This window comes from Theobroma cacao, chromosome 9 (genome assembly GCF_000208745.1).
Source record: "Theobroma cacao cultivar B97-61/B2 chromosome 9, Criollo_cocoa_genome_V2, whole genome shotgun sequence".
NCBI classification, from domain to species: Eukaryota; Viridiplantae; Streptophyta; class Magnoliopsida; order Malvales; family Malvaceae; genus Theobroma; species Theobroma cacao.
This window is the reverse complement of record NC_030858.1, coordinates 23,206,482-23,278,570: the sequence shown is the minus strand read 5'-3', so window position 1 is coordinate 23,278,570 and position 72,089 is coordinate 23,206,482. Positions and strand designations below refer to the sequence as shown.

Here is a 72,089-nt window from a genome sequence, read left to right as displayed (position 1 = left end):
TTTTAAAAATGGGCCAATGGGAAAGTGACACGTGGCATTTTTTAATGAAATAATATTATTTTAATGAAAAGTCAGCCATTTAAACCCAAATTTTGAGTGCTGGCCGGCCATAAGGAAGAAAAAGAGAGGAAATAGAGAGGAAAGGAAGAAGAAAAGAAAAACCAAAGAGAAACAAGAAAATTCAAAGAGAAATTCGCGGTTTTCGACCGTTTACGCGTCTAACGGTAAGATTTTTCGATTTTAGCTTGATTTCTACCTTTCCTATGCCTTTATTTCCATTTAGCATGCTTGAGGAGAGAGATCAAAAAGTGATATCAAGGGCTGGACGAAATTCTAGGGGAGAGAAATTGAAATTTTTAGGTTTTGATTTTTAGTTAAATTGATAGTTTTAGTTAGTTAAATGTGTTTAGAAATTAAATTGGGCAAGAAATCATTAAATTTTCACAATACCCACTCTTGGCTGGATGCTCAATGCTGTACAATGATGATGAATTGATTTTATTCTAAGGAAAATGAAGAGAAAATGATGAAAAACGATTAAACGTGATAGAAAAACAAAGTAGAAAATTAACCGAGTTAATGTCCCATTTTTGGCCGAATTTTCCAAGGAAGGGAGTGAGCTGATTTTGTTGTTTTTAGAAGGTTATTGGCTGATATTTAATGGTTAGAAATGTTGGAGAGAGAATGGGATGATTTAGAGCTAAAATGGAGCGCGTTAGCAATTTATCGGGCAAAGTGCCAAAAATAGGTTAATACCGCGTTTAAGCCGTTTTAGGCTATTGCATTTCATACCATGCATTAGTATAGGATTTAAGTTAATTATATAGTGATTTAGCATCAATGTGATGAATTGTGTAAATTTTTGTAATGTGTCTAGGAGGAGAGCCTTCCGGAAAAGGCAAAGAAGTCGTACCCGACGAGTAGTGATCGGGGCGCTTAGAAAGCTTTTAGTTTGTACAAACGGTGAGTAAACTTATTATTATTGTAAATTATCTAGAGTTTATTTTTAAATGCCCTTTATGTATTTTATGAAATGAAAACGAGATTAAAACGGGATTTTTGATGTTTTAGGAATAAATGTGACAAATAAAAATATATTGTATTGATTATGAAATTGAGTAATTGGAGGCTGCAAATTGACTTGAAAAATATATATTTTCCTAGGAATGGCTTATGAGAAATGAGTATATGTGGCTATATTTTGTGAGTGCATTGGGAAATTTATGTAAGTTGTTTTTCCTATGCAGGCTGGATAAATAAATAAAAGCCACGTTATACTGTCGAAATTTTATTAAAATTGGTGGGTTAGTCACTGCAGTGACGGGTTTCCGTGGACTGCCTATTAGAGGGGCACGGTAAACCCAGTTATATAGTTACTCCGGTTGTAGAGGCGAGGAGGGTAACTCCCGGGGTAGTATTAGAGCTCACTTCACGTCGAACCCCCACGTGAATGTGTAACTCGGCCAACGCCAAGGAACGGCTGGTTTTAAAAATAAAAATGTGTTTCACGTGTGAATATTTTAACACCCTTGGCGGACTCGGTTAGATGCCTCGGCCAAGGTATCCCCGAGGATTAGTTTTGGCTTGAGCCTTGTTTTAATAAAAGACATAAGCCTTAACAACTGTTTTGGTAAATTACAAATATTTTATGGTTTAAGAAATAAATTGAAAACATTATGAAATGGGTTGAAATTTGTTGTTTAAACTTGCCTCCATTTTACTCGCCTTTAGATATTTATGATAATGTCTGTTTACTCATTGGGATTGCAAAATCTCACCCAACTCCTTTCCACCCATTTCAGGTTCAGTATAGACTGTAGATAGCTGATCTCATCGAGGACTACCATTGGATCTGCATTTTCCAAACCGTAGGTTCACAGTCCTCTTTACTTTTGTTTATTCGGGGGCCCTCTTGTTATTGTAAATTAAATTAAATATTTTGGCTTACTGTATTTCAGTATGTATAAATTTATTTAGCTTTTACGCTATAAAAATTATTCACGTATAACTCTATAAATATTGTTTTATAAGAAAATAGAATATTTTCCTTAATATTTCTTTTATTTTCTTATTATATTCAAATAACCGTAATTTCGTTTTAAATGAAGATTTTAGACTTTTAAACTCATTTTGAATATGAATTATGTGTTTTGTACTTGTATATTACGTTTTAGCCAGTTTCGAAATTTTTGAGAAAAAAATGACCAAAATACCCCTGTGTGGCGAAAATTTTATTTTGATTGTTTTTGATCTAAAATAGTATATATTCTCTAAAAACTCGATATTTAACAATGATTGCTCACAGGAAAGGAAAGAAACTGATATGTAAGCCTTGCGGGGTTCCGGTTGGCATTCCGGATAATGAGTGTTAATCAGGACGTCGCGGCGATTGTCATGGGCCTGAGGGAGGTTCCGGGTCGTGACAGATTAACTGCTAGAACTTATCCTCAACTATTTTTAACGGTCATAAATTGTCAAATTGCCATCAGAGGTGTTTCTCCAAGTATAAAAGGGTATTTCAATGGTTAGAAATTAGTTTTTTCAAAGAATTGAAGGCTTCCAAGTGATATAAAGTTGAAAAACCATAAAATCGTCTCTGCACCTTATTGCACTTAACGTCAATCTTTGTAATAGTGTTCAGCACTTCATCTTGTACCATCTAGATCAAGTAAGTGATCATATGTACTTTTTTATTTCTTCTCTTCTTGTACACTTAGAGTGAGCGAGTCACTCTAAGGGATTTATTCAAGCTTGGATTGCTTGATTGAGTGTAAAAGTTCCAACTTAGCCTAGAAAAGTTGATTGTTGGGTTTTGGTTGATCCTGGTAAAACCATATTTGTAAGTTATGGTTGAGCCTTTGAAAAACCACCTTGGGTTTTGGTTGAGCCCGTAAAAAACCATTGTGAAAGGTTATGGTTGAGCCTTTAAATAATCACTTTAGGTTTTAGTTTAGCCTGTGAAAAACTAGTGAAAAAGGTTTTGGCTGAGCCTTGTAAAAGCCATTGTAAAGCTTGGTGAAGGCTTGTGAATTTCACCGGTTATTAGTGGAATTGTTGGAAAAATCCTTGGTTGGATAATCAAGGTAGTGGATGTAGGTCTTGGACCGAATTACTATAAATTACTGTGCATTGTCTACTCTGTTTTTATTTTTTTTGTGCTGAAAATTAGTTCCTCATCTTGTCAAGAGCCAATTTATGCTATTCACCCCCCTCTAACACATATTATTGGGACCAACATCTATAACGTTCTGAGATCATGAAAAAATTTGGCATATCCTTTGATGAAAAGTCTTGCTAGAGATTTTATAAATGAGATCTCAAAGGGAACATGACTCAAGCTCATAAATTAAAGTCACCCATGGTGGAACCTTAACTCAACACTTGGTATAACGTCAAGTCTTAAGTTCAATAAGACAAAATACATTATTTGCATGTGGCTGGTAGCACTATAAATATGATATATAATATTTTCATCCCAAGTAAGTTACTAAGTACACGTAATGGTAAGAAATTGACAAGTAATATAATCTTAATAGACCCATAACATAAATTTGTTAAGAGTGCTATGGTTATAGGGGCACTATTGATTAGATCTATTTATGTGAGTGTGAAGTGTGACCTCTTCTAGAAATTCAAGAGTTTGGCTTTAAAAGCACTAACAAAAAAAGGATGATGATGGCTAGCCACAAAAGTGTGGCAAGATAGTTTAGATTCATTGAGTGTTGAAATCATTGAGTGAGATGTGTTTAATTAATAAAATGAAATAACTAATTCAAAATATAATCGACCATGCAATTTTAGTTAACTTTAACATGTTTTCACTAAATAAAAGTTCAATCAAAAGACACTTTCATTTATATAATTGATCATTTCCAAGATTATAAAAAATCTAGATTTATTTTGAACATGTTGGGATTGTTGCACATTTTCAACAATAATAGTGTGGGAACATCTCACATCAAAAAAATAGAAGGAAAAACTAGTCCTTTGAATAGTTATGTCTATTCAAGTAACTATGTTTATTCAAATAATTACATTTGTTCAAATAATTATGTTTGTTCAAAAGGTTATGTGTGTAGAAACAAATATATTTTTTCTATAAATAAGACATTTTGGTATAGAAACAATATCAATCAATCTCTTCTCCATTTCTTCATATTCTCCAAATTGTTTTTATACAATTGCATTACTAAAAAATTTTATAGGAGTTTAATAATCATGACATACACTGATAAGAGTTTAATGGATTGATTTTGTTAATACAAAGCGCAATCAATCATTGAGCTACTATAATCTTCTTGCACAACAACGATATGAGCGAATAAAACCTTACAACAATTGACTTTGGCAAAAGAACTCGACAATACTGTCTCAAAAATTTGGAAATGGATATAATGTTTTGGGTGCTATGCTGCAGAAAAATGCTCCAATTCTATTGAAACAATGACCAAAACTGATGCTTCAAGTGGAAGATTTGAGAAAAAAAAAGTAAGACAAGGTTACCCCTTTATATTAAAGGGTTCTCTCTACTTTGATTGAAGAAGATGAAAATAAAGAAATTTAGCACCACAACGAAGCAAATAATATGTATCTGCACTATGCAAGTGATGATTCTCAAATAGATGTCAAATCTAAAGATAGGGACAGAATGGAATCTGAAGTTGAGTCAACTGCAGATTTTCAATGTCAAAAGAACTCTTAGTTAGACAAATTCTTTTATGATGTGAATGTTGTATCTAACACATTTAGGAACTCTTGCATGTCTAATTCATTACATAGTAGTGAACAGTGGTTGGGAGATGATGATTTTTCCCATTCGGAGATGGGGCTTGTGAGCGAAATATGTTCAACTGACTGGGGTCAGCTCCAACCTAAGGATGATATCAGTTTATGTGTATGGATGACAAGCTTTTAGAGGAATTACACAATATTGGTCTTTATCTAGGGACTTTTCCTGATTTGGTAAAAAGAAAGAAAGCAAAAAATCAAAGATTTGTTGAACTTAATGAACGTCTTTGTCAACAATTTGGAAAAAGAAGAAAAAGTTAGGGAAGATTGATAAAGCCATTCAAAATGGAGAGATGCAGATAGAAAGAACATCGAGCATGTTGCAAAGGATCAATTAATCCATATGGCTTACAAAAAACATTTGGCATGTCGTGGGAGTAATTCATCAAAAATCGCAGTTTGTAAGGTTTCAAAACATGTTGCATTGGCTTTCATCAAGTGAACTCTTGATAGATGTCCTAAATATGAATATAAGTTGTTTTAGCAAACTTGCTTTGCAAAATGTCATGTTTTTGTACCTCCATGTAGCAATAAAGCAAAATATATTGATTGTATTGGCTTCAAAACTACTAACAATTCTTATAATGAAGCTTCAAACCATCAAGCAGAAGTTAAAGGCCTAAGTGTTGTTTCTAGTAATTTTAAGAGGTATGATATTAGTTCAAATGCTCTTCCATTTGTTCACTCATTTGAACATACTGTTTCCAACTATGAATTTATGTTAAACAAAAGGAGGAAGAAGGCAGTACTGATTGATGATGTTATTGGTAGTGCTTCTTCTAGGGTAATGTCAACTCTTGATGGCACTATTAGTGGAGTAAGGGGAAAAAGAAGTGATAGAGATAGGGATCAAAGCAGAGATAATTTAAGAAATAACTTTGTGTCTGGGGCTAGTTGGGCATCATTGGATGGTTCTACCGATGATAGGGAAACGAAAACAAAGCCTAAGCAAAAGAACAATCATTTATCAACTTCAAGAAATCTACCTTTAAGTAAAAAGAAATCCAATGAATTTCCCACATTTGACCATGTTTTTGGCCTATTTGAGTGCCACGTCTTGGGTATTTCTAGCTAATGCATGGCAATGGGAATAGCTAACAAAGCTTTGATCCTCGGTAATTTTTTTGGCATGTTTTGCATTTATTATGGACAAAATAGGCTTACATCATGGGGTGGGGTTTGGTTTTCCCTATGGCCCAACAAAACATCAGTTCTACAATATGAATCCAACATGTTGGTTTCCCCACCATTCTTCAGCACTCATTTTCTATATAAAACAAACACCTTATATTTCTCACCAAATTAATATTAATCTTCTTTGGCGTGTTTGGGTCAAAGCTTGGATTCCACGCGGACAAATTTGGTTGGTGTCTTTTTTTGGCATTTAAAGGAAAAAAAATATACGTGGTGTCACGACTTGGAACTCCCGTCGAGCCCGTGACGACCGCTGCGAAGCCTCGATAGACATTCTTTCCCCGGATGCCCTTCGAGACCTCGCAAGGCTTTTGTACTAGTTTTTCCACTCCTTTTTTTCTTTTTTTTTGAATAATAAAATAAAATAAAATATTAATTAAAATAATCTATTTTAATGCAAAACAATATATATATATATTTTTGAAACATCAAAAATTAATTATCTGCACATAAAAACAAAATAAATTTATACATACTGTTATATAGAAAACTAGAGTATGCAATTTAAATTACAATAACACGTGGGCTCCCAAATAACTGAGAAGGTTTAAGTCTATAACCTAGCTTTCTAGGATGCAACTCCGAAATTTACTTCTTGATGCAATTGACAGTCTACTGCCTATTCTGAGCTTGAAAAATGTATAGGAAGAAAGGGTGAGATTATAAAATCCCAGTGAGTAGATAGACATCATCAAAATAATCTAAAGCCGAGTAATAGGAGACAATATAAAAACATTGTATCTCAATAATGTTCATAACGCAAAATTTGCTCAATCTATACCAAACAATTTCTTTTCATCAAATTTCTCAACTTATGAATTTCACAAAATTGGCCCCTGCCAGAATCATTCTCGTGGGTACCTTCGTCAAGGTATCCCACTGAGACCGCCAAGGCTGTTTATTGTCACACACACAAACACATTTCACCTCTGACAACACAGTCGTTCCTTGTCATTGGCTGAGTCTCACTTTCACGTGGTGGCTAGCGTGAAGTGTACTCAAATCCTACCTCGGGAATTATCCTACGCGTCTCTCCAATCGAGGTAAGCTCAATAATTGGGAACCGTGCCCCTCTAATTAGGCTAGCCCACGGAACCCCCATCACTGCAGTGCCCACTTTATAATCCATCAACCAATAAAATCACAATAGTATCACATGACTCACTTCACACATTCAAGGCAAATCAAAGCAGTTCACATATTCTTTAAATCATAAAAATAACCAGTCATACCCACATTTATCATAAGCCATTTGATGTAAAATCATGAATAAACAACACAATCATAGTATAGGTCTCTAATTACTCTATTTTTTAAATCATTATTAAATTTTTAAAAATTTTATAAAATTATTTTATAAAATCTCATTTTCCCATAAAACACATAATTTTCCAATTAAACCATTTTTTCATAAAATCACACAATTAAATAAATCTACTCTAGATAATTAAGACGATAGTAAGTTTACTCACTGTACTAGGAGTAGATGTACTCCTATTCTCGGTCCTCGAGTGCAGTCTTTTACCCGTATCAGATAGCTCACCACCTACCACAATACATGACACAAAAAAATTCAATAATTTGTGTCAAATCAATATATATTATTTCAGGCTATTATCCATTCGTATGCACTAGATAGGGTGTGAAATGTTTGGACAATCGCTTAATTACGGTGTCCGACCTAACTCACTTATACACGGTGTAAATTTCTAAAATCTTCAATTCAACTCCAATTCCATCCATTTCAATTTCAATTATCCAATTATATCCACAATACCTTAATGACTATGAATGTGGTCCAATTCATCAGTTCGGATCACAAATTACGCTTTTACCCCTAGTGGGTAAAATTTTCAATTTTTGCACCAAAAATTCCCATTTAATTTCCAACCTCATAATTCATCATTTTTCCATCTAATTCTCTTAAAATAAAGTCAACCTCATCCTCACACACCATTGGCTAGATTCGGTCTAGAGAAATTCATGGAGAAAATGAATATTTTTCTTGTTGTTTTACTCATAAACATGCTAAACTAACACTAAACACTAACATAGTTCAAAATCAAATTAATCTAACAACTTTCTCTCTCTAAAACCCATATGATCAGATTTGAATCCATCATCAAAACACATAATTTAACCATGGAAAATAAGGAGAAATGCATGGAAATGATAGATCTTAAGCTAAGCTTGAAAAATCATACCTTTAAACACTTGATTCCTTGAAAAATCACACTTTTTCTTTGAATTTTCTCACTCTGGGGTTTGTTCTTATTTCTCTCTCTCTCCTGCTGGTTTTGGCTGACCCTCCCAATGAAGAATTCTCAAATTTTCAAGCCTTTTAATAGGCTTAATAAAATATTATTATTTTATTTACCTTTTGAATATTTATTATTTTATCTTTTTCTACCACTCAATCGTCTTCACTTATCCATGTCTTCCATGAAATTTCTAGACTTTCCAAAGTTTTGGTGGAGCAAATTTTTAAAATTTACACTTTTGCCCCCGTAAAAGTGAAAAATTATATTTTTACCCCAAAAATTGAAAAATTGCCAAAATGCATAATTTTCACTCCTTATACTCATATCATGCTCCATTTAATCAAATTTGATCTAAATTATTTCAAAAAATTCATTTCGTCCTCGAGTGGCAAAATTACCATTTTGCCCCTATACTCTAAAAATACCAAAAATTCATATATTTTCACTGCTAAATCCTCCAATTGTACTTCAATACTCATATCGTACTCAAATATGTCAAATGGGGCTAAGAAAATCTTTTTTGAAAATTTTCATTTTGTCCTCAAATTGCAAAATGACTATTTTGCCCCATAACCGGTCAATTTTCCTGATTGATTTTAAATTGATCCTCGAATTCCGAATCACCATTCTAAGTAGATTTTGGGGTTTTAGAATTCTCAAAATCCTTTTAAATTTTTCATTTGAACTAGCTCGAGGTATAAATCAACTTCACAGCACCTCTAGAGGCAATACCGTCTTTTGTCAATTTCTCGGGCTTCCTCAATATACAAACATTTTATCGAGCATGTGAATGACATCATAATTATTTACAAAGCAAGGTTTGACACGTGGGACCATGTCTTGCGAAAGAAAAAGCTTTCAGTCTTAGGTCAGATGTTGGGTTTGGGAAAGAAAAAGTTTTCAACCTTGGGTCAGATGTTGGTTCATTCGTTGCTTTGTATTGGTTTTCCCAATTTTTGCTTGTGTGATATAGCCGCATGTGTGCAACGGCTTTAGCCCACATGCGTATTTTCAAAAGTGTTATTTTTTTTGCGGCTATGTATGTTGATAGTTTAGCTCATCGGGGAAATGGTTTCAATCGATTTCCTTTATACGATTTAATATGTGGGTGGCTGAAATAGGTGCTTTGTTTAATTTTGGCCACTCGATGTAGTACCATCTTCTCCAAGTCTTTCATACATTTTTTCCCTTGGTTTTGTTGAATTAGGTGAGAATATTTTTGGCTTTTTCGAAGTTTTCTTCCATCATTTTTTGCTTTCGATTGTTTAATCTTACCTTCTTTGCTAAACTTTTCGTTCTTTCTTCTGTTCTTTAGAGGGTTGTTTCTGGTTTCCTTTTTCTTCAACTTGTTGTGATTTTGCTTTCAAAGGTCATTCTTTGCTACTTCTATTGTTAATAGATTTTTGTTTTATATGTGTATTTGAAACTGAAACGTGAATAAATTAGTTTCGTTGTGTTTTGAGTTTGCTAGTTTGTGTTTGGAAACAACAGATTCTTTGTGTGTGTATTTGAGACTGAAATGTGAATAAATTGGTTTTATTTCTTGGTATATGCCCTTGAGCCAATTGGATTAGTCAAGGAATATAAATTGTCATTTATTGCATACTTAATCGCATAACTATATATGATAGTGGTTTTTCTTCATGTTAGTGCAATAATAAGGAGTTATTAAGTACAAATTGGATGAAGCCCATGGAACATAAAGGCCTTGCAAGAGAATTGTAAAGTTGTTACAATTATGAGATCACTATGCATCAAAGCCATGTTCTTAAAATTGTTGATGATCATTGTATTGTCAAGATAGGGCATTGACAATGCTCAAAGACTGGTACATGTTAAGCCTCCTTATTTGGAAAGTAAGTAATAGATCTCATAAATTGAAGTATATCAGATGCTTGAGGATAATATGTAGGTGCTTGTTAAAGAACAAGTTCATTGAACATGACCCGCTATGAGAACTCCATTTGGTATTTCACTCAAGTGTCTATGGAATATGTTCTCATGTGATAATCATGCAACTAATCCTTGAACTTGAGACAGCAGGTCATCTTGTATGAGGAATGACATACTTTGATTTCACCTCTATAGGGTCTAGAGGCAACCAGATGCCTAAACAGGGTGTTTTTAGGCATGCCATGAAGCATTTGAATGTGAATGAGTGGTCAAGAGAGGATCATCACCCCAAGTGATATGAGGGGATGTATCTCACTTGTTCTCAATTCTTGATTAACTTGTATAAAGTCTTTGGCCAAAGCATGATGAATTTAAGGAAAGTTAGTTTCTTAAATTCATAAGGTTACTCATGATTTATGAGAACTAATATGGAATGTTATAAGTAGACACTAAGCCATGCTTTATGACATATCTAGGATATTTGATGAAAAGATCGTATTGCACTGATAAGCTTATCACTGAAGGGTTTTGTCAAATTTTTTAGTTGACTCTTTAATATTTGGGTGGTCTGATGTATTGCTATATGCCGCTCATGATATATAAATATAAATCAATTATCAAATTGATATTTGATTGGGATTTATATTCATTGCCAACATGTTAGAAGCCTAATAGGTCACACACATTAAGTGACATGATTGAGATTAAGTAAGGATAATCAATTAAGTTGGACTTATTTGGAATAGACCAAAATAAAGTGGAAAATTAATTGAGTTCACAAGGACTTAATTAAATTAAAATACAACTATTGTATCTAGGGTTACAACGTAGTTTAGCTATATAAATATGTTATGTTAGCAAATTAAAACTCCAAGCCTCCAGCGTTTCATAAAATAAGAAAAAAATAGTTTTCTTTGCTTGACAAAAATAAGATTTGGTAAGTATTTTTTATCTTTTTGTTTTAGAAACAAAACTTGCTAGCAAAGGTAAAATCCTACCTTTGAGAAGGTCTTATTCGGTCACTGTGTGGATTACTGTTAGAGGCCAAACATTTGGGTAGCTAAAGATTTGACAAATCCTAAAGGTGAAGAAGCAAAGATTTTGGTTGTAGGATTTTAGACTATCTTATTCTCTTTTCGGGGTTTCTTGGTTCATCACAAGCATTTTTGATTCAATTGGCTCTTGATTACAATATCTAGAACAAGGTATGTAATTCTTAAACTTATGAATAGTCATAACTTATTTAAAAATTACATGAAAGACACAAACATTGATCTTGTAGGATTCGGTTGTTTCTCTAATTAAATGCTAGTTTCTTATTTCGTTGTGTTATATTTTTATTTTCTTGATTATTTTTATGTTTGAACATGAGGTCGAATCCCAACATTATTGTGTTTTAAGTTTGCTGGTTTACGTTTAGAAACAACAAATTCTAACTGTGCTTTTTAATATTTGTTTTTTTTTTCTTTTTGAGGCTTAGGGAGTTTGTTGGTTTGTGTTTATCCAGGATCTTGTCTTAGATTGTAAACAAGAAGGATAAAGATTTATTTTTCTATTCTTTTTTGGGCTTGGGGAGGGAAAGTATGAGAGAAATAATCTGCTTAAATTGTCTTTAAAATCTATGCTAGTCTTGATTGATGTATTCATTATTTTAAAAGGTCTAAAGCCAACAAAGATATCTAATTATCCACGATCCTATCTGTAACACCCTCAATTTTTTATGTAAACCAAGAATGATTTATGAAATATGTGGAGTCTTGAGGACTTTGATGATAAGATGTGTATGCTTAGTGCTTAAGAGTGTACATATTGACACTTAGGCAAAACTTTGAGGAAACATGTGATAAATCTCATAATTTGAGGTTTTGATTTAAGTTTGATGTTATGTTTGTTGATTTATGTGCATGGGATTCATTTAAATGAATGATTTGAGGTGTAATATTAACCAAGAATAATATTTGGAATGTTAAACTTGGACTTTGGAGTTTTTGGGAAGCTTAGAACTGCCGATAAGGGTAAAAGTATCAATACATCAAAGAGGAAAGGCAAAAATAAAAAGGGATTTCGGGCCATTTCACCCTACTCTTTCTCTCAACTCTTTCTCTACCTCTCTTTTTCTTAAAAGTCCAAAACCCTAACCTTCCAAATTGAATTTCTGAGCAATTTAGAGCTATTTGGAGCTTGGGAAACTATCATGGAGGTAAGATTTAATGTTTTTACCGATTATTTTCCAATTTAATTGGTTAATAACTTTGAATCTGACTTTTCTCCAGATTTGGTATTTTTCCCTCTTTAGCTTGGATTGGGGAATTTGGAGCTAAAACTCATGCAATCCGACTTTCAAGGTATGGGTTTAGTTCATTAATGAAGGATTTGAGATTAAATAGTAGGATTGCTAAGATTTAGTTAATTGTGTGCAAAGTTGGCATTTTTCAAAAGTCAGGAATAATTAATCTTTTGATGCTTTGATGTGTTTGAAGGGAGAAATGAAGTTAAATAAACTCATTGACAAGCTAGTTGATGATTGGAGGCTAAGGATTGAAGCTTGGTGGGTAGTGCCTCTTATTCTCACTATGAGTGGGTTTAATTTAATATGCATGCAATGCATGACGCATGAAAGATGTGCTACTATGGTATTAGAATGAAATATGTATGCCTAGACAAATGAACCTAGGCTAGAGAGTGATATATGTATATATGTATATGTGTGGGATGTGTGTGATTACGCTGTGATGTGAGCCACATAGGTGGCTTATGATGTGTGTGTCTAGAGGCCATGATGAATCCCAAGGAGTAGATTACCCTAGGTGAATGATATGCCTTGGAGACTTAAAGGTACTTGAACCTAACTGAGCTTAAGACGATTGAAGCTCGATAAATGTGAATTGAGGTTTGATAAGGAAATTGTGAATGATAAAGGCATAATGGCCTTATTTGTGGATTTGTGTTTCCGTTTGAGGAATGAATTCCAGATGTTGATCTGATTTACGGTTGAGTGGATTTCTGCTCCCTTATGACTATTTGTGTGCTTGTAGGGATGGTGGCACTAATCCCGCCTGTGACTCTCACCTGCAGTGCTTTGATGCCATTTGTTGAGATTACTCTTGCTGATGTCGACGTCAAAAGTTTACTCCGGTCAATGATTTGTTCTCCACCCCATTGCTTTGGCACGCACGTGATCTATTTCTTCACTAGTGGCTTGCCTTAAGCTTGATTTGATTCTTTGCCAGTGGGTCACCATGCGTGATTTGACTGTGTCCAGGAGAGGATCACTCGTCGATTTGATTTGTATATGATGTGAGATAGCCATGAAGAGGTTTAGGTAAATGTGATATGATTCTAATGTGATACTTCAACGACTAGAGTGTGTCGTGAAAAATGATTTGAATAACTTTGATCGGCTTCGAGGGTAAGCCTAACGATATGTGTGATGACCTTTGGAGACATTGAGGATGATGATATGCACTCATATTGGAGATTTAGGGATAATGATATGCCTTATATTTGGAGACTTTGGCTAGAACATCCAGTTGCACGGAAGGTGCATATTATATATATATATATATATATATATATATATTACATAAACATATATGATTTTGTTTATCTATATCACTTATTGAGCATTATAGTACTCACCCATTTGTATATTATGTACAGATAGATAGGCCACAAAGCTATGTGGTAAAGGTTGTCTAGTGATAAACTAATTTTGGCATCCTGTAGGTTCTTCGTTTTGGTCACTCCACTAAGTCAGTTAAAGCCTTCCATTGTGGATAATGTGTGTAGGCACTGAATGCCATGTTACATTGTGTGTAAGGGTTGTTATGTATGAACCCGCCTTGATTGGCCAATGTATGGCCTTTTGACTATTTATATAAACTATGTGCCAGGGATACTATATTTATGTTTGAATTTATTGTGAATATTTGATTATTGAATCCCTTGCCTTATGTATGTTTGAATATGAACTCTGAGACTTGCTCGGGTTTAGTGGGCTTGCCTGCTAGGCTCGTGTGCCGGTCATGACCTCTAGGTTTGGGTTGTGACATTGTTTTAGTTTCATAAATCATGAATAGAAACCTAATCCAAATCCATTCAAAGACATTCTGTCAAGCCAGTAAAAATATGTATTGCAATATGGAATCAAATTTTTGACTATGTTATTTGTCTTAAGGCTAGTAAACATATGTATTACAATGTGGAAGCAAATTATTGACTGTGTTATTTGTCTTAAATTATGCTATGAATTGTTTAGATACAGTGGTTCATTTTCATGTAGCTTTTTCTAATTGTTAATTGTCAATTTTTTCTCTCAGAAAGATACCTATTTAATTATTATTATCTTATACATTGGCAATGGAAATTATATAATTGTGTCAATTTAGTCCATATATTTAGTTGAGAAAAAAGGTTTAGGATAACATTTAGATCTCCATTATTAATATAGTTTGCATACTGATTTCCTTTTTTTATATTTTCTTTCTAAGAAAATAGATTATCTATAATAATAATAAAATTTAATGTAATGTTTATTATTCTTTTACAGAGACCTCATGATACAGTATCACTAAAATCAAATCTAATACTTTCTCTTTATATTTGCAGTAAAAACAATTTAAAAGTAGTGTTGTATGTGGACAATGCTAAAGGAATAAATCAAAACTATCTTTTGGCTGATGTGATCAACCCCGTCATCATATTTGCTGTCACCACAGTGTAGAAATACTTGAGTATGAATATCATATATTGTTGTTTAATTGATAGTTTGCCAAACAAGTTTTTAAACAATTATATTTTTTTCAAACATTATTTACCTTGCTTCCTGCTCAGCAACCAAATTATACATTGACCTAGAGACACCAAAAACAACAACATTTAAGCAAAAGTGAGCATACTATTTATAAACCTTTATATTAAATGAAAAACAAAACAATCTATAACTAGACTGCATATTGCAGATATGCATGGACAAGCAAAAAGCATACACTGCATTCAGTGTATAGGTCATAGATAAGCAAAAAGACATGCACCAATTAGTTGTAAACAATCCTAAAATCAAATGGCATTAGAACTTAGTACCTAACCATTTCTACACACTCCAGTACACAAGATTTAGAGTGACAGCCATTATAACTGATATTGACTGTACAAATGGATGGTTCTACAATTTATGCAACAAATGTAGAGGACGATTGTGTTTCTGTGCTTGGAAATATTGGTGTCCACAGCATGAAGAGAAAACACCAATACCAACGTAAGTAAACAGATGGGATAAATGTTTTTAAAATTACATTTTTAATTAGGCACACAATTTTTTTGTATGCTTAATGAAACTTTTCCCTTTCAGATATGAATTACGGTTTTTGAAAATGAAAACTAAAATAATAACATTCTACGTTCTAGAAACAACTTTTTCCTTTCAATCTAGAACACTGTGCTTTGTACATAAGGAACTCTGGAAACTAACTTTTCAAATTTCTTTGGTTCCTTAAATACCTAAAACAGATATACTTAGATTATTTTTTAGCTTTGTTGGATTGGGTTTTCAAACCTAGAGAACAGACTTAGCTTGATTAACGATTCTTACAGATATTGTCTAGCATTTCTATTATTTATATTTTCATTTTGAGTGGGGATTTTAAATTGGACAGTAGATATAGTCTGATTAATAGATTGTTATTGTTTTATTGTTGAAGAACATATAGGGTTTGTGTAACATCCCATACTTTAGCATGGTAGTAAATATACCTTTAAGGGTACGATAAAGGTTAATTATGGCTAAGTGAAGAGTTTTTGGAATGGTAAAAGGTGAAAGGAACATTTTAAAATAAATAATTTTTTTGAAGAAAATAATATAGATGCCGAATTGATTTTGTTACATGAAGAACGTGTGATTCATACAATTGATCTAAGTGGGAGAGACAAACTAGAAGTTTATATATATATAAAGATATGATATTTTGGTGGGCCCAAGTATTATATTTAATTAGAAATATATATCTATATATATATAATATTCAAAGTGATGTATGGGTGGCATAAATATTCTTCTATATTGATGCAAAGTGACTTATAAAGAGAACACTTCATGGCTATTAAATAGAGGCTGGAAATATTTTACACTAATGGTCAAAGGATGAGAGGATTACAAGGATTAAACATTCTGGTGCATGAAATTCTATTTCCTAAGAGGGAGGCTGAATGGTGAAATAAAGAAGGAAATGCATGAACTCTTAATAGAGACTAAGGTGGCTGAATTATGTAGAGATAAAGTGAGATTATATTGAGATTTAAGCTAATGAAAGAGGGGTGAAATTTGCCACTTAATTTGAAGGGATTTTATATGGATGAAGATAATCCAAATACCATCACTAAGAATAAAGCAAACCCCACATAAAGTTAGTAAAGAGAGTAAGAAAATAAAATAATGTGGAGGTAAAAATTTACCTAGTGAAATCTACCCACTTTGAAAGGGATGACTTAAGCTTTCTTTCAAGCTTCTTTCAAATTCTTTCAAACACTCGAGAGCCTTAACAAAGCCTTGCCAAATTCTCCATTTTCATTCCATATCCAAGTGGAGTTTAAAAGTCTTTTTAACACCCTACATAAACTCATAACTCTCTTTAATACTTCAGCTACTTGAAAGCCATAAAAGTCCATCTCAAAGATTTTTGTTTTTTTGGGTGATTCACGGGAGAGAAGGAAGACAACTAAAAGAGATGTAATTTCCTTTGCAGCTAAAGGTTGTAATTATTGTTGAGAGGATTTGAGGTGTTCATAATGAAAGGTTGGTGGAAATCAAGTTAAGGTAAGAGAATCATGATTTTTAGCTTGAGAATGCTTTAAGTATGAGTTAATAACTATGGAAATGTTTGGTGGCAGCAAGGTCAGCATGTTTGAGAGGAAATACACATGCATTCCATTCAATCCAAGGTATTTAAGAAATCACTTTGAAAATTAACTTAAGGGTTGTTGGATTATCTTGGAGGTTTAAAGAGTATTAAAGGTAAGTATGTTCCTTAGTTTTTAGTTCTAATGGTGATGAGATTTTTTGGATATTGAGTTATTTGAATCACATTTGTAGCATTTAAACAACGGCGATGTTAGTTTCTCTCAAAATCCGAGAACCAACAATGGAAACTAGAGCATTTTGATACATTTTAAAGAGATTTAAAGTTCTTAGAACAAGGTAAGGATTTTTAGAATATAGATTGGGTTTTAGTGTGTATGATTTAAGTTTGATATTTTCTTTATGGTAGCAAATTAAATGTGAAAATTTGGTGCATGTGTATCTGAAAGTTTGCTAAGGTGATTGGAGATAATTGATTATTATTGAGGTGCATAAAGTAGTCTAGAATAGTATTAAAGTTAAGCATAATATTCTTAAGCAGAAATATGTTTAATATATTTTTTGTCGAATGAGTAGAATTTAATAAATGTATATGGATTTTTAAAGGAACATATGAAGTAAATTTTACGCATTTATTGCTACTGCCCGTATATGTAAATGATTAGTTTAAGAGGAGTAATCACTAAAACAAGATATGTATTAATAAGAGTTGCTTCAAATTGATGCCAGTGGATTTAAAAGAGGAAGGCATAGTGTAAACTTGAAACTGCCAATTTGGACTTTTAAGGTAAGTTAAATAATACTTGATATGCTATAGGTGCATGTTTATTTAGAAAACAAATTTAATGATTAGTTCCTCATCAAACAGATTTGGTTGGTGCCATATGTATGATTAACACTTTCTGCAGAAATTTACTAAGGTGACCATAAAAAGGGAGCTAAGTGAAAGACTAATGGTGTAAGGTAAGTGAATATTGGTGAGGAATCCCACCAAGTTAAGGTGAGTGGGGTGTACCTATTTTAAAGACCATATTTCCTATGTTTTATTAAATATATAAATTTATGTTCATTGAATGCATTTGTGGAAAGCATGGGCTGTTAAATGCGATTAGGATGATAGTGATTATACTAAATGTTTATAAATTGTTTTCCCTACTCTGAATGTAAGTATATACAATAAAGGTTTTCAAAAATTGGGAAACAAGCAAGTCGTTTGTGATTGTGATGCTTTGAATCTGCATATAAACATGCCTATGAAATGTATTCCTTTCAATTTATCATAAACTCGAACAAGTATGCTGTTTTTACGTATCAAATCATGCCTCGATAAAATGATTTTATTGTGTACATGCATACTTGATTTTATGATGATGTTACATCATGTCAGGCACAAGATTTTTCGTGCATGAAAATGGTTTTAATATGGATATCATATACTAAATATCAAAATTTCCCCTATATTGGGATGTTGATTACTTGACGTACAGATACACTTAATGGTAAGCTTGTTGAAGCACCAGGTTGTGTGACCTTTGTGCACAAAGTTATCTATGTAGGGAGAAGAACTTCTAATGTAGGAGGCTAAATGTAAAGAAGATAAACCCTGATATAGTAAGCTGAATGTAAAGAGAAGTACACCATGGCATATAATGTTGGGGCAAAACCTTTGGGTTTATATTACATGGTGAGACCACAAGCTTCTGTGACGTAGCTGGAGCCACCGGGTTAGCATAGTTGGGTATATTTATTATGTGGGAGATGGCCCACTAATTTGAGTCCTATCAGAGATTGGTTCTCTAGTGTTTGGTTTTAAATTTAATTATAGTATGGCTATGAATTATATAATTGTTTTCTACATGGCAACGGATTGCTGCATACATGGAAAACCTATATTTTCCAATTGGTTTACGAACTTAAAAATTATTGTTGTGTTCTTGCTATGTAAAATGTTTTCATTATCTAAGCTAACATATGATTTGGAGTAGTGTTGCATATATAATGGTTTTAAAGGTGCATGTCATTTATTACAATAGCATAAAGATGATTTTATTACGATGTAAGGTTGTATAAGTAAATAGTATTTTATATGTGCAAGGTTGTCCTAATTGATTATTGGTTTATTTATCATTATTCTGGTTATTATTCAAATATTCCAACCTTAATGCTTGTTTCCTGTTTTCGCCTTGCTCACTGAGTCCATGAGACTCACCCCACTGTTTATTTTGCAAACAAGTGATCCGCTTAGTGCATCCTCTGGTGAGTTTTCCTTCCACTACAATCTAGGTAATGACTTCTTGTAGTACCTTCCCCTGTGTCACTCCACTGCTAGAGGTCCTTGTGATTGTTTATGAGTTCGGTTAGTTATGTCTAATGAATCGAAGAATGTAATCTAAGTGCTAGGGTTATGTTTTAATGTGATGTATGAACAACAATGTTTTTTTTTTTTTTGTATTTATGTTTTATATTAAGTACGACAATGGTTTGAGTATGTCAAAAATTAAAAGAGAGTATATTATGTTTAGGTTTAACCATGCAATATGACGTTGATAGCTAGGATAAACTTACATTGAGAAGAGAACAAATAATTATACTTTGCTATTATGAAACATATCTGTTCAAGTAATGCACTCAAAGTTTTAAATCTCATCACTAAATATTTAACAATTGGCAAAAAAAAAAAAAGAAGTTTAAATCAAGGCTAGCTAAAAACCTGTTGAGCTTGCTCGCGAGACTTGAGCGCCAGTAGTAATCACGAGAGTCAATTGTTGCAGTTTGATTATACTTTATGTTTGCTGGATTAGATTTACAAAACTAAAGAACAAGTTTAATTTGATAACAGATTTTTAGTTTGCTAATACTAAAGAACAGACTTAGTTTTATCATGCCTTAGGCTTTTGTATTGTTTGTGAATACAAATACAACTATATTACTTCAACTGACAAAATAGTCTTCTCCACTACTAATTTTACTTTCTAATGATATTCAACAATTTTAGATATCCCATACAATTCACTGTGCAAGACCTTACTGGAAATATGGAATTGGTGGCACTTGGAAAACCAGTAGAGTAATTAGTAGGAGCTACAATTACAAAGCTTGCAGCACTAAAGACTTATCAATAGAATGATATTGCCTGGACCTATAAAAGCCTTAATGCAACAGACCAGGACATTCATTATAGGTCTGACCTCAAGAGCAGTGAAAGCAAGCCTTGCCAATTACAAGATGTTTGACTACAGCGTAATCAAAGACCAACAATTCCTGACTCCCACTGCTACCAATACCACTATACCAGTAGCACCTCTAGCAACATCTGAAGTACAAAACCAAGAACCCGCAGCATCACCAATAAGTAGCCGAATAATCAGAGAGTTGTTCCCAAATTGTACACCTCAAAAGCACGGCCGCACAAGCCACGACGAAGAATCACTAACCAAAAAATATAAACCCAGGTATAAAAAACACACATACTAGAATAAACTAAAAATTCTATACTAAAATTACTTACTATGATTTTACAGATGCAGGCCACACTCCAAACCCAATCACTGATGCTACATCAACTTGAATGAAAACTTTTTGTCCACCTATGCTTACCAATCAGCCGGAGAATTTAAATTGCCATCCACATCTAGCAATGTCTTATATTTTTGTATCAAAGCACATGTTGTGTACAACACTTACATCATGAACTTAATTTGTATATATATATATAAAATGATGGCAATACATTAACAAACAATCTTGATTTTGTATATGCTTAGAATGTTGGTAATTGCTAAACGATGAATTTTGTTATTAAGGTGGGAATGAATATAAAAAATGAATGATGGTATTACGATTACCCTTCATTTATGCTTTGTGTTTTATATTTTTATAGCAGCTGTATGTATGGCTTTTGCAAAGAATTCTTCAATGATCATTCTTGTTTCTGCTGATTACTTTCTTTATAGTTTATGCTTTTATTGAAACTATTGAGATTGAGTTTGGAGGGTATTTCACAACTGTTATTCTGAACAATACCTGATGGGAGTTGTACAATTGTTTCTGCTGGTTTCTTCCTTTCTGTTTTATGTTTTTAACAAAGCAGTTAAGAAGTGTTATTCTATCCCATTGTTAATTCTTCAGTTATTTCTGTTGTTTAATTTCTTTGTGTTTTATGCTTTTATTGGAGTTGAACATATTGTTTGTGCAGGATATTCTTAAATGATCACTCTTCGTACAAGTGAAAACTGTTACCTTGCCTCATACTTCATGAGGGCTGCACATCTAGTTTTTTGATAAAACTACAAGTGAAATTAACAGTCATTATATTTGTTTATAAAAGTAAGTCATAATTATACACGTATCATGCAACTTTCCTTTCAGAGCGTAATAAACCGTTATACCATCCGAGCGCAAAACGCGGGCTATTCCTAGTGGATTTAATGGCAGGCCTTCAGAGCCTTCGCTGCCTGCTCGTGGATCTAGTCAGCCTTTGGCCAATGCTGGCAACGTGACTGAAAGAGAAGTGAGGTTATCATCTTGTAGTAACATTCATCGGAATGCATCTAAAGAAGCAGATGAAGCCATTGATTTTCGAAACTCGCAACTAAACGAGTTAGATACAATAATGGAGGAATCGGGTGTTTCCAATGACCTTGGTGGGCTCCAAGATCTGAGTTCCTGGCCAAACATCGATGAGGATCATGGTTTGCAACACCATGGTTTCATAGGTTTAGAAATGCCAATAGATGACCTCTCGGACTTGAAATTTGCATTTTGAAATCCCTGCCCTTTGCGGTGGCCAGTTAGGTTACTACTGACCAGCCTGTCTGGTGCAATCTGATCAGAGAAGTGTAATTGTGATTCAGTTTTTTGTAGATATAATATTTTGTGCAATGGAAGAAGCATTGAATAATTTTCTGTCCATTGTTCCACCACTCACTCCATCACATCCCATGATTAGTTGATTACCTATCAGAGTTCCATATTTCTTTGCTGTTCCATTGGAACAAAACAGATTTAAGAAACACAAATAAATTCATCAAAACAAGTTGAAAGGTGCCTTTCCATTGAGCCAGTGCAATTACATTTACCAGATACCAAGACAATCCAATACCAAATATTGAGACAAACAAGAAGCCCCCTATTTTCAAGTTGCTTGAGAAGCTTATTGCAGTTCAATAACGTGCAAAATATAAGAGATTTCCACGGATCAGAAACCACCAACCGCAAACCGACCCTTTCTCAAAGAACTTCTGGGTAATGATTTTGAAAGAGGTTAGCTGAGCATGAATTGATATTGCATGGGTTTGACGTAACAATAATAATTATTTATTCATAAAACTTATGAAAGATAAATATGGTGAAAGGATTAAATAGTACTTAAATGTAACAAAAGAGATGTACTCATCAATAATTTTTTCTCTGTAAAGATAAATTGTAATATACTAATGGACATTACTGCAATTAGTGAATAAAATAGATTAATTAATTTAAAAAACTAAAAGTAAAAATTATATTAAAAAATTTAGACTGATTAATAGTTATGAGATAACATAGACTTGAGCCAACCAGTGTAGAGAAAGATTCTGATGACCACATTCATATTCTTTTTATTTGTCTTATTTGAATGGGTAATATTGCTATTTAGTTTACTATCAAAATTAGTTAACAACAAATCTAAAAATCCTAAAAAAAAAAAAAAGCATGCATCCCTACTTAAATGTTTGGCAATAGGCCAGTCAGGCACACCGTATGCATTTCATAATCTATAGCTGTTTTTACTCTGCCATCATAGAACTATTTGCACTGATCATCCAGCATCATCAGAGTGCATTATTTCCAGAACAAATTGAAAGAACCAATGCTTACAAGATTACTTATCCCATACCTTCATTTTATGAAGGATAACTTACATGAATATATACATTTTTGGTCTGGTTCAGTCATAACAACCTAAGTTGCCAGCCACTAAATTCTACTTCTAGTGAACAGCTCCTGCTTAACTTGATCCCTCAAAACTCTTCGTAGTAATTTGTTCGAAGCAGTTCGGGGAAACTCTGGAACTATCTTGACAAAGCTCACCTGTTAGTGTCAAACCCAAAGGAAAACGAGATCCCATCAGCTCATTTGGTAGGGAAGCAATAAGTATCTTCTGCATAACCTATCTATGGAATGAACAGGTTGACTTACAGTTCTCATTAAGGTTAATATTAAATAAGATTAAAAAATGAACTAAAAGCCACTTACTGAGTGAATAGAAGTCAGTCTGTTAAATCTTTAAAATACAATAGCTGATTAACGTTTGCAGCCACTTTGTATGAGTTTCCACTAGACACTAAAGGCATTGACACCAAGACAAAAGTTTTACTATAACTCAAAACTTCACTAGCTGTTGAAATAACTCAGTAATTTTAAATTTTATGACAGAGTTCAAATATAACAATGTGGCAAATCGTTAGGTTGGGTGCCCAGACAGTGTATAAATATGAAAAAAGATACTTATTACACATCCCAGATGTCTAACCTTAAACAAAGGATTGAGGTTGCTCTGAATAGCTCTTGAGAATATCATCTTCAACTTCTCCGGCTGACGACTAACTCCTTTCTTTAGCACTGCAAATATTATCAACTGTTCTGGACCACCATCTGGTGGCGCTACACTGACGGCAGCAGTCTCCAAGATGCTGTGATCAGCTCGGTCACACACACGCTCAATTTCAACAGAACTTGTCTGCATATTGGGAAAGATTTTAACTTTCATCCAAAGATTGCTTTGAGTTTATAACAATAAAGGATTACAAAAAACCAAATTCACTCGCATTTAAATAACACTAAGATATCTTTCCTGAGCATATTTGACAAAAAAGAAAAAAATTCAATAGTCAAAGAATTGCTTCTTGCAATTTGATTTTAGCAAGCAGACTCCAAATATGCTTACAAATTCATAGGTTTTGCATCAGGCCTATACATTAAATGATCTTCAATTGGCTTCATTATTAGCGCATTAAAAGAGGAAGAGAGAGAGAGTAAGAAGGGGTGGGGGAGGGGGAGGAGAATGCTGTACCTTTATGCCACCAAGATTCATGGTGTCATCAGCCCTGCCCTGCACAATGAAATAGCTACCAACAGTTTGTTTGAGGACATCCCCATGTCTCCTCAGGCGCTGCCAGTGCATACATCAAGATCATAAGAATGTACTAGAAACCACTTCCAAGAATCAGTTTAACAAAATTACGTAGAAATTATTGTTTGCTACTACTCTAACTGCTATTAACTACAGCAAGCATAGAGGTTAATCTAAGATAGAGATTCAAGATTAAAAAAAAGTTTTTGTCTGAAGCCATATGTTGTGGTTTAGACTATTGATGTGCACAGCTTGGTTGCTTCATGGTCTTTGAGACAGTAGACTAGCCCCTGCAAGAGAAAGAAGTTTAGGGCCTCTGCTATTGGGTAAGCAACATGTTGATTGAAGTAGCATTTCCAGTTTTTGAGGACACTAGCTAAAAATCAGTTGATACTTTTCTTGGTTTCCTCTTTTCTCAGATTTGTTAAGATGTCTGATCAGCTGAAACAGTCAGAACATCAATGCCTAGCAGATAATTATAATGATCTTAAATACAAATATGGACCATATATTTGCTGGCATTTGGAGCCTAAATGCACCCTGCAATTGACCAGCTTGAAGCTGGTCAGAACAATAAGTCCATTTGAAAAGTCTGCACAACTTGTAATTTAAAAAGAAAAATAGCCACAAAGGGGTATGCAACACATAGCATCACAAATAAGTATAAATATAGATCTCCACCGTAATTAGTCTAAGAAAGACACAGTACGCCTGGTTTGCTACAGATTCTTACACAATTCAGGTACTTCATGATCTTTCGCAGTTTCTAGGGGCTTTGTGTACTTTTTCGCTTTCTTGAAATTGAATTCTTTACGGGAAAATATATATTCTAAGAAAGATGCATTTGGCCTTACTATTCCATTATGCATTGGCATTCCCTTGAAATAGACTTTCTCATGATCAGCATTAAGCAATCTATCAGTTGCTCCCAAGTAGAGAGGGAGTAAACCCACTTCACCAACACAAACTTCATCATCCGGCTGTCACAAAGGTCAGAGGAATCAAAATATAGTAATACACACAACATAGATCAGTTTGAATGACTCCTTTGTATTCCATGCTGTGACCATGACATATATTATCCATCTAGCACTCCAAACAAATTCGGTAGGGGCATGATCTAAGCAATGGTCAAAGAAACTAAACTGCAGTCAAAACCAGCCAGAAAATGCTCTTACATAAGAATGTCCATGTTCATCTAGGATGACAAAGCCTGCTGTCATTGCAGCAGTGCTAAAGGCTCCAAAAGCTTGTGGCTGCAGCAGACTCCCTTGGATATAGGCTGATGAAAGCTCTGTGCCTCCACAACATTCAAGAACAGGCTTGTAGTAAGATTTTGAAGAAAGCCATAGGTCGTCATCAACATTGGAGGCTTCTCCAGTGGTAGCAAAGCATCTAAAGATATTTATTTGTCAGTCCTTTTTGTTGATGGTTCAAGTCATATAACAAAATTTATACTTGAAATTCAAAAGAATTACTTTATCTTTGTCCAGTCTAAGCCTTCCAAACAGTTTGTACTTTTCCAAGATTTTACCAAGCTTGGAACTGTGCCCAAAACAGTGACTCCAGCATCCTGAACAATATAACAGTAGGAAAATAAGGTGGGATAAGATGTTAAACACTGGTATACAGTATTTTGCAATACTTGTAGGCAAGAAGCCCAACTCTTTTACTAGAAAAATCAAAGGAAAATATAATAAGGACCCATGTATCCTGTCTCATCTAAGGATATGATACACCCAAGATACTTGGCTTCAGCTCTCCAGAAGGTTTAATCTCCTTCAGTTTATAACAATTCACCAGATTGCTCTTGATATTTGCAATGCCTTGTTACCTTATTTATGTCATTTTTAAAATTTCTTCAATGGTATTAACCAAGCTATAACCTTGATGATTGGCATATTAAATATTAGTATTGTTTTTAAAACATCCCTTTTGAACTCTGATTTGGCAGGATGAGAACAGGTGATGGCCATTTACCAAAGAAAAATAAGCATTGAAATTTGAGAGTACCACCTGAACAAATTTTCCAAAACCATGTCCCAAAGGAGATCCATGATACAGAGCTAGTGTTGCACCATTTAAAAAGCATGTGAAGAGTAAAACTGGCCCCATCACCCATCCTAGATTTGTGGGCCAGCAGTAAACATCTCCAACTTTAATATCATTATGAGCCCACCCATCAGCAGAACATCGAATTGGGGAAAGTTGTGTCCATGGAATGGCTTTTGGTTCTCCTGGTCAATGCCAAAAAGTTGAACTAGAAAGTCAATTAAGGGCATTTCAATCTACAGCTTTAAGTGTGCATAACAGCAAAACAACTCTCTTTACCTGTGGTTCCAGATGAAAAAAGAATATTGATCACAGAGTCTGTTGATTGATAAATTGGAGTGTAATGATTAGGTCTGCCACAAAGACACAATGTCATCACATAATAACAGTAAATTAATCTAAACTAGTGTTAAATAAAGAAAAGAGAGGAAGTAAAAATGTTAACCCCCTTTTGAGTTAACTTCTCTCACTTTGTGATTGTAGAGATTACCTTGGATGTTGGTTGACACTGGAAAGGAATTCATTCCATGATAGATCCTGCTCTCTTAATTGAATGCCTACGTTATTCCCACTCACAGGGAGCACGATAGCTTTATACGGATTAGCTTCTACAACTCGACTGCAAACGAATGACAAATACTCGTAACAGCACCAGTAATGTTCTCATAAACATATTACACCTCAAATTTGTCTTGTAGATCATTTTAGTCCTTCAAAAAATCATGTTACAGGAAAACTGGAATTCAGAATAGATCACTGAAGGGAAAGTAGCTTTTTAGCTGACATATTGGAGAGAGCACCCCAGGAGACTTGAAGAATTCAATGAAGTTTTGATTGGGAGAAAGCATACCAAAAAGAAACTTCAATTCCCTATCAGTTAATATGACTAGGTATTAGAGGGCTCCTTCCCCCATAGCCATTTCACACAAAACAAAGTTTCTCTCTTTAAAAAAAGATCCCATAGAGAGAGAATTAGAAAGATGTATTAGTTTATTTTAAATGGCTTTTGAATCCCAAAGTTCGATTTTGGCTAGTTTAGGAAGCACAAACCCAGAGATTTTCCACCAACCAAAACTTTAAAGAAGAAAATTGTAGCGTCTAGCATGTACATGAACAAAGTAAGATTACCTGTATAGAGAAAACTTTCGACCTCCTCTCAGAATAAAATCCTGAATACAAAGAGTGAAGATTTGTATCATTTCCAATACAAAGCAGAAAACAAAAATAGCTTTAAAATTGAAAATTCAATTAGCAAAGCCAGTGGACCAAGTTTATATGAATGCCGAATTGCTTAAGCTTTGATTTCATCCACTATAATACGAGACCAAGAAAGTGAAATCCCAAAAAAAAAAGGATTTGACAAAATTAAAGTTAAAGCAAGCGGGATGCTAATCACCATATAGAACTATGAATTTGACTTATTGTTTATCTGTCATCTAAAAAAACTAAAAACAGGAAACAAAAAAAAAAGGGAAGTGAAAAACAATTTGGCCTCTAAAGATGAGGAAAACACTTCTAAACAAAGTTCAAGGGATAAGATGTATGAAGAAGATTAAATAATGCCACAGAGAAACAGAACCACTCAGACCCCATTGCAAATAATTGAGCATCTCAAGTCATTTGGAAAAAACACACAGAAATTAGCATCAAATACCACATTAGATGAACTTGTCATAATGCACAAAACACTGGAAATGTGAAAAATGTGGGACACTTTAGTTCATACTTTTTTCCAATTTCATATCTTTAATGAATTAGATAACCTAAGGAAATAAAAAATTTACCTGAGTGAAGATGGCCTTTGCATTAGAGACACGCAAACGTGTCGCAATTTCTGTGGCTGCAAAACTGTCAGCAATGGATACAACAACAAATCCACCTAATATAATTGCCAGATATATAACAACAGCACTGACTGTCATTGGCATGTCAATGGCAATCGCATCACCCTTTGAAAAGGTGGCATCCAGTGCGTTTGCAACCAACCTGTCAATCATTTTTAAACGTATGAACAAAAGGTTAAAGCGAGATACTACTTAAACAAGAAAGGAACAGAATGAAGATAGTAGAAGAGGAACAAACATCAGATCACTTAATAAGATGAAATAATATGACAATGACAATATAGGGATTTGATGTAAACATTGCTCCTAGACAAGCAGTCCTATGCCTTAAATAAAATTAAAGAAAAAATTGATGACTATCAAAAATGATTTTTTTTTAAAAAAATGAAAAAACAGAAAAAAGAACTATGCCACCCCAAACACAGAAATTTAAAGCAGGCCAAAAGAACAAGATACAGTTTGACTGCCAACTGTGATAGAAATGTAAGCACATACATTACTTGTTCTCGAAGTTCTTTTAACGTCATGTGATTCACATCCAAATTATCACAGCCTTCTTCTCTCCATACAATAGCACCACTGTCATCCTGTTTTTTAGGATGACTAGAGGGCAATAAACAACATTCAGCTATATTCACAACTGCACCAGGAAGCCATGTTCCACTGGGTTTCGATTTGTTACTCTTATCTAAAATGCTTCTTGGGGATTCACGAAATACAACTGAAAGTTCTTTTAGAACGATAGACCAATAAACCTGAAATTATTCAAAGTTTCAGTTAGAAGGGAAAAAAATATCTACGACTTTATATTACATTCAGAAAGAGATTAACATATAGCTCACAAGGTACAAGGACAAAAATTTACGTTTACCTCAGGATGCTGGACAGAGAATTTCTGAAAGAGGCTAAAACTTGCAATAGGGTCCTTGTATGAAGTCCCTAAAAGCTTTGGACCATGAACCTCCATTAAATGTCCCAGATTTGTAGATTTAGACTGAGATCTGGGAATAGGAAAAAATAAAAACCATTTGGCTAACTTAGCAAAAAGATATGCTAAGTTCAAGTCATTGATTTGACTGAATATGCCCACTATTCTGTCCTCTTTTACTGCTAATGTACAACAATCAAATATATCAGGAATACGTTACATTAGCCTAAAATCTAGAAGCAGAGATTTTCTAGCCATTCACATATATTTTTACTTCAGAACTAAAATATCTTGATTTTTAAAGTAAAATGGACTGATACAGGCATCAAGCAGCAACGAAGTGTTTTTGTGAATCATAAGATAGCAGAACTTACTGCACATTATGTAGGAAATTAAAAAATTTCCATGCATCAAACCAGACAATGAAGTTGGATTTTATCATATGACGAACTACTTAATTTAAACTGTAATTTTGTTTATTTGCATTTTTGAGTGTCTACTCTCAATTTCACTCACGTTACTTCTAATGTTTCATCATTTCCCTTTTTTTGCCATTTTAATTTTAGAAGTGAAATTTGTTTCATTTGTACTTAACTCTTCAAAAATTATAAAAAAAAATTAAGAAAATAATTCAATAGCAACTCCTCTGTAATTAGAATATATTGCCAGGAGGTATACTCAGTTCATTACATAGATAGAGGCATAATATCTTATTTAGCAGTTTAATACTTTAATTAGCATACAAGTTCACAAACATACTATCTTTTGCTCTGCTTCTGCAAGGCTTAGCTTCAAGGAATACCCTTAGGAGTAGAATTTAAAGCAACAATTTATGTTGTCGAACTGAAGGGAAAGAGTAAAGAGGAGAGATTACAGAGAAGGGAACCAGTAAAGAGGAGGGCCATTGGTGGAGGCATCCCAGTTGGCATAGACAGAGTAGTAGAGCAACTGATGCAGCTGATGCGGGTGCCATGGCTTCAACACTCGCCTACGCACCACCTCTCTCCAAACCTCCCTTGGGTCTGGGTCGGAGCTGTTGCTTTGTGCAATGCCTATGGCTTCTGTTATGACTTGATAAATCTCCCTGGCTCCCTCTATGCTTAACCTTAACCCACCAGCGTTGCATAAATCTTCTAACCCCACTTCAGCTATGCTCTTTCCCATCTCTTTCTGGTATGACTTTCTCTCCACAAATGTCTGTGTAGCGGTAATAACTTATTTAAGCGATGGAAGCTGTTAGGTACGCAATGACATGAAAGTTTGGGAAGGGACGTTGAGCCACGTGATAAACTTTGCAGTAGGATTGCAAAGAAGATAATGCCCTCCAATGATTAGAATAGAGAAAAGCATTCATATCTTGGACTGAAGCTGAACACAAATGCAACCATGAATATTGTATTAGCAATAGCAGATGACGTGTTGGATCAATTCAAAGAAACAAACAAGTAGACCCTCATGGTCATCCTTCTCTTCCCACTTTTTCTTCTTGACAATGGCGTAGGCCACAGCTGAGCTTGGTTTTTCTCAAAAGCTCTCTCAGCAACCCCACCCCTTAGGCTTTTCACTCCACTTATTTACCAAAACATCATATCATTTTGTTTACTGTATGAATTGTGTATTAATAATGAGGTCCTACTTATCCAAAATTTACACCAATTAATATGATATAAGGTATAAAATTTACATTCTCAATCAATCAAATAAATATGTTGATAGCACCAAATATTTGACCTATTGGTTAATCCACCGTCGCTGCTTAATATAAGAAAAGGTATTTCTATATTATAAGTATAAATCTTTACAATGTTATACATATCTATATATACAGATTTGTGATAATCAGAAAATTATGGTGAAGATTTGAGAAGCAGATTTCATGAAGGCAAATTAGAAAATTATGGTGAAGATTTGGGAAGCAGATTTCATGGAAGCAAATCCTTGTTTGGCAGATTTCATGCTTAAAGGCATTGATTGTGTGGTTTGCATTGATGCTGGAAAATCTGGTCAGTTAATGTTTTGCTGTTACTTCTTGTCTTTCCTTTTGTTGTCCTGTATATGCCCCCGCAAGATGGTGGAGCCATTAGTGACACCAATCTTGGACCTTAAGTTGAAAACCTTTGCTTAGCGAGAGGCTTGGTGAGTCCATCTGCAAGTTGATCATTTGTTGGAATGTAAGAGACCTTAAGTTGTCCATTTTGAACATGTTGGCGTACAAAGTGGTAGTCAAGAGCTAGATGCTTCATTCTTTAGTGAAACACAGGATTGGAATAAGTACATAGCTCCAATGTTGTCACAGTGCAAGATTGGTGTGGAGGAAGAAGAGACATGCAGTTCATTGAGAAGATTCTTGATCCAGATTAGTTCTGCAGTGGTGTTGGCAATAGCTCTATATTCAGCTTCTGTGGAAGATCTTGCCACTGATCTTTGCTTGGATGATTTTCAAGATACAGGATTACTTCCAAGATATATTATGTAGACAGTAGTGGAGGTTCGATCATCAAGATTTCTAGCCCAATCAAAGTCATTGAAGGCATAAATTTTTAGAGATGATTGTTTGTTTAAGTGCAGCCCATGATGAATGGTGCCTTTCAAATATCTTAGAATTCTTTTGAGACTTGACCAGTGAGTAAGAGTTAGGGAATGCATGAATTGAGATAATTTGTTGATGGCATAAGTGATGTCAAGTCTGGTTAGTGAGAGGTATTGAAGAGAACCAATGAGCTTTCTGTAATCTGATGCCTCAACTAAACTAGTTCCATCTTTGAGTTGCAGCTTGACATTGGTGGCCATTGGTGTGGCAACTTCTTTGGCATTGTCCATTTTAAATTTTTGTTGTAGTTCTCTGATATATTTGTGTTGACATAGGAACATGCTTGTAGGTGTTATGGTTACCTCCACTCCCAAAAAGAAATTTAAAGGTCTAAGATCTTTCAAAGAGAATCTTTTAGAGAGCTGCTACAAAAAGTTTTTCAATGTTGTGTCATCATTGCCAATAACCAATAAGTCATCAACATATACCAAAAAATAAATAATGGCAGAATTTTTGGTATAAATAAATAATGAAGCATCCGAAATTGAGTTTTGGAACCCATAACCAGTAAGGAAACTGCTCAATTCTTGATACCAAGCACAAAGAGCCTATTTAAGACCATAAATTGCCTTGTGAAGCTTGCAAACATGAAAGGGCTTGTCTTTGTCAAGAAATCCAGTAGGTTGTGCCATGTAAACTTCTTCAGATAAAGTGCCTTGAAGAAAGGCATTGTTGACATCAAGTTGTTGATGTGAGACCTTGACCTTTATAGACTCGTAAAGGGAAGTATACGCGATATCCCTGATTAGGGGTAATTTCGTCATTTCATTAGTGAGCCCATAAAAGTAAGATTTTAAATAATATTAAGGCCTAAGTAGGCCTAAGGCATAAATGAATGATGAAAATATGGGTAAAATGACAAGGAAACAAAAATTTTGATAATTTTCACAATAGGGGCAAAATGATCATTTTTCACCTCGGGTGAGAATTTTAAGTTTTCATGAACCTGAGCATGTCTAGACCATTATGGACCTTATCCCAGTGTCAAAAAAGCAAAAAGATTGCACAAAAGATTGAAGAAGAATAAGTTAATTTGTGGAGGGGCATTTTCGTAATTTAAGTGGAGTGGATAAGTTTGGCTATAAAATATCTTCTCCTTCCAGCAGCTTCTTGAACTTCCAGCAGCTTGTCTTCTTTTTCTTCTTCCATCTCATGTTAATTCCAACCTCTATGGAAGCTTGATATGGAGATTGCATAATTTTCTTTCTCTAGCTTTAATTTCCATACTTTTGTGCCCTTTTGACTAGAACCCTTGTATTCTTTCACTCTTTCACTTCAAAACCCTTGATAAATCTTATTTCCATACTTTCTCTCACTAGTTGGGAGTTTTAGAGAGAGAAAGAGAGAATTACACCATTTGTTTGGAAGCTATTAGAAGAGAATTCAACTATAAAGAAACCCTAGGGTGAGTGATGAACTAAGCTTGATTTTTAGTTGTGAATAATGGCTAGTAATTGAGATTATAAGCTATTTTATTGTTGAGTATATTCATTCATTTTATAGTGATTAGGATAATGAACATAGATAGCCATTTAAAGTGACAATTGAAAGCCAGTTGAGAGATAGCTTTTAGGGTTTATAGTATGTGAAGTAACATAATGGTGATGTTAATGTGATGGTAGGTTTCAAGGAAGCCCCATCATCCCATTTGGACAATTAGGGGAATTGGAGTCATCTAAAGGCTCAATAATATACCGGTGAGTGGATTGCCTAACAAAATTGTTTTGAGAATATGACCGTTTTGTACAAAGTATTTGAATGATTCTATACAACTTTTGTTAAAACAAGTGCCTTGGGAACAAGCCTTTGATAAATCAATTTTATGTTATGACATGTGGTTGTCATGGATCTCTATGCTGCAACATTATGTTGATATACATATATGTTTGAATATAGTGTTGTGTAATTATATTAACTCGGCTATGTGCGAGTAGGGAGTGCGTATAAGCCGAGGATGACCCGATTATGTGCGAGTAAGGAGTGTGCATAACCCGGTGATGACCCAGCCATGTGCAAGTAGGGAGTGCGCAAGAGCTGGTGATGATGATGATGTGATGGTGTGCATGATGATGATGGGTATACATATACATATATACATATGTAAATATGTGTGTTATAGGAAATTAATGAGTAAGGGAATATGGTTATAATGCATGTGAAACTTGACATGTTAAACTTTGGAAAATTGTTATGCATTTCATGTTGGTTTGGACATTTCAGTAGGGTGGTTTTTCTATGGGAAGAAGGGCAAATTTTTCATTGATGCCCTGTTTCTCGTTGCAGCAAGAATCATTTTCGTTGTAGCGAGAAACTCTCGGGTTTGGAGGGGTAGACTGGCTGAAAACTTGTTGCAGTGAGAATGAATTTTCGCTGCAGTGAGAATGACACTGTAGCTTATTGCTGCAGCGAAATTCATTCTCGTTGTAGCGAGAAACTTTCTGTTTCTGGGTCACAATTTCGCTGCAGCAAGATTGAATCTCTCTGCAGCGAAAAACTTTCTGTTTTGGTCTCCTATCTTGTCCAATTACTGCCCTATTTTTCATTTCTTTGCTACCATATCTGAGCATGGATTTCCAACATTAAGGACTAAATGAGTTAAGTTTAAAATGAGGAGGTTTAGTGAAAAACCCTCAGCCAGTTGAGAAACCCTCGTTCGGCTAATAACTTAATCCCAATGTCGCTGCAGCGAGAATGTCTTTTCGCTGCAGCGAAGATTCATTGTCGTATTTGACTTGCTTGCGTATCATTGAAGCTTTCATTCTTCAAATGGTTCATTATGTATGGGTTCATAATTGTCAAATGATTAATCATTTAAGGGCTAAATGTGGGGTTTTTAATATGAATGGAACGAAATTGCATTGTTTTGAAACAAGTGCATCATGATTTTAAATTCTCTCTTGTTGTTGCTTGTTCCCTTTCTTGTTCACTCACTTGGTTTATACTCACCATTTTCAACTTCTTGTTTTCAGATCACGAGACAATCGGTAACTAGGACGAGGTGTCCTTGTAGACTTGTATCCATCTTTTGGTAGGTGTCTCCGCATTCACTAGCTGTACATTCGTTCGAGTCCCTCCGCTAGAAGTCAAGTATTCTTTTGTTGTGTATAGACAAACCTAATGTAAATTATTAAGATACATGTTGTAAATAATGTACATACACTTGTTTGGTATGCCAATATGAGGTGGCAATGTTTAATATTATTTTGATTTTAAGTTATGAAATATAACTTAGCAGTTTATGATGGAATGATGAACATGTCAAATTAATAGGCTTACTTGGGCTTAATGGACTACGTTTATTGGGCTCTTACGCCAGTCATGGCCTGAAATTTAGGTCGTGATAGTTGAATAGGCCACCCATAAGATAAGGCAATGCTCAAAACAATCTTGATGGTTGTAGGCTTAATGACAGGACTTAATGTGTCTGTATAGTCAATGCCTTCACGCTGATGGAACCCTTTTGCCAATAATCTCGCTTTATACCTGTCTATTGAGCCATCTGGCTTTCTTTTGATCTTGAACACCTATTTGCAACCTATAACATTTTGCTTAGAAGATGGAGGAACTAATACCCAAGTTTGATTTTTAACTAGTGCATTGAACTCTTCTATCATTGCTTGTCTCTATTTTGGGTCTTGCATAGCTTGGTGAACACAAGTGGGTTCAATAGGACAAGGAAGTGGATGTTTGGTTGTAATGAACACTCTTTTGGGTTTAAAGATATTGTTTTGGGATTTTGTGGTCATGGTATGAGTTCTTGTGGGTTGAGATTGAGGTAAGTTCAATGGTAAGTTAATAGTTGGTATTGAAGGTGAGTGAGAATCATTACCTGATGAAGAATTCAAAGTAGTAGGAGAGAGGTGATCAATCTGAGTAGGTGTCTGTTGAGTAGATGAGCTGGTCATATTAGCAACATTTTGGGCCGAAGAGTTGTAAAATTCAGAAGGTTGCTAAGCTGCAATTGAATATGGAGAAAGCCATTGTTGAACAGAGGTAGTTTGTGTCTTGGCTGAGGTGAATGGAAATATGTGTTCTTGAAACATGACATGCCTAGACACAAAAATCCTTTGACTTTCATGATCAAAGCATTTGTAAGCACTTTGGTTGATAGAATATCTTAAAAAGACACAAGGTTTGGACTTTGGTTGAAGTTTGTGTTTGTTGTAAGGCTTGAGCCATGGATAGCAAAGACAACCAAAGACCTTGAGTTTGGAGTAGTTTGGTGGAGTTTCGAAAATAATTTCAAAAGGTGATTTAAGATTAAGAAGTGGGGTGGGAAGTTTGTTGATTGGGTAAACAGCAACTTGAAAGGCATGTGACCAGAATTTTAAAGGCATAGAGGCATGATGAAGTAAGGTTAGACCTGTCTCAACTATATGTTTGTGTCTTCTTTCTGCAGCTCCATTGAGTTCTAGTGTGTATGGGGGGGTTGTCAGATGAGAAATACCATGCGTTCCAAGATATTTGGACATCTTCTGATATTTTCCTCCATTGTCAGAGTATATGCAAGTGATGGATGTGTTAAATGCTTTCTTAACCAATGCTTTGAATATGGGAAGCAAAAGGTAGACATCAGAATTGTGTTTCATAAGGAAAAACCATATATACTTGGTGAAATGATCAATATATATAACATAGTATCTAAAGCCTTCAACGAAAGAGATTTGAGCAGGCCCCCATACATCAGTGTAGAGTAATTGCAAATGTTTAGTGCTTGACAAAGTTGACTGACCAAATGGCAGTTTATGACTTTTATTGCAAGCACAAGAATTACAACTAAATGCTTTGTTGGAAGCAATGGATTGTAAACCAAAAAATTTTAGCATAAAGGTAAGGATTTCAGATGATGGATGACCAAGTCTTCTATGCCAAACATCAAAGGAAGTTTTGACACTAAGAAATGTTGTTGTAATCATTGAAAGATGTGACATGCATCTTGGAAGCTCATACAGACCATTCCTATTCAGACTTCTCACCAGTGGTGCCCCCATGCTTGAATCCTTCACCAGAAAATGAAAAGGGAAAAATTCAACAAATACATTATTAGTTTTACAAAATTTGGATATTGATATGAGGTTTCTATTCATGACCGGTACATGTAATACATTTGTTAATTTGAGAGGTTTATTAGTGGTAGAGATAATAGAAGAGCCAATGTGATTAATTGACAAACTTGTACCACCACCAACAGCTATCTTTTCTGGACCACCATATTCAGTGTAGAGTGATAGATTATTCAAGTTTGCTGTCACATGGTGAGATGCCCTTGAGTCTACCACCCAATTCTTATTATCATGAAATTGAGAGGCTGTTGCAATGTTGGCAACTGGTTCCTTGATGCTTGATTTGTTGAGCCTACAAATCTTTGCAGTGTGACCTGGTTTCTCACAAAGCTGACACATTGGTTTAGAAGTATTATGTGCATAACTTCCAGTGAATTTCTTTCTTAAATAATGAGAGTTATTACGATTGGCAAGATATGAAGTTATTCATAGAATTACCTCCTTTAGATGTATAGTTACCTCTGGTTTTTTTGGTGACATAGTTTGCCGTGACAAGATAGAAATCATCTTGTTTCAATGTTGTCTCAAAGTCTGTGAGTTTGTCATGAAATTCTTCAAATGATATGGTAGACTCCCTTGCTCTAATAGTTGTTGATAATTCCTGAATTCATATGCTAAGCCATTCAATATGAAGATCACTAGATCTTCCTCGCCTACTGGGGTTTAAGCCATTGCAAGCTCATCTGCAGTGTTTTTCATGAGTTGCAAATATTCTGTAACAGATCTACCTTCTTGTGTTGACAACATCAACTTCTTTTTTAAAGACGTAACTCTTGTGAGAGTTTTACTGGCAAACATCTTTCATAACTTCTCTCATGCTTCTTGAGAAGTTTTTGCTGTTGCAATGAGTGGTAATATTGTTTCAGAAACTGATGCCACAATGGCATGCAAAATAAACTAGTCTTACCTAAACCAGAAAGTGCATTCTAGATTTATGGTGTGTGAGCCATCAATATTCATGGCTAGAGGACAAGCCTTTTGTCCTGTAATGAAGTCAATTAAATCATACCCTGTCAGTAAGGACTTGAATTGTATTTGCTAGGAAGCAAAATTGGTTGAGGTCAATTTGAGAGGTATTTGTGCTGCTACATTGATAGAAATAGGAGTGGTGGTGTTATTTGAGGAAGGGTTGGTAGCTACCATGAGAGAGCTTTGAAAAGGATCGAAAGGCTAATGATGCAATTTGCTCTGATACCATATAAGAAAAGGTATTTGTATATTATAAGCATAAATCTTTACAATGTTATACATATCTATATATACAGATTTGTGATAATCAGAAAATTATGGTGAAGATTTGAGAAGAAAATTTCATAGAGGCAAATCAAAAAATAATGGTGAAGATTTGAGAAGCAGATTTCATGAAGGCAAATCAAAAAATTATGGTAAAGATTTGGGAAGCAGATTTCTTAGAGGCAAATCCTTGTTTGGCAGATTTCATGCTTGAAGGCATTGATTATGTGATTTGCATTGATGCCAAAAAATTTGGTAAGTTAATGTTTTGCTGTTACTTCTTATCTTTCCTTTTGTTGTCCTATATACTTAAAAAGTAAAGATCGAATTACCTCTCTCAAATCCAAAAAAAATAAATATATTGATACTAATTATTAAATTAAGACTTTTTCTAAAAAAAACCACACTAATTAAAGAAAATTGAGTTGCTATATTTTAGTTACAAAATTAATTGTACTTGTAACTTATTTTTTTTTCTTCTTTTATTTGATACCACCGATCAAGCTTTTTATTATCTAAAAGTGGTGTAATTACTGATTTATTTGTAAAGAGAAAATTATTAGTATGACGTTAATTTTTTGTTCAATCTTTGATATAGAGAATATGAATTACCATGTGTGAAATTAATTTATTTTTCAAAGCTTTTTGGATGTGAGGCACTTGCTCATGAAGTACCTTTATTTTTATTCTATAATTTTCTTGTAGTAAACTCTTGGATTTTACCTTAAATAATAATTGTTGTTATTGAATTAAAAATTAAAATTTCATATTTTGAAACAATTAAAAGTAGTGGATAATTCAAAAAGTGTGAAGTCAATCGCTTGTAAATGGGTTTACAAATGAAAATTATGACTCAATGGAAAGGTAAAGATCTATAAAAGTAAGGTTACTAACCAAAAAAGTATACTCGAAATGTTGGAATTGATTATGAGAAAACCTTTTTTCTTATAATCCAGTTAAAAGTTCATAAGAAAACTATTACCAATTGTAGCACACTATGATTATGAGATTTGATAAATTAATCATAAAACCATTTTCTTGAATGCATATCTTCAAGAAGTAATTTACGTGGTTCACCTCGAAGGTTTTATACCCAAAGGTCAAGTAACAAAAATGTGCAAACTGATAAAATAAATTTATGGTCCAAAGCAAACATCTCAAAGTTGGAACATCTATTTTGATGAGAGAATCAAATTTTTTGGTTTCTCACAAAATTTACATGAACCATGTGATATTGTTATTGTATGCCCTAGAAGTTAACCGGATAGGTAGTAAGAAGACATTATAATCGTTTTGTGCATATAGCATAATAAAAGTCTTTTTTATTTATTAAGTTCATGCACTTTTATATTGATATTAACTTATAAGATAAGGTCCATGGAATGAAAATGCCTTGCAAAAAGAATTATAAAAAGTTATAATTATGGATCCTTATTGCATCAAAGCATTATTCCTAAATAGTTCTTAATCAATGCTTTATCAAGACTAGACATTCATAGAAGTTGAGAGTTAGCCCAAGTCATATTTCTAACTTATGAAATAAGCAATTTGTAATAGCCCGTACCTCATATAAAAGTCAATAAGACCTTATCGACAATACGAAGGGTCAATTGACGCTAATTTGAGTGCCAAAGAGCGGTGACGGGTGAAAAAAAATATTTTAGAATAAAATATTTTGTACTCTAGAAAATAATATTAAAATAATAACATTTTATCGAGGATGAATTAGCGAGTTAAAAGGAGATTTGGAAGTGAACTAGGACAAAGTGAGACACTTTGGGACCCGAGGAGGCAAGTGGAGAATTTTTAAAAAATAATATTTTATTAATAAAATAATATTAAAATATTAAATATTTTATCTATTATTGAAATTAGTCATGAAGGAGGACTATACGGCTAAGCTAAGTTGGGGGAGAAGAAGTAAGAAAGAATTTCGAAGAAAAACAATGTTAGAGGGACCCACGTGCTTTTATTAAATAAAGTAAGAAAGGGTTGGTAAATGTATATTTAAATATTATGGTGACACCTTGGTGAAGTATGAATTTGATATTTTAGTGTAAAGGAAAAAAAATATAAGGAAATTGGAATTAAAGGAATGATGGGAGGACCTAATTGAAAAGAATAAGAAGTTGAGGGGTGGAATTGCAAATAATGTAAAGTAAAAGGGTGAAGTTGTAATTATGAACAAGTTGAAGGACCAAACTGTAATTTATGAAATGTTTGAAGGACCAAATTGTAAAAGATGAAAAGTTTGGAGGGTCAAATGGTAAAAAAGGAAAATTTTGAGAACTTAAGTGAAATTTCACTATTTTAAGTTAAATGGAATTTAACTAACCAAGGAAAATTAGATTATGTGGGAGGATGGAATATGCATGTAACAAATACTATTACATGCAAAGATATGCATGCAAGGATGTACTTGTAGTGGAGAACATGTGGGACCCCCACCATATGACAAACAAAAAGGCGTAAGACAAAATAAATAAGATAACACATGCATATGGATTTTTAAGTTAAAAGAATGCTTGGAAGATTTATTCATGATGGACACATGGGGACAAATTGGACTAAAGGAAAGAAAATGTAATGCATGTGATTTTATTGGCTAAAAAGGGAGGCCAAATGAGAAATAATGTGGAAGGACGCATGAAAAGCCATTGGACAAAAGTAAGGTGGTGTAAGTAGAAACATGTTAAACTAATGGAAAAATGGGAAAATGGGAGAATGGAAGTGTAAATTGAATGGCCGACCATGCATGAAGGTGAATGGGATGGATAATGTAAAAAGATTTCCAACCAATGACCAAAGGGATAGAATTGTTGCATAAAGATTCATAGGTTGGCAAGGTGGCCAAATAGCATGAAAAAATAAAAGAATGCATGAATTGTAATTGGCTAAGTGGGTGGCCAAATAGAATAAAAAGTTGAAAGTGTGCATGCAATTTGATTGGTTGAGTGGGTGGCCATATAAATACCAAATTCCAAAGAGTAAAAGAGAACAAAAGATTGGCCTTGAGAAGCTTGAGAGAACTGGCCATTGAGAGAGGAAAAGAAAGAAGAAATTGCTCTTGAGAGCTCCACCCGAGAGGAAGAAAAGAGAAAGAAAAAGAGAAAATAGAGGAAGGCTCGAGTTTGTGAGATCCAAGGGAAACCGTGGGTTCTTTACTTCTTCTTTGTTAAGTCTTGATGTCACTTACCATTCAAAGTGTATATTTGAAGCTTGAAGGAGATTAATGTTTCGATTTGACTATTCAAGAGAGAGGAAGGTAAGAGTTATGATTTTGCTTGCTTGCACATTTTGAAAACCGATTGTAACCATAAGAAACATTTTGTCATAGCAAGATCTTCAAAGAATCAAAGGACCAGATGCATGCATGTTGATTGTACACAGGTATATGGTGATTTGAGACAAAAAAAAATAATGGGTGAGTGTTTTTGACCTTGAGTTTCATGAATGGAAAGAAAGATAGAACATTTGTTGATGATTTGTGTTTGGGGCAACAATGGTGAACAATATTATGAGGAGATATTGAATTGCATGTAGAGTTTAAAGTGATTTGAAAAGTAGGCATGCAATGTGGGTATGTTATGGCACATTAGGTTCGGTTAGTTGAAAACTAGTGGTTGCATGTTAGATTATTTATAAGAATAAAGATGAACAATGTGGATGTTGATTAAGGATTCTTGGTTAAGATGCTGCCAATATACAATTGTGTATGTGCATGAAATTGGAAATAATGTGTGAGGTCGGTTATGGTGAGAAATAAATTATTTGAAATGTGAAGAGTTCTTGAAAATGAAAGGAACTAAGAATGTGGTACATAGGGTAGCAAATGTGAGTTGAATTGAATGATAAACACTAAGTATATTAAGCTTGATTTATTGCTAGGAAGCGTGCAAGTGGAAAGGGATTACCGTGGTAATTAACTGGAGGAGGAAACGAGTGACCGACAAGCTAATTTAATTTGAAATGTAACCGAATAAGTGGTGAAGTAACATCTCGCTATCTTAAGGTGAGTAGGGGGTGTCAATTTTAAAAGATTCAATGCTATATCAAAGTATATGTATAGTATTATTCAATGACTTTGTGGAAAGCATGAGTTGCTAGAAAATTATAAGTGATTTGAATACATGGTTTGGAATGATTTATACACTGCTTTTGTGGAAAGCATGAGCTGGTAGAAACAATAAGCATTTGTAAATGCAAATTGGGTTTGAAGGTGTTTTGTGTATACTATATATATATATATATATATATGATATATGTAAAGTGTTTTAGAAATTGAGAAACAAGCCCCTTTGCAATGTTTTGCATCAAAATTGTGCCTTGTATCTTTGTGTGACGTGCATAGTTAATTGCACTTGATAAATGGCTTAAATGCAAATTCTTATGAGCCGGTTTTAGTTCAAACTTTATGCAAATGTTTACACCATGCATTTTAATGTGAAAAATAATTTTGAAGGTTGCCAAACCTTGTTTTCAAATTATTTAAAGAAAAACTCTTGAAAACCTTGATTTGATTTTGAAAACGATTTTGACAAATCAAGAGCATCGAGAATAGGTCGAATGTCACATCGGGATAGTGTGACCCTTGTGCACAAGTGAGCTCTAGCTAAAGAACCTTTTAGGTCATCGACGGGCTGTTAAACGTGGCTAGGCCATGGTTTATGGTTATACGTGGCAAGGCTAGGGGTTGTTATACGTGGCTAGGCCACGAGTTGATATACGTGGTTGCGACCATATGATTTTGTTGGCTCCATTAGTTTTTGATGATAATAAAACATTTCCATTTATTTGTGTCTAATTCCTTTACTTGAGTGTGCAGGAAATTAATATATGAAATTAATTTCTTAAATCTTCAAAGAGTATTTTTGAAAGAAAAAGAGGGATAAAATCAACAAGATGTAACTGAATAACAAGGAGGAAGCTTATTGGTGAAACAAAAAAGAACATTGGTTGACCAAATTTCAAATTGGAGAAATGGCGGGCTGAAGAGTTTAAAAAACAAAACCAATTTAGTCAACCAAGTCAGTCGACTAAGTGCCCTCTGCCAGAATCTGCAAACCAGAAACAGAATCAACTTAGTCAACCAAGTTAGTCGACTAAGAGCTCTTTGTCTGCAATTTGAACCAAAGCACTACAAGACAGATTAACGGCTAGAACTTATCCTCAACTGTTTCCAACAGATATAAACTGCCAAACTGCCATCGGAGTTGTATCTCCAAGTATAAAAGGGTCTTCCAACAATGAGAAATAAGTTTTTAGAAGCCTTGAATGAGATTTGAGCTTTAGAAAGAAGAAAAACCAAAAAAGCTTCACTACACTTGTTTTCACTTAAACGCCTACTCTTTGTCATTATATTTAGCACTCAATCTTGTACCAATCAGATCAACTTGTGATCATAGGTACTTTTTTTTACTTATCTTCTTGTATACTTAGAGTGAGGGAGTCACTCTAAGGGGTTGTTCAAGCTTGGGAAAGCTTGAATGTTATAGGTTGTGGTTGAGCCTTGGAAAACCACTTTGGGTTTTAGTTAAGCCCGTGAAAAACTAGTGTAAAGGTTTTGGCTGAGCCTGAGAAAAGCCATTGTAAAAGCTTGGTGAAAGCTTGTGAATTTCACCGAATTCTTAGTGAATCGTTGAAAAAATCCTTGGTTCGATAATCAAGGTAGTGGATGTAGGTCTTGGACCGAACCACTCTAAATTGTTGTGCACCTTATACTCTATTTTTACTTTTTTAAGTTCTGGAAATTAGTTCCACATCTTGTTAAGAGCCATATTGTGTTATTCACCCCCCCCCCCTCTAGCACATATTAACGGGATCAACAATTGGTATCAGAGCAAGTTCCCTATTTTTAAGGCTTAAAATCCTTTGGGATGATCCAAATGGCTCAACAAAAAATCATAGTTGCTGAGAGACAATCAACAAATAGACCACCTCTGTTTGATGGCTCTAATTACCCTTATTGGAGCACTAGAATGTCAATTTATATTAAGGCTATAGATTATGAAATGTGGGATGTCATAACTGATGGACCCTTTATGCCCTCGACCGTGAATGTAGTTACAAATGAGTTGATGCCCAAGCCAAGGTCTGAATGGACTGAGGCTGAAATTGAGAAAGTTCAAATAAACTTTAAGGCCATCAACACATTACATTGTGCCTTGACCCCCACTGAATTTAACAAAGTCTCAAGCTGTACAAAAGCTAAACAAGTGTGGAAAAAACTTAGAATAATCCATGAAGGGACTTCTCAAGTAAAGGAGTCCAAAATTGCTCTCTTAAAACATAGTTATGAAATGTTCAAAATGGAGTGTGGTGAAGACATCCCCAGCATGTTTGATAGGTTTACAAACATTACAAACAAATTAAGTCAGCTAGGCAAGCCTATCCCTGAACATGAATTAGTTAAGATACTGCTTAGATGCCTACCAAAATCCTGGAAACCAAAAGTGACTGCTATTAGAGAGGCTAAAGATCTAAACAACATCACTCTCGATGAGATATGTGGTTCTCTTCTCACTCATGAGCTAGAGCTTAGGGAAGAAGAAGATCGAAGGGAAGCAAAGGAAAAGAAAAACAGCATTGCACTTAAAGCCAGCATTCTTGAAAAAGAGCTAGAAGAGCTTTCTTGTGATGATGATGAAGATTTATCTCTAGTTGCAAGAAAATTCAGAAAACTAATGAGCAAAAGAAATCGAAGGCTAACTAGAAGAGGTTTCAGGAAAGACCAAGGTGCTTCATGGAAAATAAGTAACAAAAATGACTCCAACAAAAATGAGGAGATGATCTGCTACGAATGCAAGAAACCTGGTCACTTCAAGTCCGAGTGTCTATTACTGAAAGATGAAACCCCCAAGAAAAATAAGAGATCCAAGAAAGCAATGGTGGCTGCTACATGGTCGAATAGTGACACATCAAGCTCTGAACTGATGATGAAAATATGAGGAAAGAGTAAACATCTGTTTAATGGCATAAGAGGATGAATCAGAGGTATCCTCATCCCCCTGCATTAATTCTTATGATGATTTACAGGATGAATATGAATTCCTTTATGATGAATTTGAAAAACTTTTTTCAAAATTCAAATCATTAAAGAAAAAGGCTGCATTACTTGAAAATGATTTGGAACAGATCAAACAAGAGTTCACCTCTGTTTTTTAGCAAAGAAATATTTTGCAAGTTGAGTTAGAACACTCAAAAACAGACTTTGAGTTTTTAAAACAAGAGCTAGAAAACAAGTCTAAAGCCTTGCAAATAGCTCTTGATGAAAACACAGCTCTTAAATGTTTGAAAAATGAATCTTCAAAAAGATATGCATACCACAATAAATATTCAGCTAAAGCATTACCTAGATGTTATAATTGTGGTAAACATGGTCATTTGTCATATGATTGTTTTAAGAAAAGAAAAGTGCAGAAAGTTAAGAAAATTTAGGTTCCTAAGGGATCCTTTGCTGCAACTAACACTCAAAGACCCATCAAAGTATGGGTACCTATAAAGAAAAACTGAAATTCTATTTTGTAGGTTGAGTTGGACTTAAAAGAGACATGTTCAAGAGCTCAACTCAAGAAGAAACAGCCTTGGTACTTGAATAGTGGTTGTTCACGACATATGACAGGACATGAAATGTTGTTTGCTCAGTTGAATAAGAGAAATGGAGGAACTATATTCTTTGGAGATGATTCAAAAGGCAAAATCCATGGTATAGGTACGGTTGGTAAGAGTTCCCAAACTCAAATTAGTCATGTGCTGCTAGTTAAAGGCTTAAATCATAATCTACTAAGTATTAGTCAATTATGTGATAAAGGATTTAAAATAAGTTTTGATTCAACTAAGTGTGAAGTAATTGATATGAGTACAAATAAAATCTCATTTATAGGAAAAAGGTTGAAAAACATGTATGTAATTTTTCTTGAAGACCTTGATGTGAATAGTGAAGTATATCTTGTTGCAAATGCTGAGAATGATAGCTGGTTATGGCATAGGAGATCAAGACATGTGAGCATGCATACTATATCTAAATTAATAAAGAAAAATCTTGTTGCTGGACGGTCGAAATTGAAATTTGAAAAAGATAGGATATGTGATGCTTGCCAACTAGGAAAACAAGTTAGAACATCCTTTAAGACTAAGAAAATAGTGTCAACATCGAGACCTCTTGAATTGTTGCACATTGATCTATTTGGTCCAATAAGCACAACTAGCTTAGGAGGTAAATCTTATGGCTTTGTAATAGTTGATGACTATTCTAGATATACTTGGGTATACTTCTTTGCTCATAAGAATGATGCTCTACAAGCATTCTTAAGTTATTGTAAGAAAGTAGAAAATGAAAAAGGACTAGCCATAGTTAGCATAAAAAGTGACCATGGAAGAGAATTTGAGAATGATGAGTTTGAAAATTTTGCAATGAAAAGGGGTTGGATCACAATTTTTTTGCACCTAGAACACCCTAGCAAAATGGAGTTGTAGAGAGGAAAAACAGAACATTAAAAGAAATGGCTAGGACCATGTTATGTGAGAACAACCTACCTAAATATCTTTGGGCTTAGGCAGTAAATACAACAGCTTATATTCTTAATAGAGTCTCAATAAGACCCTTGATTTCAAAGACTCCATATGAACTTTACAAAGGTAGGAAACCAAATATTTCTCACCTTAGGAGTTTTGGCTGTAAATTCTTTGTATTGAACAATGGAAAACAGTCCCTAGGAAAGTTTGATGCAAAGAGTGATGAAGCAATGTTTTTAGGATATGCATTAAAATCAAAGGCCTACAGAGTTTTTTAAAAAAGGACCCTAACCGTTGAAGAATCAGTCCATATAGTTTTTGATGAGTCAAATGCTTCACAAAAAGAAGTTCATGATGACGATGATGATATTAAAATCCTAGAAAAACAAATGGAGGAAATGAGCTTAAAGAACAATAAAAATAATGAAAAAAGCTCATCTAGAAGAGAAAATGAAACTCCATATCTAGAAAATCTGCAAAGAGCAAAAAATCAGCATGATGATCTACCAAGGAGTTGGAGATTTGTAAGAGATCACCCACAAAACCAAATAATAGGTGACATTTCACAAGGAGTTGGAACTAGGAATGTAACTAGAGAAACTTGTAAGTTTTCAGCCTTTATATTTCAAATTGAACCTAAAAACTTTGAAGAAGCTGAAAAAGAAGAAAGTTGGATAATGGCCATGCAAGAAGAACTTGATCAATTCACAAGGAGTCATGTATGGTCATTTGTACCTAGGCCTTCAAATCACACTATTTTGGTACAAAATGGGTGTTTAGAAATAAGGTAGATGAGCAAAGAAATGTAGTTAGAAATAAAGTTAGGTTGATAGCAAAAGGATACAACCAAGAAGAAGGAATAGATTATGATGAAACTTTTACTCCGGTTGCTAGGATTGAAGCCATAAGGTTGTTGCTAGCTTTTGCATGTTTCATGAATTTTAAATTGTTCCAAATGGATGTCAAAAGTGCATTCTTAAATGGATTAATTTAAGAGGAAGTATATGTAGAACAGCCACCAGGTTTTGAAGACTTTGAAAAATCTGATCATATTTTCAAACTTCATAAAGCCTTGTATGGATTAAAACAAGCTCCTAGAGCTTGGTATGAAAGGCTATCAAAATTTCTAGTTGAAAAAGGGTATGATAGAGGCAGCATCGATATTACATTGTTCATTAAAAGATATCTAAATGATTTAATTGTTGTGAAATATATGTGGATGATATTGTATTTGGTGCAACTAATGAAGCTTTATGCAAGAACTTTGCAAAGGAAATGTAGGGTGAATTTGAGATGAACATGATGGGAGAGTTGAAGTACTTCCTTGGTTTTCAAATCAAACAAAGTGAGGAAGGAATCTTCATCAACCAAGAAAGATATACTTATGATATGCTAAAGAAATTCGATATGCTAAAGCTGAAATCAATTTCCACACCAATGAGTCCATCCACCAAACTCGACTTAGATGAAAAAGGTAAAGATGTGTATCAAAAGCTCTATAAAGGTATGATCGTCTCTCTTCTCTACTTAACAGCAAGTAGACTAGATATTCAGTTTTGTGTGTGCTTGTGTGCTAAATTTCAGTCACAGCCTAAAGAATCATACCTAACAGCTGTTAAAAGAATTTTTAGATACCTCATAGACACTCAAGAACTAGGAATATGGTACTCTAGAAACTCAACTCTTAACTTAGTTGGATATTCAGATGCTGACTTTGCTGGCAACAGAATTGATAGGAAAAGCACTAGCGGAACATGCCAATTTTTAGGATGGATGCTTGTGTCTTGGTCCAGCAAAAAGCAGAACTCAGTGGCACTGTCTACAGTTGAGGCTGAATATGTATCATTAGGTAGCTGTTGTGCACAAATCCTTTGGATCAAGCAACAATTAAACAACTATGGAATAACTATGCATAATATACCGATATACTGTGATAATATAAGTGCTATCAATATATCAAAAAATCCTGTGCAGCACTCTAGGACAAAGCACATTGAAATTAGACACCATTTTATTAGAGATCATGTAGTGAAAAATGACATTAAAATAGATTTTTTGAATACTCTACATCAATTAGCAGACATTTTTACCAAACCACTAAGTGAAGATAGATTTTGTGAGATTAGAAGAAATTTGGGAATGGTTAATGTGAAGGAATTATAAGAAAATCTTTGACTCTCATATTGAAAACAGAATGCATTCAGTCGACTAAGGAATTCTTAGTCAACTAAGAGTGGCCTGACATTCTTAAATAATAAGACTCAGTGAGTTTAATGAAATATGAGTAAATTGTGATAAAATTTTGATTTATCAGGTATAAAGAGGAATAAAGCAGAGTTGCCAAAGGTAAATAATCAAAATTTTATAGGGAGATTTAAAAATATAAAGAAATAAAAGTAGGGTAGTTCTTAAAGGAATATGAGAAGTTTTCTGAGCAATAACTGCTGCCAACCTCTTCTTCCCTCTCATTTGCAACCCGTTGCTCTAAAAACAAAAACCTAAATCTTCCGAGTTGCCTCTAAAACCAACTCAGATCTTCAGAAATTTCTAGAACCAAAATGGCTAGAACATCTCAGAGTAAAGAAGTATCAGAGAAGAAGAATGGAAAAAGGCCAATGGAGGAAGAAACTGGAATAGAGAGTCAGAAGAAGAAACAAAAAATTATGCCTGCCTTAGTGAAGGAAACAGCTAAGAAATTAAGAGAAAACAAGCAAAATATAGACAAGAAGAAAGATACAGAACCCTCACTCTAGAAAGGTATCAGTTCCTCTTCTTCTTCGAAATTTAGAAATAAGCTGCATCAATATAGATTCAAGATATAGAAAATGCACCAATCTCCTGCGAAAAGTTTATTGATTGGAAGAGTTTTAAGGAAAATGTAAAAATCCAGACCAGTCTATCTGAGTACTTTAATGAGCTGAAACTTAAAGGTTACAGCACCTTTAAGAATAGGTCATATAGTCTAAGTCTGGTTAAAGAATTTTACTCTGGCATTGCTATGAAAGAAAAGGAATTAATAGATTCTGATGACTATGTAGAAGAGTTTGTTGTGACTGCTGGAGATTTAGGAAACCTGCTCAAATTAGAGGGTGAAGTAGGTGAATTTGAACTTCTAGAAAAATATGATTCGTCCTCACTGTGGGAGATCATCACTGGAAGGAAAGAAAAATACTCCTCTAAAAGTGATTCAGGTCTAATAATCAATCCACAGATTAGGATACTGCATTACTTCATTACAGCAAATATTCAATGGAGGAGTGGAAATCTTAGCTACATCAGCCTCCAAGATCTTTGGCTGATGGAGCATGCTTTTAATGGAGTGTCTCTAAATCTAGGAAGATTTATGATTGAGAAAATGAGAAGTGCCTGCAGACTTGATAAGGTAAATCTGCCATATGGGAATGTGATTACATCCCTTGTGCAGAAGAAAGGAATATGGGCTAAAAGGTAGGATATGGACCTAGTGAAAACCATAGACCAAGCCATTTATTATGGCAGTTTAATTAAGATGGGGTATGTGCTCGATGGAGAGAAGTTTATCAAAACCTCCAAAACTGGCCCTAGAAAATATCACAGTTTGCTTGCTTAACTTGAAGAACCTCCTTCCAGATTTTTGAATGAGATGATTTTTAATTTGCTTATGAGGATTGATGGTAAGCTGACTGACTAAGGAGTGAAGCTATAGAAAATGGAAGATAAAATTACTAAATTGGAAAATAAGCTGAAGGAGAAAGAAAACATGGCATCTGAACTTGTGGCTGCAGACAGTTTTGCCACATCCAGCACTACACCTGCACAGCAAGGTGTTGAAGGTTCAACAGAGCCAGCAGAGAAGTTTGCAAGTTTGGCACTCAAGCTAAAGGCTCCACCTACAAGTTTGCCAGTCTTGTTCTGCAAACTGAAGACTTCCCACAAGGAGTTGAACAGCCAGCCAAATCACCCTCCCTTGAACCTCAAAGTAAAAATGACTCAGAATAAGAGACTGAAGTAGTTGGTGCAGAAACTGAGCAACATCAGGTCTCTTCTCCAAATTCAGAGGAAGTTTCCATTATGGACATCTTTCATCAAATGGTCAGAGAAGAACAAGCTGAAAAAGACACTGTCAAGATAGCAACTCAAAAGGATGGTGCAAATGTAAGAAAAGGAAAGAAAGTTGCTTCAACTCCCAAAATAAAGGCAAAAACAGGGAAACCAAAAGCCACCACAGTACCACCAACTAAGGCAAAACAACCAACCAAAGGAAGGAAGACTATGGTAACCAAGATAGCTTTTCTTAAAAGAAGAAAGCCTTTCAGATTGGCAGAGAAGTCCAAACCAGTTTCAGCCTCTTCTTCTCACAGTCTAGTTCATGTTTCAAACAAATCTTCTCTAGAATCCTCTCCTAGAAAGTCATCTCCTCTCTAAGAACCCTTTCCGTTTCCTCTTAACCCTTTCTATGGAACTGAATCCTCACCCTCTACTTCATCCGATAAGTAAAATCCCCCTCCTTTGATGCTGACAAAAAGGGGGAGAAGTATGGTACTAGGGGAGCAGGAACTAGGAACTAGGAACTAGAGAATAATGTTTAAAAAAATAAAAAAAAATGTTAGGGTAAAGGAACCAAGAACCTAGGAAAGGAAAGAAAGTAGAACCAAGGGTGCATGAAATTAGAGAAATATGAGATAGGAAGCAAAACTAGTCTAGGGGCATTTTCGAAATACTTTTTAATCAACTGTTATTTGTGCCTTGGTGGCACTTAAACACTCAGCTCTAATTTTGTTATTTATGTGGATGTATGTGAAACATGAATGCTGATATGTTTATGATATTTAACTGCTATAAACTAAAGTCTGCTGATGTTTTGATATGTTGACTGTCATAAACAAAATTTGCTGCTAATATGCTGATATAGATTTACATGCTGATAGATGATGTTTATATAATGTCTAATGAGAATAAGTTATAGATGAAGCATATAGCATATCAATTGAAACATGAATAATGTATACAAAATCTGAAATAAATAAGCTGATTGACAGCTGCTGGAACTTTGATGAAAATTTGACAACACTTACTACTAAAAATTGAATGACAAATCTGTTAATACTTACTTGCTGAAAATCACTCTACATTAACGCACATATGTATACTCTAAATGTACAATGTCATTTTCTATGTGACAAGAATAAAATTGGCTAAAACAAAATAAGCAAAATATGCACACACTAAGAGGGAGCTTATACTTAGAAGGAGCAATCCTCAATTCCTATAGAAAACTAAAAAGAATTTAAAATGACATTATGTTGTTAATCAAGGAGTGTTTTGTCATCATCAAAAAGGGGGAGATTGTTGGCTCCATTAGTTTTTGATGATAATAAAACATTCCCATTCATTTGTGTCTAATTCCTTTACTTGAGTGTACAAGAAATTAATATATGAAATTAATTTCTTAAATCTTCAAAGAGTATTTTTTAAAGAAAAAGAGGGATAAAATCAACAAGATGTAACTGAATAACAAGGAGGAAGTTTATTGGTGAAACAAAGAAGAACATTGGTTGACCAAATTTCAAATTGGAGAAATGACGAGCTGAAAAGTTTGAGAAACATAACCAACTTAGTCAACCAAGTCAGTCGACTAAGTGCCCTCTGTCAGAATCTGTAAACCAAAAACAGAATCAACTTAGTCAACCAAGTTAGTCGACTAAAAGCTCTTTGTCTGCAATTTGAACCAGAGCACTACAAGACAAATTAACGGCTAGAACTCATCCTCAACTGTTTTCAATGGATATAAACTGCCAAATTACTATCAGAGTTTCATTTCCAAGTATAAAAGGGTCTTCCAACAATGAGAAATAAGTTTTTAGAAGCCTTGAATGAGATTTGAGCTTTAGAAAGAAGAAAAACCAGAAAAGCTTCACTGCACTTGTCTGCACTTAAACGTCTACTCTTTGTCATTATATTTAGCACTCAATCTTGTACCAATCAGATCAACTTGTGATCATAGGTACTTCTTTTAACTTTTGTTCTTGTATACTTAGAGTGAGGGAGTCACTCTAAGGGGTTGTTCAAGCTTGGGAAAGCTTGAATGTTATAGGTTGTGGTTAAGCCCTAGAAAACCACTTTGGGTTTTAGTTAAGCTAGTGAAAAACTAGTGTAAAGGTTTTGGCTGAGCCTACAAAAAGTCATTGTAAAAGCTTGATGAAAGCTTGTGAATTTCACCAGATTCTTAGTGAATCATTGGGAAAATCCTTAGTTGGATAATCAAGGTAGTGGATGTAGGTCTTGGACCGAACCACTCTAAATTGTTGTGCACCTTATACTCTGTTTTTACTTTCTTAAGTTCTGGAAATTAGTTCCACATATTATCAAGAGCCAAATTGTGCTATTCACCCCCCCCACTAGCACATATTAACGGGACCAACAGATTTCTCCTATGTCGGCCAACATCATTAGACTGCCATGGCTTAAGGAATAAGGTGGAGGGTGGCCTTCCTGATGTTATTATGTGGAAATGGATCCACAGGCTGATTACCTACTCAAGAGTCTTGAAAGTTTTAAACTCGTACTCTTTTGCATGGTGGAAAGAAACCGCTTTATCTGCAGCTCCCTTTTTTAATCAATAGCTTTCAATGCTTAACATATTGATTACGGATTATTTTATGTGGATGTACTCGGGTATTTTACATGCCACACCTTTTGGGAGTATGCGTGTTTACATACTGCCATTTTTGTTTATGCAAATATTGAATGATTTCTTGAATTGAAATCTATTTTATTATGCACTAGTTTTCGGCATTGTTTGCTAATAAAAGTATTGCACTATGATTTACATGGCAATTTTACAAGGAACAAGTACCTTATTTGGTTTTATAAGGTTGTCATTTTATACTCTATTTTTATTAATCAAAAAGTTCTGCTCTAAGCTTGTTTTTCATCTATGCCCTACTCACAGAGCCAACGATCACTGAGTCTGTGAGACTCACCTCCCTTATCTCCCCTTTTGCAGATAAGTGATCGGCCTAGTGTGTAGTCATTGGCACATATTATCCACCACAGATAGGTACAGACATCTCTTAGCACTTACTCTGAGTCGCTCCGCTACTAGAGGTCAAGTTCTTCATAGTGTATTTTGTTTTGTAAATAGACACTAATGTTAATGCAAATGTACATTTAGAGATTATAAACTTAATATATGTAAAACCTGACCCTATAAACGCATGTCATGACATACATGCACTGAGTAGCATGTTATTACGCTAGGAAAGTCTCTAAGAATAGACGAAACCCGGTATTGTACCTAACGGTACACTTGAGTGGATTTAACCTTGAACTAGTTTAAATAGGAATCGTAGGATGAAATTTAATATTTTACAGTTGAAGAATGACTAAAAATGATTGTTCGGAGTTCGAGGGTTCATTTGGGGTAAAATTGAAAATTTTGATGTTTAGGGGCAAAATCGTCATTTTGCCACCTAAGATAATAATTTGATCATGGAGTGAAATTTTTTACCAAGATTAACTATTTGGAGTATAATTTAATGATAGGAAGTGAAAATTTTCAATTTCGGCAATTTTCGAAATATTAGGGCAAAACGGTAATTTTGTCGTTTTGGGGTAAAAACTGTAATTTTCACCACCCAAAACTTGTCAAAATCATAGGATTTATTTATTTTTTGTATGAATAACTATGGTATTGTAAGTGGTGAAAAATTGAAGTTTAAAAGACGAAATTTTAAAAATTGGCCAACGGGAAAGTGATACATGGCATTTTTTTAATGATTTAATATTATTTTAATGAAAAGTCAGCCCATTTAAACCCCATATTAAGTGATGGCTGGCCATAAGGAAAGAACAAGAGAGAAAATAGAGAGGAAAGGAAGAAAAGAGAAAAACAAAGGAAAACTAGAAAATTCAAATGGAAAATCGCGTTTTTTAACCGTTTACGCGTCTAATGGTAAGATTTTTCGACTTTAGCTTGATTTCTACCTTTCTTATGCCTTTATTTCCATTTAGCATGCTTGAGGAGAGAGATCAAAAAGTGATATCAAGGGCTGGACGAAATTCAAGGGAGAGGAATTTGAATTTTTTAGGTTTTGATTTTTAGTTAAATTGTTAGTTTTAGTTAGTTAAATGTGTATAGAAATCAAATTGGGCAAGAAAGCATGAAATTTTCACAATACCCACCCTTGGCTGAATATGCATTGATGTACAATGATGATGAACTGATTTTTATTCTAAGAGAAATGAAGAGAAAATGATGAAAAATGGTTAAATGTGATAGAAAAACAAAGTGAAAAATTAATCGAGTAAATGTCCCATTTTTGGCCAAATTTTCCAAGGATGAAAGTGAGCTGATTTTGGTGATTTTAGTGAGTTATTGGCTGATATTTAATGGTTAGAAATGTTGGAGAGAAAATGGGACAATTTAGAGCTAAAATGGAGCGCGTTAGTAATTTAACGGATAAAGTGCCAAAAATAGGTTAATATCGCGTTTAAGCCATTTTAGGCTATTGCATTTCATACCATGCATTAGCATAGGATTTAAGTCAATTATATAGTGATTTAGCATCAATGTGGTGAATTGGGTAAATTTTGCAATGTGTTTAGGAGGAGAGCCTTCCGGTAAAGGCAAGGAAGTCGTACCAGACGAAAAGTGATCGGGGCACCTAGAAAGTAGTTAGTTTGTACAAACGGTGAGTAAACCTATTATTATTGTAAATTATCTAGAGTTTATTTTTAAATGCTCTTTATGTATTTTATGAAATGAAAACGAGATTAAAACGGGATTTTTGATGTTTTAGAAATAAATGTGACAAATAAAAATATATTGTGTTGATTGTGAAATTGAGTAATTGGAGGCTGCCAATTATTTTGAAATATATATTTTCCTATGAATGGCTTATGAAATATGAGTATATGTGGCTATATTTGATAAATTGCATTGGGAATTTATGTAAGCTGTTTTTACTATGCAAGTTAGGTAAATAAATAAAAACCACGTTATACTGTCGAAATTTTATTAAAATTGGTGGGTTAAGTCACCGCAATGACAGGTTTTCGTGGACTGCCTATTAGAGGGGCATGGTAAACCCGGTTATATAATTACTCCGGTTGTAGAGGCGAGGAGGGTAACTCCCGGGGTAGTATTAGAGCTCACATCACGTTGAACCCCCACGTGAATGTGTAACTTGGCCAACTCCAAGGAACGGCTTGTTTTAAAAATAAAAATGTGTTTCACATGTAAATATCTTAACAACCTTGGCAGACTCGATTAGATGCCTCGACCAAAGTATCCCCGAGGATTAGTTTTGGCTTGAGTCTTGTTTTTAATAAAAGTCAGAAGCCTTAACAATTGTTTTGGTAAATTACAAATATTTTATGGTTTAATAAATAAATTGAAAATCTTACGAAATGGTTTGTGATATGTTGTTTAAACTTGCCTCCAGTTTACTCACCTTTAGATATTTATGATAATGTCTGTTTACTCTTTAGGATTGAAAAATCTCACCCACCTCCTTTCCAAATATTTCAGACCTGTGGTAGCTTGTAGATACCCTATTTTGTCGAGAATTCCAGTTGACCCCTCTATCACACAGACAGTAGGTTACTATCACTAACACTTGGTGTAGTTATGGACCACTTGTCATTGTAATTATTATTGTACATTATAACTTTGTAAATTATTGTATGTATGAATTTATTTTACTTCTAAGTTACAAAAAGTTTCTTACACATGTTTCTATAAATCTTGTTTTATATAAAAATGCTATATTTTTGTCTTTTGATTTACTTGAGCCGAAAACGACTGAAAATTATTTAAAACTGATATGTAAGCCTTGCGAGATTCCGTTTGGTATTCTGGGTAATAAGTATCAATCGGGACGTCATGACGGTTGTCATGGATCCGAGGGAGGTTCCGGGTCGTGACAATATATTTATACAATAATGGGGAATAAAAGTTTAGTCGATTTGTCCAACTTTTCGTTTTAAGTATATTACAAAGAGTTATACTGTTCAAAGCGATTACATAAATTAGTGGAATGAATATAATGTATTATCAAAAGTTTCAATTAAGGCTTGTTCGGGACTTGGCAGGTTCTCCCGCAAGCCTCGGACATCGGTAGCGATCGAGTTGCGGTCGTTACACAATTAGTTTTATAGATTGAAGTATGGAGACACCTAAAATTAACATGTGGATCCTTGTTAAAAGAACAAGTTCATTGAACATTAACAAGTATGAGAATTCTATTTGGTATTTCACTCAGTGTTTATGAAAATATTTTCATGTGTTAGTTGTGTAAGTGATCTACACGCTTGATATCATCAAGCTATCTTATACAAGGATGACTATACTTTGATACTATCTTAGACAATTTTAGCTAAGGATGTACAAAATGATGAAAAATTAGTATAGCACTGAACACATGAAGATAAATGAATGATTAATAAAAGATATATCACCCTAAGTGATCTCAAGGGAGATGTCTCATTGTGTCTCGACATATCTTAACTTAAGGAAATCCTTGACCAAGATAAAATGAAGATTCAAATAATTGAGTTTTTCAAATTTCATTAATGAGTTAAGAACAAGCTTAAAAAAGCTAAAATGATAAAGATAAATATAAAGTAAACATTGTACCATACGCTTTGTTTTATTAAGACATCAAATGATAAAAGATTGAATTACACTAAAAGATTGAGCAATGAAAGATTTATTCAAACCTCTTTAACTCTTCTTAACATTTTGGTAGTCATGCCACACTGCTAGATGTTAATCTTAAGTTATAAATATAAACTAATTATTTGGGAATTAATGATGAACGCAAATAGTTTGATTCACCTAATCCTAATAGACTTTGGATTATAGTTTATATTTATTACTAACATGTTAAAAACCTACTGGGTCATAGACATTAGGGGTGACAAGTTAAAATGTAAAATGGAGAATTAAGTTGGACTTAATTGTAAAGAAGTTTTGAACTTTAAAAGATTTAATTGAAAGAGTTCAATTAAGTCAAGGCAATTTTGTAATTAACAAAAATGTTAACTTAAAACCCATTAGGGTTAGGATTGCTTCTAAATATATGCTTATGCTGCATTTAAGAGGTACAACCACAACCAAGAAAGCTTATGAGGCAAACAAGTGAGAGAGTGAAGAGGAATTGATAACCCTAGGAAACCTTTTAAGTTGGCATCGATTAAAGCACCAAACCCTTATATTTGTTTGGCTTCCTTGTCTTGAGGATCGATAACAAATTCTTTTCCTCTTTCTCCTTTACTTTTTCAAATATTCCTTAAGAAGAGAGAAACCAAAAGTGCTCATTAAGCTTAGCAACATAAGCAAACCTCTATCACCCTTGGTGTTATTCAACTTCAAATCTATATGGATCACCGAGCTGGACACTTAAACAATTGGAGATTTATTATAACCTAAGCTTAGTTCCAAGTTGATTAATGCCTAGGGACATTAAGATCATAAGATTTTGACATCTTAGGAATTAAGGTATAATAATCTTCCTGTAATCAGTTAAGAATTTACAATAAACAATGAAATATTGATCTTGTTTAAGAGAAAACTTTTAAATTTTCCATTAAGTATGTATTATGAATGCATGTCTTTTACCAACACCATGCCTGTCAAGAAAGTTAATAGGATTAGCATCACATTTTTGGTTCTTTATGTAAATGATATACTACTCTTTAGGAATGATGTAGATGCAATGTCAGCAATAAAGATTTGGTTATATCATCATTTTGCTTTGAATGACCTTGGTGAAGTGTTCTTTATACTCAAGATCAAATTGTTTAAAGATTAAAAGAAAAGGCTATTGGGATTGCCCCTAGTGAATTACATTGACAAGATATTGACGAAGTTTAGCATGTATATATAGTAACCTTGATTTTTGACACATGCGTAGCATGAGAGTTTTCGGAGCAAACCATAAGTAAACTGGTAATACTTTCTTGGTGAGCTTTTATCATCTGTCATGCATGACTTTTGTTGTTGATTATAGTCATTCCATGCTTCTTATCCTTGGTGGCCTTGTTACCCCAGTTGGTTATCACTTCCAAATGCTGAATTTTTTCTTTTGTTTGGGATGGGACCAAAATATGTGATTTTGTAAAACAATTTAATAAGCATAAAAAGTCCTGGTATTGGTTCCTTTGATATTGAAATAACCTTTTTTTTTTCTAATTTTTAGAAGTAAACTTGTTATGGTATTTGAAGCCAAAGTTTAGTTTTAGTCGAACCTTTTTTATTTTGTTCTGGCAACAAAAATTTATACTTATATTCTTTTGGAATTTGTTTTTTAAGATATTTTTATTTAATCTAAATGAGGGGTTATTTTTTTATTTACATTAAATATCTTAAGTAAATTGAGGGAAAAAGAAAATAAAATAAAAATGAGGATATTTACTTTATGATAGTTTTTGGTCATGATAGGTTCTATAGAAGGTTCAAGACTTAATATATTGTGAAGCTTACAAATAGTGGACTTGAATTTTTATTGTAGAAGAGTTTTGCTTGGTGTTGTAAGTGGATATTGCATTTATAACTTATTTTGTTTTCACTAACAATATGCACATATTTATGTAGTTTATCAAGTATCCAATTGCAATATCATGCCTAAGTTTTGAATCTTCAATTATGTGATCTATTGAATAGAAAATCAAGTGCTTTAAGAATAGTTTTTTAACACAACTATAGTATATCTATATTATCTATCTATTAAATTACATGGGAACAAGCATCTTTTTATGTTTTCATGTTTCAATTGAATCTTGACTTGAAAAAACTTGCCTTAGTCATAGAAAGGCTTATTTTGAAAATGTTTTTTGTAACCTTAGTAGAGAGTTCGATTATGCTGGAAATGCTGAACATTATTCATGCATGTTTTGTGAAAAGATAGAATAGGACATATGCTTATGATATATATATATATATATATATATAATATATTATATATATATATATATATATATTAAATATTACGAATAGGTATGCACATACATGTTTAAGTCTTCTAGATTGCTTTTAAGACTTGCTTAGGTCTATTGGGCCTTCACCTACTTAGGCCCTAACGTCAGTCATGGTCCAAAATTTGGGGTGTGATAGTGTCAAGCATGACCTTATAAAATACTTGCCATGTCATTCATTTATTTGACAATATGCTTGCATACTTGGAAAGCCCCAAAAAATCATTAAAAGTCGGTAGTGTACCTAGAGGTGCAATTAAGTTGAATTAAGCCTCGAACTAGTCCAAATAGAGGTTTTAAGATGAAATTGAGAATTTTAAATTCTCGAAATGACTTAAAATCGTAATTCGGAGTTCGAGGATCAATTTGGAGTCAAATTGGAATTTTCATGATCTAGGGGTAAAATGGTCATTTTACGATCCGAGATTAAGATGTGAATTTTGGAAGAAGTTTTTGATCAAGATTGACTATTTAGAACATAATTTGAGTTTGAGAAGTGAAAAATTTTAATTTCGACATTTTTTCGAGCATAAGGGTAAAATAGTCATTTTGCCACCCTAGGGGCAAAATTGTAATTTTACACCACCCAACACTTGTCTAGCACATGGATTTTACCCAATATTATCATGGATAATTGAGAAAATTTAAGTGGTGGAGAGAGATTGCTTAATGGGTAAGTATGACACATGGACCAATGGAATGGTGACATGTATCAAGTTTATATCCATTTATTATTTAGCTTTAAAGTCAACACAAAATCAGCCTATTTCTCTTCATTATGGCCGGCCAAAAGAAGAACAAAGGAAGAAAAGAAGAACAAAAACCCTAGGTGGAAAAATTCAAGGGAAAAGTGTGAAAATTCAAGGAAACAAGTGAAAAAAGGTAAGATTTTTCAATTATAGCTTGTGATCTACCTTTCCCATACATTTTTTAGCATTTTCCATGGTTGAATCACATGGTTTCATGGTGGGTCTCTTGCTGGCCGGACATGGAGGGAGGAGTTTTGATGCTTGATTTGGTTAGATTTTAAGATATTTTAGTGTTTTTAGTTAGTTAATAATGTGTAGCATAAAAATCAAGCAAGAAAAATTCATGTTCTTCCATTGCCCATCATTGGCCGAATTTTCCATGTAGAAGATTGATGGTGGATTTGATTTTATTTCAAGTTAATTGGTTAGGAAATGATGAATTACGGTGAGAAAATTGAGTAGAAAAAATCATAGTGTTGATGTAAAACCCGACCCTATAAATACATGTCATGACATACATGCACTGAGTAGCATGTTATTATGCTAGGAAAGCACCTAAAAAAAGACGAAACCCGATATCGTACCTAACGGTACACTTGAGTTGATTTAACCTCGAACTAGTTCAAATAGGAATTTTAGGATGAAATTTAATATTTTATAGTCCAGGAATGACTAAAAATTATTGTTCGGAGTTCGAGGGTTCATTTCGGGTAAAATTGAAAATTTTGATATTCAAGGGCAAAATTATCATTTTGCCACCTAAGATAATAATTTGATCATGGAGTGAAATTTTTTACCAAGATTAACTATTTGGAGTAAAATTTAATGATAGGAAGTGAAAAAGTTTAATTCTGGTGATTTTTGGAGTGTAGGGGCAAAATCGTAATTTTACCACCCACGGATAAAATTTGAGATTTTGAGAGAATTTAGATCAAATTTGACAAATTGGAGAATGGTATGAGTATAAGGGATGAAAAATATGTCTATGGGCAATTTTTCAATTTTTGGGGTAAAAATGTAATTTTTGACTTTTACAGGGGTAAAAGTGTAAATTTCAAAAATTACACCACCGAGACTTTGGATGAGTCTGAGAATTTTATCTAAGCTATGAATATATGAGACAAGTGTATGGTGAAAATTTGGAAACAAATGGATGAAATTTTAAAAATGGGCCAATGGGAAAGTCACATGTGGCATTTTTTAATGATATAATATTATTTTAATGAAAAGTCAGCCCATTTAAACCCAAATTTTAAGTGCTGGCCGACCATAAGGAAGAACAAGAGAGGAAATAGAGAGGAAAGGAAGAAAAAAAGAAAAACCAAAGAGAAACAAGAAAATTCAAAGGGAAATTCACGGTTTTCGACCGTTTACGCGTCTAACGGTAAGATTTTTCGATTTTAGCTTGATTTCTACCTTTCCTATGCCTTTATTTCCATTTAGCATGCTTGAGGAGAGAGATCAAAAAGTGATATCAAGGGCTGGACGAAATTCTAGGGGAGAGAAATTGAAATTTTTAGGTTTTGATTTTTAGTTAAATTGATAGTTTTAGTTAGTTAAATGTGTTTAGAAATTAAATTGGGCAAGAAATCATTAAATTTTCACAATACCCACTCTTGGCTGGATGCTCAATGCTGTACAATGATGATGAATTGATTTTATTCTAAGGGAAATGAAGAGAAAATGATGAAAAACGATTAAACGTGATAGAAAAACAAAGTAGAAAATTAACCGAGTTAATGTCCCATTTTTGGCCGAATTTTCCAAGGAAGGGAGTGAGCTGATTTTGTTGTTTTTAGAAGGTTATTGGCTGATATTTAATGGTTAGAAATGTTGGAGAGAGAATGGGATGATTTAGAGCTAAAATGGAGCGCGTTAGCAATTTATCGGGCAAAGTGCCAAAAATAGGTTAATACCGCGTTTAAGCCGTTTTAGGCTATTGCATTTCATACCATGCATTAGTATAGGATTTAAGTTAATTATATAGTGATTTAGCATCAATGTGATGAATTGTGTAAATTTTTGTAATGTGTCTAGGAGGAGAGCCTTCCGGAAAAGGCAAAGAAGTCGTACCCGACGAGTAGTGATCGGGGCGCTTAGAAAGCTTTTAGTTTGTACAAACGGTGAGTAAACTTATTATTATTGTAAATTATCTAGAGTTTATTTTAAATGCCCTTTATGTATTTTATGAAATGAGAACGAGATTAAAACGGGATTTTTGATGTTTTAGGAATAAATGTGACAAATAAAAATATATTGTATTGATTATGAAATTGAGTAATTGGAGGCTACAAATTGACTTGAAAAATATATATTTTCCTAGGAATGGCTTATGAGAAATGAGTATATGTGGCTATATTTTGTGAATGCATTGGGAAATTTATGTAAGTTGTTTTACTATGCAGGCTGGATAAATAAATAAAAGCCACGTTATACTGTCGAAATTTTATTAAAATTGGTGGGTTAGTCACTGCAGTGACGGGTTTCCGTGGACTGCCTATTAGAGGGGCACGGTAAACCCAGTTATATAGTTACTCCGGTTGTAGAGGCGAGGAGGGTAACTCCCGGGGTAGTATTAGAGCTCACTTCACGTCGAACCCCCACGTGAATGTGTAACTCGGCCAACGCCAAGGAACGGCTGGTTTTAAAAATAAAAATGTGTTTCACGTGTGAATATTTTAACACCCTTGGCGGACTCGGTTAGATGCCTCGGCCAAGGTATCCCCGAGGATTAGTTTTGGCTTGAGCCTTGTTTTAATAAAAGACATAAGCCTTAACAACTGTTTTGGTAAATTACAAATATTTTATGGTTTAAGAAATAAATTGAAAACATTATGAAATGGGTTGAAATTTGTTGTTTAAACTTGCCTCCATTTTACTCGCCTTTAGATATTTATGATAATGTCTGTTTACTCATTGGGATTGCAAAATCTCACCCAACTCCTTTCCACCCATTTCAGGTTCAGTATAGACTGTAGATAGCTGATCTCATCGAGGACTACCATTGGATCTGCATTTTCCAAACCGTAGGTTCACAGTCCTCTTTACTTTTGTTTATTCGGGGGCCCTCTTGTTATTGTAAATTAAATTAAATATTTTGGCTTACTGTATTTCAGTATGTATAAATTTATTTAGCTTTTACGCTATAAAAATTATTCACGTATAACTCTATAAATATTGTTTTATAAGAAAATAGAATATTTTCCTTAATATTTCTTTTATTTTCTTATTATATTCAAATAACCGTAATTTCGTTTTAAATGAAGATTTTAGACTTTTAAACTCATTTTGAATATGAATTATGTGTTTTGTACTTGTATATTACGTTTTAGCCAGTTTCGAAATTTTTGAAAAAAAAATGACCAAAATACCCTTGTGTGGCGAAAATTTTATTTTGATTGTTTTTTATCTAAAATAGTATATATTCTCTAAAAACTCGATATTTAACAATGATTGCTCACAGGAAAGGAAAGAAACTGATATGTAAGCCCTGCGGGGTTCCGGTTGGCATTCCGAATAATGAGTGTCAATCGGGACGTCGCGGCGATTGTCATGGGCCTGAGGGAGGTTTCGGGTCGTGACAGTTGATGCACCCACCATGGCCGAAATTTCCAAAAGAAAATGTGAAGTTGATTTTGCTAAATTTTATGCTATTTGACTTGTGTTTGATAATTTGGAGAATTGAAAGAAAAATGGAGTTAATTGGAGTTGAATTGGACATATTGGCCAATTAATCGGGTGATAGATCGAATTGGGCCAATACCGTTTTATTTAGGTACACAATTGAATTTGTGTAAAACACCGCGTTTAGACAATAATCCGAATAATTTACATTCCATTTCATGCATTCATATAGTTTTATAACGGTTTAGCACCAATGTGGTAAATTGTTTGATTGTGTATTATGTCTAGGTAGTGAATCCTCCGATAAAGGCAAAGAAATTGTACCCGATGATAGATAGTCGGAGTACTCTAAAAATTCGACTTTTGAAATAGTGAGTAACCTTATCATCATTTTAACTATCTAAAGTGGTCTTTTTATTCGATTTTTGTGAATTTTATGGAAAATGAGTTTAAATGGTTAATTTTTAGGTTTTATAAACAAAATGTGTTTAAATGAAAAGATTTTATAAATTGTCTTGAAATTGAATGATGGCTTTGAAAATAGAGTAACTGGAGACCACTTGATGTGTTGTAATTTATGATTTTAATTTATGGCTTATGGTAATGTGTTGGCATGACTGGATGGAATTGTGGTTTGTGAACTGTATGAATTGTTCTGTTTTACATTTACAAGTTGGGTAGTATAATATTAGTCATGTCATGCTGTCAAAATTTTATTGTATGGTGGGTTTTAGCTTGCTGCAGTGGGTAGGTTCTGTGGACCAGCCTATTAGAGGGGCACGAAATTCGGTTATATATGTACCTCTATCGGATGGGCGCGTAGGGTATCTCCTGAGGTATGGTTAGAGTTCACGTCACGTCGAACCATCTCATGATGATGAACTCCGCTAACGCCAAGGAACGGCTGTGTTTTTAAAATAAAAACATGTTTATGAGTATACGAACTTTTTAACAGCCTTGGTGGACTCGGTTAAATGCCTCGGCCAAGGTATTCTCAAGAATGATTTTGACAGGAGCCAAGCTTTTAATATACTCATAAGCCATGTTGATTATTTAAATGAAATGAATATTTATGTTATGAAATACATATTGAGATGGAATATTTTAATCGTCTCCATTTACTCGACTTTAGATATTTTTTATGGTATTTGTTTACTCACTGGGATTACATAATCTCACCACCCTCCTTTCCACCCATTTCAGGCTCTGAATAGACTGTAGATAGCTTATTCATCGAGGTTACTATTGGATTTGCATCCTTCAAACTGTAGGTTTACAGTCTCCCTTCCTTTTGGTTATTCGGGAGCTTACTGGTTATTGTAAATTAAATTAAATACTCTGACTTACTATATTACAGTATGTATGAACTTATTTTGTTTTTACGCTACAAAACATTATTTACGTATAACTCTAAAAATAGTGTTTAATAAGAAAATAGAATATTTTTATTGAATATTTTTTTTATTTTTTTATATTTAAATAATCATAATTTCATTTTAAATAAAGGTTTTAGATGTTTAAACTTATTTTTTATTATGATTATGTGTTTTGTACTTGCATACTACATTTTTAGTGGATTTCGAAATGTTCAGGGAAAAATGACCAAAATGCCCCTGTGAGACAGAAATCATTTTTTTGTTGTTTTAAGTTGGAAATAACTTAAAATCTTTTAGAACATAATATTTAGCAATGGTTACTCATTTGGGGAATGACAAACTGATATTAAAGCCTTGCGGGGTTCCGGTTGGCATTCCGGGTTATGAATGTCTATCGGGACACCGCGACTGTTGTCACGACCCGATACTCCTCGAGCCCATGACAACCGTCGCTGTTTCCCAATAGACATTCATTACCCGGAATGTCGACCAGGACCCCACAAGGCTTAATATCAGTATCTCATTTCCCCCGTGAGTAACCATTGCTGAAAATCATGTTCTAAAATATTTTAAACTGTTTCCAACTCAAAACAAATAAAATAATAATTTTCGTCTCACAGGGGTATTTCGGTCATTTTAAAAAAAAAAATTCAATACCAACTAATAATGTAGTATATAAGTGCAAAACACATATTTCAAAATCAAAAATAAATTTAGATGTTTAAAACATTTGTTTAAAGTGAAATCATGACTGTTAGAATAAAATAAAAATATTAAACAAAATATTCTACTTTCTTATAAAATAATATATTTAGAATACTGCGTAAATAATTTTTACAGTGTAAAAGCAAAATAAATTTCTACATACAGTAGTACAGATAACTAGAGTATGATATTTAATTTACAGTGACATATGGACCCCCAAATGACAAAAATGAACGAAGGCTGCAAACCTATAGTTTTTGAGGAAGTAAAGCCAACTGTAGCCTTCTATGATATTAGCTATCTACAACTTATACTTAGCCTGAAATGGGTGGAAATGAGGGTGGTGAGATTATAAAATCTCAATGAGTAAATAGACATCATCATAAACATCTAGAGTTGAGTACACGGAGATGATAAAGTAAATCATCATAAACTAGGTCACAGCATTAGAACACATTTCATTCAAAATACGTAACGAGGCTTATGAATCTCATAAAAACTAGGCTTATGCCATAAATCTATCCTCGGGGACACCTTGGCCGAGGCATCCTACCGAGACCGCCAAGGCTGTTGAAAATAAATTTTATACATACATAAACATATTTTTTAGTTTGAGAAAAACACAGCTGTTCCTTGGCGTTGGCTGAGTTCACCATAACGTGGTGGTTCGGCGTGAAGTGAACTCAAATATCACCCCAGGAGCTACCCTACGCACCTCTACACCCGAGGTGAGCACATATAAATGGGGTTACCGTGCCCCTCTCCTAGGCTGGTCCACAGAACCCGCCTACTGCAGTAAACTAATAATTATCCCACCAATCAATAAAATTCAATAACAGGATATGGCAATTATTGTAATTCACAATCTTTCAAGGCAAACAAACAATCCGTATTTCAATACAATTGCCAACCAGCCAATCATGCCCAATTTATCATAAGCCAATTAATTTAAACAATCAAATTGCAACAAATAGCAGTCTCTGTGTACTCTATTTTTCAAAACAATTTATAAATTAATTTCATTGAAACACATTTATTCATAAAATATGAAAATTTACCTTTTTAAATCCCTTTTTCCACATAATTCATGAAATCATCTAAAAACCACCCTAGATAATTAAAATGACAGTAAGTTTACTCACAATGTCTAGAGTGCGGATTTTCAAAGTATTAAGACTACTGGTCCTCGAATGCAATTCCCTTGCCTTTATCGGCGGACTCACCACCTTGACACAGTACAAAATCGAGAAACTCACTACATTGGTACTAAATCGAAATTGAACTAATTTAGACTACTAATGCATGATATGGAATGCAAAATGCACGAGTAACCATCTAAATTTCGATACCAGCCAAATTCGTCTTATCACCCGATTAATTACTAACACGTCCAATTTAATCCCAAATTACTCCATTTCTTTTCTAATACCTCAATTCACCAAACATTATTCAAATAACACCAATTTCAGCATCAAAACCCTTCCATTTCTTCATGGAAAAATTCGGCTATTACAGTGCACTAACACCGTGATTTTTCCTACTTAATTTATCTCACCATTATTCATCATTTTCCAAGCCATTTCTCTTGAAATAATAACAATCCATCACCCACACACATCAAGGAAGATTCGGCCAATGAAGATTCATGGGGAAAATGGATTCTTTTCTTGTTGTTTTGCTTCTAAATATGCTAAATTAACTAAAAACACTAACATATCTTAAAATCAATTCAATCCAACATCTTTCTCTCTCCATACCCTTTTTCACCAGCCATGAATTCATCATGAAAACATGTAATTTAACCATGGAAAATAAGGAGAAATGCTTAAGGAAAATAGATTTCAAGTTTAAATTGAAAAATCCTACCTTTTCACTTATTTTCCTTGATTTTCCACACTTTTCTCCACCTAGGTTTTGTTCTTCCTTTGTTTCCTTCTTTTCCTTGCTTGGCTAATATTTGGAGAGATAGTAGGCTGATTTATGCTGATTTTTAAGCTAAATATTAATATATTCTAAGTTTGACACATGTCAAATGCTTATTAGTCCATTTTTCTTTATATACATTAATAATTATGCTTCCATTCTCCACCACATGATTAGTCAAAGGTCAAAATGAGGATAAGGACAGACCATGTGCTGGACAAGTGTTCTAGTGGTGGAAAATTACTGTTTTGCCCCTACCTATGCTCCAAAAATACCAAAATTTTAACTTTTTCACTTATCAACCTCAAATTATACTCCAATGAGTCAAATGTGATCAATCTTGATCAAAAACTTCTTCCAATATTCCAATTTTATCCTCAGGTGACAAAATTACCATTTTACCCCTAGATAGTAAAAATTTCGATTTGACTCCAAATTAATCTTCGAACTCCGAATCACCATTTTAAGTCATTCCTTGCCTGTAAAATTTTAAATTTCACCCTAAAATCTCTATTCGATCTAGTTCGAGGCTTAAATCAACTTTGTTGTACCTCTAGGTACAATACCGACTTTTGTAAATTTTCGGGACTCTCCTAGCATGCAAACATGCTATCGATCACATGTATCTCATGAAAAATATTTTATAAGGTCGGGCTTTATAATATCAAATCAAACAAGCCTAGGATTACAATATCCCTCACATTTCATCAAAATCTTACCTCTCTTCCTTAAATTATTTCAATGGGTTGAATTGCTAACCTAGAGTTCTAAATTATTTACAAGGGACTCCGGACTCATCTTATAAAAATATCTATTTTAACCAAAACACTATATATCCTTATGTGAATTGGAATTAAAACAGACTCATTAAATTTAGGCTCTAATCTGGCTACATATGGCCCATAGGTATATCCCTATCCTATACGCAAATCTATTAATATGACCATATGCTATCCCAATTTTAGTATAATTTAAACTCCCTTTCCCAAGTTTGTTTAGGTTCCTAAATCAATTTAATTGGTGGTCAAGCAATTAAAAGCATTAAGAACAAATTGGAATAAGCAATTCAAATCCCATTAAAGATAAATAAGAAAGAGATTCAAAATTTAAACTATATGTGAGTTCAATTACAATCCTAGAAAAAGAAAATTAGCTACTCATAATCGCAAAGACAAATAACGTTATAATAATTTCAACAATTAAGAGTATCAAGAAAAATAAAAGCCAAGGAAGAAAACAAAACAAACATTTGATGCCTTGATCTCCAAGTTTCAACCTCAACTTCTAGCTTCTTGAATCTCCAAAATTTATCAACCCTAATGTTCTTAAAATATCCTATTTATACTAATAGACTTAACCTATAGTTCCCTAAGTTGACCTATGGTTTAATTGGGCTTAAAAGTGAAATGAAAGGCCCAAAAAATCAATTGTCAGTCTTTACAAATTTTCATTCCCGGCACAATACGTCTAGCTATTTTTATGATGCAATTTTCTCTATCTTCAAGGTATAACTAGGTAAAATGATCTCATGAAAGTTGTAGCTCTGTCTCTTAGCTTTCCAATGATCCAAGAATCGCATCATTTGGAGTTCTGTAGCGCGAGTTATGGCCAAAACACTAAAGCATATGCAAACAAACTTCTAGATCTTTCACCGCCTTACCTTTCAAAATTAAGCCAAATTGTTTTAGTTTCGACGAAAAATATAAAAATTAATAAATAATAATCAAATTAAAAAAATAACATAAAATTTAAATGCCTCACTTAAAAATAAACTAATTATAAAAACAACTAAAAATAAGTAAATTATAATTAAAAATTTAGGACTTAGTTAATATTTCATAAAAAAATTGGACTGAAATAATTCTATAAAATAGAATTATCACACCCCCAAACTTAAGATTTTGCTAGTCCTCAAGCAAAAGAAAATCACAAAAAGAAACTGAACATAAATGAGAGATAGAAGTACCAAATCATGATTTCTCAATTTTTTCTCAGAAATTAACTCAAATTTCAACTTAAAGTAACATACAGCTAATCCTTAAATTTATGCATCAATTCAAGTGAAAACTTATTTTTCGAATGGACTTTTCGTGTGTGTGAATGTTCTCTTATAAAGAATATCATGCAATTCAGATTAGTTTATGCCAAATCTAAGCATAGATTAGTACTAGGATCCCATCAGTTTGTTTTTCATCTCTCTCTCCACTAATGTAGATTAACACTTATTCAAGGATCAATAGGTCTTTATCAAGCTTGTAATATAAGGCTAGGGTCAAGGTATGATAAAGGACATATTTAGGCTCAAATTCACCCTAAGCACTTAATCAATCTAGGACATATAAAGAGCTCAAAAAAAATTTTTTATAGTACCCCCAAACTTGAAGTAAACTTTCCTCTATACCCCATATTTTATTTCTTTTTTTTTTCAACCCCCAAACTTATTTTTGACAATTATAAACAAGAGGTAATTTTCCTAACAACCATCACTTTTTTTTTTACCTTTCTCTCCTAATTTATCTTTAAGCTTAAACCATTCCCTAGAAAGATTAATATACTTAGAGGGTGAAAGGTTCAAATTGCTGGATTTAAATAGACAAGTCAAGACTAACACAATTGTGTAATTACAAAGAAAAGGTAAATTAGGCTCAAAAAAAGTGACTAAGGATAAATATAATAAGGTAAGCCCAAAAAGGCTCAAACGATCCAAAGATGGCCTAAATCACTTCCTATCCTAAGTGATATCTAAGATTTCACCTCAAAAGAGAATCAAACAAATTCTAGAATTTGACATCACTATACTATTTCATCAACATAAACTTTCTCTAAATCACATAAAATTTTAAGCAAAAGAGTATAGTGCTCAAATTATTTGAAGTCACATTCTAAAATAAAGCTAATACAAGAATATCACATAAAATTAAATCATAACTATATGCTTCCCAAAAGCTAAGAATCAAAAGATAATTAAAATATCATCTTAGGATTGGGACAATCATGAGTGAGGTGCAACTACCTCAATTTTTTTTTTTTGAACACAAATAAAACATGCAAAATATAAATAAAACATGCAAGGCATATAAACCAACAAAATTCTAAACCACTCCCCCAAACTTGGAACAAACATTGTCCTCAATGTGATAAAGGAAAATAAAAGAAAAAAGACAAGAATACTCCCCTAGCTCCGAAGCTATAGTTTACAAGTCCTCTGCATCATCACCACCAAAATCGTCCTTAGAGTCAGAATCCGTAGGTAACGAAGGAAAAGTAGTCATGTCCATCCCAATGTGTTCACCATAAGCTCTCATCATTTCTTCAATTGCTCAATTTTGCCTTTTGTGACAGTCTAATCTACAATCAATGCGCTCCATCCATTGAGCAACACTACGTGTGAGAGCCGCTTGGGAACGTCGGGGTGTGACTTATGAAGAACTACTAGCAACCAGTGCAGATTCCTCTAATCACTTAAGAATGCCCATGGTGATGGGAATTTTCGGTTGTTACATCTCCTCTTTATCGTTCCATTGCACACCAGCTCTCGCACATAATGCAGTGATTAAGGAAGAAAAATCGATACCATCTCGTTTAGTGTAGCTCGTATGTAAGATGGCATGAGAGATAACCTTACCAACATTAATGGATTTATGTGTGACAATGGCATAAATAAGCATTCAGCAATCCCTTGTTACATCACTTATATGAGTGGAAAGGAGTAACTGTGCCACTATAAAGTGTAACCAAACTTTCAACTCTTTTGTCATGGCACTTCGTTTGAATGAAACTGGCTCACCATGCGATGTCTTTCATTGGGCTCCCTCAACACACAACGTCGATATAATCTCATTACAATCCTAATGATCGCCCAAGTACTGCACGCAGTCATCATTTTCAATATTGGAGGTTCCAAAAAATGCTTTGATAGCTTGGCTGTGAAAAGGGACTTGTTTGCCACAGACAAACGCCACACCATCAACATGCTCAACTGCATTTGCATAAAACTCCCAGACTACAAGCACCACTGCAGATTCAAGTTGGTCACTAAATAGCTGCCAATGTCTATCTCGAAGTATGTCATGAATCTCTAAATCAAACTTTTGTAGCAAGAGAATCCACCTTATCAATCTTGGTTTAGCATCCTTCTTGGCAATCAAGTATTTGATAGTTGAATGGTTAGTGTACACTATCACCTTTGCCCCCACGAGATAGGAGCGAAATTTGTCAAAAGCAAAAACTACAGCCAAGAGCTCCTTTTTAATTGTGGTATAATTTTTCTGGGCCTCATTCAAAGTCTTGCTAGCATAATAGGTGGAATGGAAGATTTTATCCTTCCTTTGTCCCAAAATAGCTCCCACCACATAATCACTCGCATCACACATTAGTTTAAAAGGGAGAGTCTAATCGGGACTAATTATGATAGGTGCGATATTAATCTTT

At 33.9% G+C, this 72,089-nt stretch overlaps 2 protein-coding genes across 2 annotated transcripts; both read right to left on the bottom strand.

The window, feature by feature from the left end:
• On the bottom strand, positions 22,698-30,442 carry LOC18589589 (probable acyl-activating enzyme 18, peroxisomal). Its single transcript, XM_018127535.1, has 14 exons — positions 29,799-30,442; positions 28,868-28,997; positions 28,492-28,751; positions 27,937-28,138; positions 27,281-27,321; positions 26,643-26,771; positions 26,432-26,505; positions 26,117-26,337; positions 25,579-25,673; positions 25,279-25,495; positions 24,955-25,080; positions 24,041-24,139; positions 23,501-23,707; positions 22,698-23,058 (listed from the first exon to the last, which is right to left on the bottom strand). The coding sequence occupies exons 1-14, from the start codon at positions 30,086-30,088 to the stop codon at positions 22,945-22,947; spliced, it is 2,205 nt and encodes a 734-aa protein (XP_017983024.1). The 5' UTR covers positions 30,089-30,442; the 3' UTR covers positions 22,698-22,944.
• On the bottom strand, positions 31,148-31,795 carry LOC108663267 (uncharacterized mitochondrial protein AtMg00810-like). Its single transcript, XM_018126864.1, has 2 exons — positions 31,381-31,795; positions 31,148-31,341 (listed from the first exon to the last, which is right to left on the bottom strand). Exons 1-2 carry the CDS (start codon positions 31,793-31,795, stop codon positions 31,148-31,150), a joined length of 609 nt encoding a protein of 202 aa, XP_017982353.1.

What these genes read in the sequence shown, in the direction of transcription:
- LOC18589589 (XM_018127535.1), bottom strand. Translation starts at nt 30,088, where the DNA reads ATGGGAAAGAGCATAGCTGAAGTGGGGTTAGAAGATTTATGCAACGCT. An exon ending in AGTGTCAACCAACATCCAAG is followed by an intron (nt 26,506 to 26,642) that starts GTAATCTCTACA and finishes TCTTTGTGGCAG; the next exon opens with ACCTAATCATTACACTCCAA. An exon ending in GTTTTGGAAAATTTGTTCAG is followed by an intron (nt 25,674 to 26,116) that starts GTGGTACTCTCA and finishes TATATTGTTCAG; the next exon opens with GATGCTGGAGTCACTGTTTT.
- LOC108663267 (XM_018126864.1), bottom strand. Translation starts at nt 31,795, where the DNA reads ATGTTCCTATGTCAACACAAATATATCAGAGAACTACAACAAAAATTT. An exon ending in CTACATAATATATCTTGGAA is followed by an intron (nt 31,342 to 31,380) that starts GTAATCCTGTAT and finishes AGCAAAGATCAG; the next exon opens with TGGCAAGATCTTCCACAGAA.